Source organism: Ornithorhynchus anatinus, chromosome 4 (genome assembly GCF_004115215.2).
Source record: "Ornithorhynchus anatinus isolate Pmale09 chromosome 4, mOrnAna1.pri.v4, whole genome shotgun sequence".
NCBI lineage: Eukaryota > Metazoa > Chordata > Mammalia > Monotremata > Ornithorhynchidae > Ornithorhynchus > Ornithorhynchus anatinus.
Genome location: NC_041731.1, coordinates 68,492,656 through 68,564,744, shown reverse-complemented (window position 1 = coordinate 68,564,744; position 72,089 = coordinate 68,492,656). Strand labels below are relative to the sequence as shown.

General features: G+C 41.8%; 1 pseudogene; it reads right to left on the bottom strand.

The window, feature by feature from the left end:
- Nucleotides 1–53,825: 53,825 nt before the first annotated feature.
- On the bottom strand, nt 53,826–53,929 carry LOC114811486 (annotated as a pseudogene).
- Nucleotides 53,930–72,089: the final 18,160 nt, after the last annotated feature.

The window sequence follows — 72,089 nt, the reverse complement described above, 5'->3', positions numbered from 1 at the left end:
AAGAGGGGAAGAGAATCAGATTGGCGGAGGTGAGGAGGGAGGGCGTTCCAGGACCGCGGGAGGACGTGGCCCAGGGGTTGACAGCGGGATAGGCGAGACTGAGGGACGGTGAGGAAGTGGGCGGCAGAGGAGCAGAGCGTGCGGGGTGGGAGGTAGAAAGAGAGAAGGGAGGAGAGGAAGGAAGGGGCAAGGTGATGGAGAGCCTTGAAGCCTAGAGTGAGGAGTTTTTGTTTGGAGCGGAGGTTGATAGGCAACCACTGGAGTTGTTTAAGAAGGGGAGTGACATGCCCGGATCATTTCTGCAGGAAGATGAGCCGGGCAGCGGAGTGAAGAATAGACTGGAGCGGGGCGAGAGAGGAGGAAGGAAGATCAGAGAGAAGGCTGACACAGTAGTCTAGCTGGGATATAACGAGAGCCTGTAGCAGTAAGGTAGCCGTTTGGGTGGAGAGGAAAGGGCGGATCTTGGCGATATTATAAAGGTGAAACCGGGAGGTCTTGGTGACGGATAGGATGTGTGGGGTGAACAAGAGAGACGAGTCAAGGATGACACCGAGATTGCGGGCTTGAGAGACGGGAAGGATGGTCGTGCCATCCACGGTGATTGAGAAGTTTGGGAAAGGACCGGGTTTGGGAGGGAAGATGAGGAGGGAAGATGAGGAGCTCAGTCTTGCTCATATTGAGTTTTAGGTGGCAGGCCGACATCCAGGTGGAGACATCCTGGAGGCAGGAGGAGATGCGAGCCTGAAGGGAGGGGGAGAGGACTAGGGCGGAGATGTAGATCTGCGTGTCATCTGCGTAGAGATGGTAGTCAAAGCCCTGAGAGCAAATGAGTTCACCGAGGGAGTGAGTGTAAATGGAGAACAGAAGAGGGCCAAGAACTGACCCTTGAGGAACTCCAACAGTTAAAGGATGGGAGGGGGAGGAGGCGCCAGCGAAGGAGACCGAGAATGACCGGCCAGAGAGGTAAGAGGAGAACCAGGAGAGGACGGAGTCCGTGAAGCCAAGGTGAGATAAGGTATGGAGGAGGAGGGGATGGTCGACAGTGTCAAAGGCAGCAGAGAGGTCAAGGAGGATTAGAATGGAGTAGGAGCCATTGGATTTGGCAAGAAGGAGGTCATGGGTGACCTTAGAGAGAGCAGTCTCGGTAGAGTGGAGGGGACGGAAGCCAGATTGGAGGGGGTCTAGGAGAGAATGGGAGTTAAGGAATTCTAAGCATCGTTTGTAGATGACTAGTTCTAGGATTTGGGAAAGGAAGGTTAGTAGGGAGATAGGGCGATAACTGGAGGGGGAAGTGGGGTCAAGAGCGGGTTTTTTCAGGATGGGGGAGACGTGGGCATGTTTGAAGGCAGAGGGGAAGGAGCCATTGGAGATTGAGTGGTTAAAAATAGAAGTTAAGGAAGGGAGGATGGCAGGGACGATGGTTTTAATAAGGTGAGAGGGAATGGGGTCCGAGGCGCAGGTGGAGGGGGTGGCACTTGCGAGGAGGGAGGAGATCTCCTCTGAGGACACTGCAGGGAAGGATGGGAAAGTAGGGGAGAGCGTTGGTTGGGGGAAGGGGAGAGGCGAAGGGGTGACTTTGGGGAGCTCAGACCTGATTGTGTTGATTTTCCTGAGGAAATAGGTGGCCAGATCATTGGAGCTGAGAGATGGGGGATGGGGAGGAACAGGGGGCCTAAGGAGAGAGTTAAAGGTCTGGAACAATAGGCGGGGGTGACGGGCATGGGTGTCGATGAGGGAGGAGAAGAAGCTCTGCCTGGCGGAGGAGAGGGCAGAGTTAAGGCAGGAAAAGATAAATTTGAAGTGTGTGAGGTCGGCTTGGTGCTTGGACTTTCGCCAGCAGCGCTCAGCAGCTCGAGCATAGGAGCGTAGGAGTCGGACGGAGGAGGTGATCCAGGGCTGTGGGTTAGTGGAGCGAGAGCGGCGGAGGGAAAGGGGGGCGAGAGAGTCGAGATGAGTAGAGAGGGTGGAGTTGAGAGCGGAGACCTGATCATCGAGAGTGGGAAGAGAGGACAGGGCGGCAAGGTGAGGAGAGATGCTTTTGGAAAGACGGATGGGATCAAGAGAGCGGACGTCTCTGTGGGGCAGTAGCAAAGATTTGCAGGGGGAGGGAGTGTGAGAGATGAGGCAGGTGAGAAGGTTATGGTCAGAGAGAGGGATTTCAGAGTTGGTGAGGGAGGAGATAGTGCAGCGATAGGAGATGACGAGATGGCTGTGTGATTTGGGGCATGTCACTTAACTTCTCTGTGCCTCAGTTCTCTCATCTGTAAAATGGGGATGAAGTCCCCCGATTAGACTGTAAGCCTGTCAAATGGCAGGGACTGTCTCTATCTGTTGCCGACTTGTTCATTCCAAGCGCTTAGTACAGTGCTCTGCACATAGTAAGCGCTCAATAAATACTATTGAATGAATGAATGAATGACTATGAGCCCCATGTGGGACAACCTGATTACCTTATATCTACCCCAGTGCTTAGAACAGTGTTTGGCACATAATAAGCGCTTGACAAATAGCATCATTATTACAAGACACTATACTGAGCACTGGGGTAAGTACAAGATAATCAAATTAAACACAGTCCATGTCTCCCATTTAGCTCACAATCTTAATCCCCATTATACAGATATGATAACTGAGGTAGCGGAGAGAAATTAAGTGACTTGCAGAAGGTTACACAGCAGACAAGTGACCTTTACATCAAACAAATTTTGAGCATCCTCCAACTACATCTACCAACTCTGTAGCACTGTGCCTTCCCGCACACTTAGTACAGTGCATGCAGAAATTATTCAATAAATAACATCGATTAATTGATTGATTGTCACTCTACTAATCCTATTTCTACTATAGAGTGACCACAGTATTTTTTGGGATTCTGTATGGGTTAACTACTGAAAACCATAGGAAGGATCATGTAAAGATTCAATTTTAATTCAAATGAATAAAATAAAAGATAGTCAATATTTCTGAAACAAATGAGAACAAGTAAATAAAATCCATTCTGAAGGGTTAAAAATAGCCCAGAAACAAAAACCATGCTAGCAAACACTCACCAAGAATGTCTTACAGGCATGGTAAAGCATTGAAACACAAGCAGGCTAACAAACCTCAAAATGAAGGTAGCAATTAGGAGGAAAATTAAGCCACAAACATCAAGCAAAGCATCTTTTAAAATTTGAAGCCATAAGCAACTAAAAGAAGCACAATTAAAAACAAGGAATTAAGGGAATGATACAAATATTTAAAAAATGAGAGAAAACCCACCTATGAATACAAGCAATATAAGCCTTAAATTTTCAATAGTTGTTTTAGGGGAAGAAAAATTGTAACTGGTAACCTATAAATAAGATAACATGTTTCATTAAAGAAATGTAGATTGAGACTAGTTAAATGCAGATAATCACAATTAATGAACTAAAGAGGAAAATACAGGATTTATAATTGAAATAAGGGAAACTAAATATTTAAAATGGCAATGGTTTGCTCAAAAGAGGAAGTGTTTATGTAATATATTTGGCTGTCTGGTCAGATACACAGTTTTAAACAATTTGGTCTGGCAATAGTCTGTTGGGAGACCATAGCTGCAGATGGAACAGGCATGTGGCAACTAGGCCAGGAGATGGTTGCCTTAAATTGAGGCTTTAAAAGATTTTCAAACCAGTGTCAGATCTGTAAACCAGTGACAAAAAGCTGCAATGTGTGCCCAGAGTTTTGTTACAATACTGTGCCAGGCTGATTATAATGAGATGGGACTTGTCAATAAAATATTTCCTAATTGTGTTGCCTCTTACAATCCCAAGCATCTTGTGAAAACAGCTATTATTATGGTAGGTAGAATGCATCTATTCAAGAAATAGTTTCAACGTTGAGCAGAGTGTCATTTTGACTGTTTCTACTGAACCATAGACCAGATTCTTGTATTTCTGTTTTCTCAAAGATGTTTAAAGGTACTTTTCTCATATAATATCCTTATTATTGTTGCACAAGGCTATTCATTCTAATAGACTTTTAAGAGACATGTGAATTTTCTAACCAATTAAGGGTAGGAATGCAAAGTACTGTAATGCTGGAGCAGCAACTATGAACCCCATGTGAGACAAGGACTGTGTCCAATCTGATTATCTTGTACCTGACCCAGTGCTTAGCACTGCGTTTTGGACATAGTAGGTGTTTAACAAATACCACCCTTATTATTAAAATTATTATGGACCCCTGATAAGCTATTGCCAGAAGAATCCAGAAGTGATATCCCAGCCAGCAAAGAACTTGAGGATGAGTACAGTGCTCCGCACAGAGTAAGTGCTCAATAAATCCCATGATTGAATGATTGATTGATTGAGTAGAATGGGGCTGGAAGGAATTAGAGGGTCCTTGGCTTGCTGCATAATGTTCTATGGGTGAAGGTAATTCTCAGGGATTCTTCCTACAGCACCACAATTTGACCAGGAAGATACCTGAGACAAAAGCTGAGACTATTGAGAAAATCACTTAAAATTGAAAAACAAATCTTTGGAGGTCAAACCAATCCTTCCTTCACCCCCAGAACTGTTTCCTCTCAGAGATTATGGACGACAGGCCACCATTCCCAAGGTAACACTCTATCATTGCTCTTGCAGGACAAGCAGAGTTCTCACTGCCTGAATCAATATGTAAGTTCCTTGAAGGCCAGGGATCTTGTCTACCAACTCTAATGTCTTGTACTCTCCCAAGTGCTTAGTTACAGTGCTCTGCACACAGTAAGGATTCAATAAATAGCACTGATTGATTCAGGTCATTGAAAAACTACATGTCCCCTGAAGATGTGGGCATAATATTTTCCATCTTCCTCCTTGGGTTATGATAATTAATGGTAATTTTATAAAGTGCTATGACTTTGGAATGAAGGGTAAAAGCAGTATCACTGTATTAAGATTTTTTTTCTTCTTGAACTCTTTGCAAGCTCACTATTGTGCTCAGTCCAAAAAAACTGTAATTTATGAAGAGAATGTGTGTACTCTCCCAGAGGCCGGCTCAACTTTGCCCAGTATGCTTGAGAAAACATCCGTTGGATGCGGCCTGTTAGAGCTGAGTCAACTCATCTTCAAAATTCCTCCCTTAAAACTGTACAAAAGCTACAAGTCAGAATGCCACTAATAGCTCTGAAATCTGTCTTCCTAGTGACCATAAAGCAGTTGCTAGCTACTTCCTCCTGGAGTCAGAGATGTGGCATGTATTTACGTGGAATTTAGGGATAAAGGAGAATATGAAATTATCAGAGCCATGGATATGTATAGGATTTAGAGCTGAAGAGCCAACTATATTCTGTACAAAGAAAATATTGATTTTAACAACCCTCTGATGATGACATAAAAGTGAAATGATTGAAGGGAACGTTCAGGTAATAGAGAAGAAGAGTAAAGCGGTTTGCCTCAGGTCAAACTGTGCTATCTATCAATTGGCAATAGAGCTAGGCACCTCTAAACTGGGGGTAATGCCGAGAACACAAGGGGCCTTCCCTATGGAGTGAAAGCTGGGAAGAGATCCATTATTATTTAGCCAGGAGAACAGAGCCATGATTATTCAGCCAGGAATTCTGCCCTTCTCCCATCCAATTATGAACTATGTTTCCCAGAAGGCTGATAGATTTCTGAAAGAGGCACTAAGGCCAATTTCCTAAGCCAGGGGATAGGTTCCAAGTCTTACTACCTGTATCCATCAAGAAATAAAAAAGTATCAGATCTACAGAAAAAACACTGCATGTGCATATATGGCCTCAGATTTTTTTTAATATCCAAGCCAGAGAAAGGTAGAAATTGTAATCTAGTACAGCATTGGGTCCTTACCAAAATAATTGGGATAATTAATCAGTTTTCTTAATTACCTCCCTAGAGAGTAGACTATATTACTGAACTGAGTTGAGTAATTTTAGCACCCTTCTTCCTACCCTATTAATCAATTGCATTGATTGCAGAGCGTTGCGTTAAGTGCTTGGGAGAGCATAATACAAAAGAATTAATAGACTTTTTTCCTGCCCACAACAAGCTTACAGTCTACAGGAGGCCACAGACATTAGTATGAATAAATCTACTGGCAAAGAGGATGTTACTTCATGTGGATGTGTCTTCATGTGGATGGGCAGCATGGTACTTTAGAAAAATGATCTGATAAGCAGGGCAAAGTATATACTGAAGCAGGGAGACTAGGGAGGCAGAGAAGTCCATGAAGAAGCTGATTCAGTAGGTAAGTATCAGCACTGGAGAGGGGGCCATTGGGACAAACAGGAAAGGACAAGGCTTTGGAAATGTTGATGAGGAAGAAATTGGCCCATTTTGCTTACAGGGAATATTAAAAGAAGGAGGAGTCAAAAGTGATGCCAGTGTTTCCAGAAAAGGACACGGCCCATTGTGTTGAAGGCATGCCAGTGGCTGAGGAGGATTAGGACAGAATAGAGTATCATATCTGACAGTAAGGTCACTGGAGATCTTGGAGAGAGCAGTCTCACTGGAGTGAAGTGGATGGAAAAAGGAAAAAGCTACAGAAGTGAGTTGGAAGAGGAGAAATGGAAGCAGCAAGTAACTACAGCCTGTTCAAGGAGTTTAGAAAGTAATGGGAGAAGGGAGATGGTGTAATAGCTGGATGGGGCAATAGGATCCAGAGATTTTTATTATTATTATGTTTTATATTTTGCTGAGGCAAAAGGAAGCAGAATTATAGCAAGTGAAGATGAATTCATAATGACCAACATCAGCCTGATGCCTGGTTTTCCACCAACACAAATCCACAGCAAGAGGACAGGAGTAGAAGTAGTGTACTGTGGAGGTGACCCAGGGCTGGGGTTTGTGAAACAAGATTGGCAGAAAGACTTGGGGACAAGTGAGTTGACATGATGGTAAATACATACAACCCACATTCAATGTCATGAAATCCTGTTGGTTCTAATTTCACATCTTTAGCATCCACCCTTTATTCCCCATTCAAACTGCTACTATGGCAATACAAGGACTCATCATTCCTACCTGCACTACCATCAGCCTCCTTGCTTGGGTATCCCCACATCCTCTCTCTCCCCATATCAGTCCAAACTTTTCAAAAAAAAATAATTTCAGTTCACATATCCCCACTCCTAAAGAAATTCCAGGGGTTTTCCATCCATTCCATATCAAACAGAAACATCTTACCATAGGGAAGCAGCGTGGCTCAATGGAAAGAGCCCAGGCTTCGGAGTCAGAGGTCATGGGTTCGACTCCCGGCTCTGCCACTTGTCAGCTGTGTGACTGTGGGCTAGTCACTTCACTTCTCTGGGCCTCAGTTACCTCATCCGTAAAATGGGGACTAAGACTGTGAGCCTCATGTGGGACGACCTGATTACCCTGTATCTCCCCCAGAGCTTAGAACAGTGCTCTGCACATAGTAAGCACTTAACAAATGCCAATATTAGAGAAGCAGCGTGGCTCAGTGGAAAGAGCATGGGCTTTGGAGTCAGAGGTCATGAGTTCGAATCCCAGCTCTGCCATTTGTCAACTGTGTGACTGTGGGCAAGTCACTTCACTTCTCTGTGCCTCAGTTCCCTCATCTGTAAAATGGGGACTAAGACTGTGAGCCCCATGTGGGACAACCTGATTCCCCTGTGTCTACCCCAGCGCTTAGAATAGTGCTCTGCACATAGTAAGCGCTTAACAAATACCAACATTATTATTATTATTATTATTATAAGCTTTAAGGCTCTCCCTCTACCACCTTACCTTACTGCTTTCCTACTACAACCCAATCTGCAGACTCTGCTCCTCTAACACCAAGCTACCCTCTGTACCTCGATCTCTTCAATCTCTCCACTGACCCCTGGACATGTCCCCCCATGGGTCTGGAAATCCCTCCTTCTTCATATCTGACCATTCTCCCAACTTTCAAAACCCTCCCAAAATCACATCTCCTCTAGGATCCCTTCCCATACTAAGCCCTTTATTTCCCCTATTTGCCCTTCACTCTGCATTAACTATGCACTTGGTTGAGTATCCTTTATGCATTTTTATACTCACCCCAGACCCACAGAACTTGTGTAAATATTTTTAAACTCTACTACTTCCCCTGTCCACAATCCATATCTTAACATCTGTCTCCCCCTGGAGATTGTAAAATCCTTGTGGGCAAGGACTGCATCTACCCCCTCTACTATATTGTTCTTTACTAAGTACTTGTATAGTATTCTGCATGCAGTAAGTGTTCAGCACAGACTGAGCACTCAATTAATGGCACTGATTGAGTTTGGCAGAGAATGTGGAGTTGAGGGCATGTAATTGTGCAAAATGAAAAAGGATGTTGGGAAGAGAATCCAAATAATAATAGTAATGATAATGGTATTTTTTAAGTGCTTAGTATGTGCCAGACAATTTACTAAGCACTGGGGTGGATACAAGCAAATCAAGTTGGACACAGTCCCTGTCCACTGGAGGAATACAAGGTGATCAAGTTGTTCCATGAGGGGCTCAGGGGCTCAATCCCCATTTTACAGATGAGGTAACTGAGGCCCAGAGAAGTGAAGTGAGTTGCCCAAGGTCACACAGCAGACAAGTGGCACAGTCAGGATTAGAACTCATGACCTTCTGACTCCCAGGCCCATGCTCTATCCAGTATGTCATGCTGCTTCTCTGTTGGAGAAGTGGACAGTTTTCAGGGAGGGTGGTCACAAGAGAACACAGTTTAAAAGACTGTGATCAGACAGTTGGAATTATTAATATTATTAATAATAAAATAATAATGGTATTTGTTAAGCACTTACTATGTGTCAGACACTGTACTAAGCTCTGGGGTAGATACAAGCTTTTCAGGTTGGAGACAGTCCCTGTCCCGCATGGGGCTCACAGTCTTAATCCCCATTTTACAGATGAGGGAACTGAGACACAGAGAAGTTAAGTGACTTGCCCAAGGTCACACAGTAGACAGTACAGCTGGGATTAGAAGCTGCAATTAGAACCCAGGTCCATCTGACTCCCAGGCCCATGCTCTAATCCATGCTGCTTCTTAGATTAGAAATGATGCAATGACTGGAGATGATGAGATCCAGTAAGTGCCCAAGTTGGGTGAGTGGGTAGTGAGTGGCCCATAGAGTTGAGGATTGAGAAAAATGTGCACTTGAGAGGTCATCAAGTACATCCACATGGATACTGAAATCCCCGAAGAGCAGTGTAAAGAAAGAAGAGAGAAGGCAGAGAGACAGGCAATAAAATTTGGAGGCAATGTTGCATGGGGGGAGTAAATGAGGATGACTAATAATCATAATAGGTGGTAGAGGTGGATGAAGTCAGCATCAGAAGAAGAGAAGGTGAGAGATAGAAGGTGTGAATATTGCAAAAGAAGCACCAGTAGGCTAGCAAGACCCCAACTCTTGGCTTTTCTTACTGAGGAAAAGTGGAAGAAAGGGAGAAGCAACATAATGGAATTCAGATGCTCTAACTCCCAGCTCTGGGCTTTTTCCACTAGGGACCTGAATCCTGGCTACCCTACTTGCCTGCTGTGTGATCCTGGGCAAGTTAATTGACTTCTCTGTTTCTGCATCTCCAAAATCGGAGAGAAATACTTGTTATCCCACTCCCCAAGACCTGAACTCCATAAACCGCAGGGTCTGTATTCAATTTATCTTGCCCCTGCCCTAGTGCGTGGCACATAGTAAGTCCTTAAAAAATATCACAGTTCAGACAAGACCAGAGTCAAGGTGTGGTGGCGGGACACATTCATGGAAATTATACTTCAGAGGAGTCATGGTACTCTTCCAACATTTCTTCACCACAAAAACACTGTTGAGAGACTGTGGATCAGCTGCAAAACAGATAAATGCAATTCAGGTAACCTCCCTCTGGTCTGGAACTTCCTACCCCTCACCCAATACTCCAAACCACTACTCTCCTTACCTTCAAAGCCATAGTAAATTAATATCTCCTCCACCTTCCCCGATTAAGCACTTCCCCCTACCCCCAACTCCCTCTCCTTTCTGTAACTGATGAACTTAGATTTGTATACTTTAAGCACTTGATATTAGCCCCACAGCACTTATGTTTATACCTGTAATTAATTTATTTATAATAGTCTGTTTCCTCCTCTAGACTGCAAGCTCCTTTTTTTAGTGGTATTTCTTAAGTGCTTATTCCGAGTCAAGCACTGTTCTAAGTACTGGGATAGATATAAAGTAATCAGGTTAGCCCTGTTCCACTTAGGGCTCACAGTCTTAATGCCCATTTTACAGATGAGGCAACTGAGGCCCAGAGAAGTGAAATGACTTTCCCAAGGTCACACAGCAGAGACGTGGTGGAGCCAGGACTAGAACTCAGGTTCTTTTGACTCCCAGGCCCATCCTCTACCCACTAAGCCACGCTGCTGCTTCTGGGCACAGAACATGCCTACTAACTCCATTGTATTGTACTTTCTCAAATGCTTATTACAGTGTTCTGACACAGTAAGCGCTCAACAAATACGGTTGGTTGAATAAAGCAGGAAAGTGCCTGCTTCAATGTGAGGAGAAGAAAGGGAATAACACTGCCTTCGCTGTCTGATCCCAATATGCTCAACACTGGATCCTGCCCAGTGGAACTGGAAATCCAGTCCTGGGTAACATCTGTGTCCTTAACAATTCACAAACTGCTTTCTCCCAAGAGTTCAAAGGTTTTCATGTACATTAACTAAATGATTAATTAAGCTTCATGAGATACTTATCTCAGGACCAGAATGAGGAGAATGGCTTTGTAGCTTTGTTTTGGTTGGATTTATTTATGCAGTAGGTCTCTTTGAACAAACATGATAAAGTTCCTTCCTTGGTTCTATCATTTCCACTGGAGAAATGGATCACAAATGGAGCTCGGGTTCAGGAGGGAAATCATATTTACCACTGTTTTATATGAACTGACATCTTATGGGATAGAAAAGGAGGTATCCAGGAGATTGTGTAATGCAACCCAGATGGACACAAGCAGAGTACAAATAAATCTGCCTCATCACCTCACAGAATTTATTTCATAGGTTAAAAGCATCATAAACATTCCCTGAATTCTATTAAAAATTTAAAAAAAGCTTTTTTTCATTAAAGACTGAATTTAACATTAAACACCTCTCAAAATAGCAAAGCACATTTAGTGGAGCATAAAGTGTAATTATTTGTGCAAAGTATGGGGAAAGCAGCTAGGTCATACTCAGAGGGTATTTCCATGTGGTTTACAAATGATCCACTTCGCACAAGTCACTTCATATTTTAAAATTCTGGAGTCACTGTGATTAAGGTAGCTAATCTTCCCCTAAATTACTTAATTGGCTTGTGAATGCTAGACTCATTCACTAGACTAGTGTAGAAAATGGGGATCAATGATGCAGGTAGATAATTCATTAAACCAGGAGGTACCACATAAGAGTAAAGAACAGATTCCTATCAGTAAGTAGATATGTGTGGAATGAGTTGCTGGTTTTTCTTACTGGGATTTTGGAAATACATTTTTCTGCAGTTGCCCTTATTATACCTAATCTGTGGGAGTTATGAGTGATAAAATGTAGTAATTTTGCTAGGGAGTAGCTTAATGACACCAAAAGCCAAGAATGCAGTGATATTTACTAAAGAAACCCATTATAATTTAAGTGGGCTTTACAATGAAAAAAGCCAAGTTTATTTTCTTAGAAAACATTGTCTTCTATTGTTTGGTAATTTTAATGGTAGATCTAAACCACAAAATAGATTTTAAATCACCTAAAATGTGATGCATGAGAAAAGGAAACCTAAAAGGAGTACAGAGTTGGGCATAATGTTGAAGGGACTAGAAGTTTAGCAGTGGAACAACTGACCATGGTACCAGAAGGATGCTACCCCAAAACTTAGTATCTGTGGCTAATTCTCCAGGAAAAGGCTGTGAGTGAAATCTGGCTACCTTCAGTGAGATGGAGTAGGGCCAAGCAGGGGCAAGGAAAGAAAGGAGGAGGAGTGAGATCAGAGTGGGAGGGTGAGGAGGAAGGAGAAAGGGAAGCAAGAGAAGAAAAGGTGAAGAGAAGGGAGGGTTAGATGGGAAAGTAGAGAGGAAGGGGAGGAATAGGAGTTAGTCTTGTCTACTCTGCAACTTTGAGGAAACCACTTAACTCCTTGACACCTCAGTTACCTCTTCTGTAAAATGGGGATTACGACTGTGACCCCCATGTGGGACATGGACTGTGTCCCACCTAACTACCCTGTATCTACCCCAGCGCTTAGAACAGTGCCTGGCACATAGTAAACATTCGACAAGTAGCATGAAAACGAGTCATAATTGAAGGGAAGTAGGTCAATCATGCATGTATTCATTCAATCATATTTATTGAACACCTACTCTATACAGAGCACTGTACAAAGTGCTTAGGAGACTATAATATAGCAACAAACACATTTCTACCCACAACAAGCTCACAGTCTAGAGGGGGAAACAGACAATACAAATAAATAGATAAATTATAGATATATACAGATATATACACGTGTTGTGGGAATAGGAGGGAGGATGAATGAAGGCAGCAAGTAAAAGAGGCACAGAAGAGAATAGGAGAAGAGGAAAGGAGGGCTTAGTCAGGGAAAGCTTCTTGGAGGAGATTTGCCTTCAATAAGCTTTTCAAGTGGGGGAAAGCAATTATCTGTCAAATATGAGGAGGGAGGACATTCCAAGCCAGAAGTAGGATGTGGGTGAGAGATCAGCAGAGAGAGGAGATTGACGTACAGCCAGAAGGTTAGCATTAGAAGAATGAAATGTGTGGGCCAGGTTGTAATAGAGTAGCATGATGAGGTAGGAGGGGGCAAGGTGATTAAGTGCTTTATAGCCAATGATGAGGAGCTTTTGTTTGATGTGGAGGTGGATGGGTAACCACTGGAGTTTCTTGAGGACTGGGGAAACATGGTCTGAACGTTTTTGAAGGAAAATGATTCCGGCAGAAGAATGAAGTATGGACTGGAGTGGGGAGAGACAGGAGGCAGGGAGGTCAGCAAGGAGGCTAATATAAAAATCAAGGCGAGATAGGATAACGGCTTTCACTTATGTCATTTGGGCAGGGAATGTGTCTGTTTATTGTTTTACCGTACTCTGCCAAGCGCTTAATACGATGTTCTGTACACAGTAAGGACTCAATAAATACGACTGAATGAATGAATGAATGTGGTAGCAGTTTGGGCAGAGAGGAAGGGGTGGATTTGGGCAATGTGAAGGTAGAACTGACAGGATTTAGTAATGGCTTCAATATGTCAAAGGTACAAAGGGGAGGCAGTCAGAGACAGGTGGGGCAAAAGGGAGAAAGTGTAAGAAGGCAAAGGACAGTAGAGAATCGGAAAGCTTCCCCAATATCCTGCTGTTCTGCTGCTTCCTTCCAGGCCCAACCCAGATGGAGAGGTTGCTCGGACCAACCAGTTTAACCAGGGCACTGCTGCTGCTTTGGCCAAGTTGCATGAGAGGCAGCTCTAGCATGGGTGAATAGGCCCACCGTAGGCCATTCCTTCACTGGATAACTGGACTACTTTTGGTGCCTGTAGCCACACAACAATTTCAAACCCAAAGCTGGGATCCCCAGTCTCTAGGACCTGAGCTCATAGGGAAGCTGTGGTCACCAACCTCTGCCTTCCCCAGCAACACCAATCAATGGGATTTATTGAGAACTTACTGTGGGCAGGGCACTGTACAACATGCTAGAGAGAATACAGTACAATAAAGCTGGTAGACAAGAGGACCCCTGCGTGCAAGGAGCCTGCAATCTAATTGGGGAGTAGTTTACAATCTACCTAACTCATCCCACAAATGTGTCCTCAAAAACCAGCAGGAGACTGGATGGACCCTGAACTTTCAGAATTGCTGGGGTTGTCTGGTCACCAGATGGATGATGCTATAATGACAATGATTTCCAAAGGTAACTTAAATCATGTAATGTTGCAAAAGCCTTCTACCCATTGGTTCTTATTAACACAGAATAAATTTTCTCCAATAGAGGAAATGTACTTAAGTTAATGGAACACTATTATGCGGTAGTCTCTAGGAAATGTCCTAAGGCAATCAAAGAGCTCTGTGACATGGACGTGATATACCTGGGACAAGCCTAAGAGTAAATCGAAAATGTTTTTTCGTCTAACTGAATTACTCTTGTGAACTCTATGAATATTTTCTCCCAATACTCTCGGTTGTAAATCAGAAAAAGCAGTGTTGGAATGACCAGGAACAGGAAGGCCACTTTTTCTAAGACATCATCCTGATAGGTCCAATGGAATTTCCCTTTTTTTTTTATGGTATTTGTTAAGCACTTACTTTGTGCCAGGCACTGTTCTAAGAGCTGGGGTAGATACAAGGTTATCAGGTTGGACATAGTGCATGTCCCACATGGGGCTCATAGCTTTAATCTCCATTTTATTTTATTTTTTACAGATGAGGGAACTGAGTCACAGAAGTTAAGTGACTTCTCCAAGGTCACACGGCACTCAAATGGCAGAGCTCAGACTAGAACCCAGATCCTTCTGACTCTTAGGTCTGTGCTCTACCCACTAGGCAGCACTGCTTCCATTGATAACTGAGGTTCCTGGTGTCTAGTGGTAGTAGAATCCCTGGTCTTGACCTGCTGGTCACTGCGGGCTGACTGCCTAGACAATATCCCACTTTACAGAAGATTAAAGGATTTGAGTGAGGGGTGAAAAGACTCAAAACACAGTGAGTCCACCAAAGAGGATGCAATGACATCCAGGATCCCAAGGCACACTGACAGTTGTGCTATGGCTTGTGTCTCCTAAAACATGATCTTGTGTGGCCAGCACAATTCCAGTTAGAATGTGCTTGGTGCCTATTGTCAGATTCGTATAGAGTAGACAAACTAAAAATTACCTCATTCCAAATAGCTGCCACCATTAGCTACCAAAGACTTTAAAGATTAAAAGAGATTTGTATTATCACTGCCCTGAAACTTTTTCTTGATTTGCTTATATAAAAAAAAAATGTTTGAGGTAGAAGTGAAGCAATATCAATCAACAGCATTGAAATGGAGCACTTACTATGTGCAGAGCACTGTACCAAGTGCTTGGGAGAATACAAGGGACTCAGTAGAAACATTCCCTGCCCCCCAAGGACCTTACAGTCTAGAGCAGGAGCTTTCAGTCTAGATGAGAAGTGAACTTTTTGATGAGAAGTAGGTCAATGATAGTGGAAAATACAAGGGATGTGCATACTGCCTAATTATACTTTTTAAAATGTTTCATGACAGGAAAATATGCTGAGGTACAAACACTTCTCTCGTGAGAGTTGCTGGTCCGTCGATACATATTCTACCTACTCTGACATCCCAGCTTCCAAAATATTTTGGTTAAATTAACGTCTTTATTTTTACACTTGTAAATCTATATCTGTAATCAGACTCCTCTGGCCACATTTACAGAATACTGTAGTGTACTGTTTGGGTTTTTTGTTTTTTTTTTGGAAAAGGGCAAGCCAAGTTTCCAAAGCAACACCTGACTACAATAGTCTTCAGTATCTCCAGTTAGACACCTGTCAACTTAAACCAAACCCTGTGTCCAAACGACTTCCTTGAAACCCAGGCCTGAGAGCAAAGCAAGTTTAGGTTTTCCCTTTTCTCTGCCCTATTGCATTCACAAAATGCTCAGGAAATTGACACTGCATTATTCCTGGCTTATAGCTAGAGTGTTGTCACAGCTAAGTCAGCTAGAGAGCTGATGACCTCCTTCTCAAAGGGTTAGTGGGAATTCTCATGTTGAAGAGCTTCCATGGCATGTGGCTCAGAATATGTCTGTCTTACAAGAAAAATCATAAATTAGTCAAAAATGGAAATCCAAACCTAACTTTTTATAAATCAAGATTTCAGAAGACAAGATGATGTTGAAAATCAAAATCAGCCAATGCAGTGACAGTCATTGGAGGAAAATCATGAAAGTCATGGCAGGCAGTCCTACTGTAGAATTGATATATACAAAGATAGACGAAACCTTAATCAATAAAACATGGCTTCCATATTTTTTAAATAAAAACTGGCTGTTCGATTTGATTAATTCATTAAATAAATGATATATAAGAGCAAGAGGGACTGAAGGGTTAATAAGAATTAACCCATCTCCTCCAAGAGGTCTTACCTAAGACCTACTTTCCTCTTCTCCTACTCCCTTTTGCATCACCCTTGCACTTGAATTTGCTTCATTTATTCACCTCTTCTCAGCTCAACAGCATTTATGTACCTAGCCATACTTTATTTACTGATATTCACGTTTGTCTCCCCTTCTAGATTATAAACTCTTTGTTGGCAGGAAATGTCTCTACCAATTCTGTTATACTATACTCAACTAGTCCTTAGTACAGTGCTCAGCATCCTTACTGTATGCTGAAGAAGTGAAGATTGAAGACTGAAGAATTGAGGTAATTACTGGCTGGGAAAGCTTGTTGAAGGAGATGAGATTTTTGATTTTTGAAGGTAAAAACAGCTGAGGTCTGGTGGATTTGAGGGACAACAGGAGAGACAGGATTTGAGATAGGCAAAAAGAGAACATGGTTGAGCCAGGAGCTTGAAAGGAACAAAGAGTATGAGCAAGGAGAGTAGGAAGGGAGGAGTGTTGATATATTAGGTATAGAGAGCTGGTAGAGAACCTTGAAATTTACAGTTCTCCAGCTCTCAGATAAGCTCAGTGGAATAAATGTAAGTTCCTCCTGTAGACTGTAAGCTCCTTGGGGGCAAGGATCAAGTCTACCAACTCTGTTTTACTGAATTTTCCCAAGTACTTATAGAGCACTCTGTACACAGTAGGTGCTCCATAAATACCCCTGATTGATTGTCAGTCAGTCAATCATATTTATTGAGTGCTACTGTGTGCAGAGCACTGTACTAAGTACTAGGGAGAGTAGAATATAACAGTAAACAGACACATTCCCTGTCCACAACAAGCTTTCAGTCTAGAGCGGGGGGACAGGCATTAATAGAAATAAATAAGTAAATATCAGATATGAACATAAATGCTATGGTGCTGGGAGGAGGGATGAATAAAGGGAGCAAGTCAGTTTAACACAGAAGGAAGTGTGAGAAGCAGAAAAGAGAGCTTAGTTCTCACTTAAATAGGCTTAGTGGAATAAATGCAAGCTCCTTCTGCAGACCAAAAGTTCCTTCTGGGCAGAGATCATGCCTACCAACTCCACTGTACTGAATTTCTCTAAGTGCTTAGTACAGCAGTCTGCATGCTAAGTGCTCCATAAATACCACTGATTGATTGGGTGGTTGCTTCACACATTTACTTGCAAGAAAAATCAGGCACAGAAGGGAGCAAGCATAATGTACTCTCTTCCATAATATGGCAGGCTGGCTATTGCAAAGGGTATATGAGGGAGGGTGAGAATTTTTCTCCTCTCCTTTGGTGTCTTAGAATTACTGTCAAGCTAGTGAGAATCAGCAAAGAAATTCATTCATTTAATCACATTTATTGAGCACTTCCTGCATGCAGAGCATTGTATTAAGCACTTGGGAGAGTACAATATAACAATAAACAGGCACTTTCCCTGCCCAAAACGAGAAATATGACCTCTACTGTTCCTGGGGCTAGCCAGATGAGCTGACAAGTTACTCACACTCTCATTTTCTCTGATGGTTGTCAGGGAGAGGAAAGGCAAACAGGGAATGAGATCTAGGTACCGGAAATCCTGAGCATTACCCTGCCTGACCCACTGGTACTAGCAATAAAGTTGTGAAGTAAATAGAATTATCATGTGGGGAACCGATTGGACTTGAATGCATCTAGTTGCTCCTGCTACCGCTCATCTGCCAAAGTAATACAAGGCCAGGATTGTGTGGGGCTCATTAAGAATCTACCCCACCTCCCTGACTTTTTCTCCCCTGTGGCCCCAGTTCAGCCCACTCCCCGCCTCAGTCCTGGATTAAACCATTGTTCCTCAAGGGGAAGACATCAGAAAGGCTGCCTATGCACCTGGAGAAGAAACCATTTGGGACCTGCCATACACAACTTGCTGTAGAATCTACAGAAGCAGCAGTTTACACGACCCAAATCTTGAATACCTATAGCAAAATTTCAGAACAGATGGGTAAGTAAACTCTTCTGGTGGGGTTTGGAGCCATCAAGGGTTCCAAACAAGTCTTTCGCAAGTCTCCAGACAGAATCATGCAATACTAAGGTAGTGGGGTGGAGCAGTCTTTAGCCAAAATGCCCTCCATGTGGTTGGATTGCTGTAGGTGAGTCTTTCCTGGTATGGGAGACTCAGTAGGGCCAAAACCTTAGCAGTTGCATTTGTGAAGAGTCACATTTTCTGGAAGGAGTTAGCATATGAACAAGGCTATTTTTCTTCTCTGGTCACCATTTGCTGATTTTTAAAAATTCTATTTCTTTTAATTTTTCTCCTCTCTCTTTGTTCTATGGTTTAGCCCTTGCAGATTAAGAAAAAATAGGAGAAGAGAGTTCAGGAAACTGGAAAATTTGATTTTTTAAAAAAATCTTGACAAAATTGAACTACCTCACCTCACAAATATCTGTGACAGTAGACTCTTCTTACCCTCCATGCAAAAAATAAAATGAAAACACCATCAAGTTCAAATCAAACATCCAGAAGGTCTTCAATAGAAACAGTTATGCCCTCTCTGAAACCACTGGCCCATCTGCTCTGACAGGACCATTCTTCATACATAAATATTTATGAATTCTGTATGTTTTATGTACAAATCAATTCAAAATATTTAAAAAGAAATGAAACCCACACCGTCAAATCAAGATACGGAATGACTCATTTTGTGTAATGTAGAAGAAAAAGAACTTTCTTAGTGGCTTAAACTCCTTGCTCTAAATTAGTATTTATAGGTATCTACCGTGATTCAGATTACAGGTATCAGTTATTTTTATGGTATATTTTAAGCACTTACTATATTCCAAGCACTGTAATAGGTGCTGGGGTAAATACAAGATAATCACTCTAGTCACAGTCCCTGTCACACACAGGGCTTGCAGTCTTAATCCCCATTTTTTAGATGAGGTAACTGAGGGACAGAGAAGTTAAGTGACTGCTGAAGGCCATACAGCAGAAAAGTAATGAAGCTGGGTTTAGAATCCAGGTCCTCTGACTCCCAAGCCCATGCTCCTTCCATTAGACAATGCTGCTTCATTTCATTTTGAATGCAGAGAAGAGTGGGGCTTTGCGGGTGAAAGGGCAAGTGAGATTAGGTTTGGGAGTAGCAGGGGAATTGAGAAGCAGTGTGGACCAGCAGAAAGATCCTAGGCCTGGGAGTCATGGGACCAGGGTTCTAATCCTGACTCTACCACTTGTCTCTGTGTGACCCACAGCAAGTCAATGAACCTCCCTGTGCCTCATTTCCTCACCTGCAAAAAGAGGATTAAATACCAGTTCTCCCTCCTTCTTATTCTGTGAACCCTATATGGAATCGGGGCTGTGTCTGACTTGATTATTTGTATTTACCCAGTGCTAAGCACAGGACTTGGCTGTACCAAGTGCTTAAGTGTCATTATTATTAGGATAATCATTTTTATTATTATTATTATTCAGAAGAGTCAGAAGGCCTGGTGCTGTTCTTTTTAAGTCTCTTTCAGGAGGTTTTACCTCTTTCAGAACTGCTCAGACTCTTTGGGTCTAGTCTAAGTGGAGCAGAAAGTTCAGGCTCAGACTGATGGAGTGAAAACAGTACCTTTGCCTTTCAGCTAGGAATACGAGGGGTCATGATCCTCAACACTGCTGCAGTGCTGGTGCCCATGATTCAGATGGTCAGTTTTTTGTATATCAAAGGTATTGGCATATTTCTGGATACTGAAAACAACAAATCTTTCTGTCCACTTGCTTGGAAAGTTAATTGGAAAAGTTGGCCATTACGCTAAGCATCAGAAAATAAATGACTGACTTGTGTAAAAAAAACCAAAACTCCACAATAAGCAGACTGATGTCTCTTCAATCCTAACATTCTGCCTCTCACACTGTTGCAAAGAATGCATGAACAACAATGAGATAGTTTTCCTTTCTTAATATCCACATTCTAATTGAGGGATGGGATGTTCTTCCTTTCCTCTTTAACTGCTAAATCTTTGCTGAACCAGTAGAAAATAATCCTGCAACTTGAGAGGATTAGTCCAATTTGGAGATATGCCTACTAAAATGCTTAATACCCACTGGTTTCCACACTCTAACGGGTTACTGTGGTATTGAGGATTTACTTGGCCATGATTCTGTAGGCTTCATTTATGAATCCTCTTAGATAGGCCTAATTTTTTTGGCCTATCTGCCTATATTCAGATGTTCCAGCCCCTTCCTTATATCATTTTAGTTGTATCAAAAATAACTATAAAATGAGGCCCATATTTTGAAGTATTACTACAGTAATAGTCTATTGATTCAAATTTAATGACAATGTTAAGGAGGTTATTATAAATTAATCACTCATATTTGTTTTACAAAATTTTAATTGAATTCCACTTTCACTAGACAAAAGCCAGGCAATCTGAATGCCACAAATGGATAATCTAATTGCAAACTGAGTAGAACTATCATACTGAATCATATTTACATAGACCCATAATATCTAATGTGTTCAACAGTAATTTTGATGTACATCACACTCTTAAAACACATTGCTTTTGAAAGGGTACCTAATTTACACACAGGCAAATCTAAATGTAAAAATATATCACTGTTGCTATGTGATTCAAAGCAGACATTGTCTGCTTCCTAGAAATTTAAACTGAAGAAATCAGATATGTGTCAGATATGGAATCTGGCCAAATTTCTGAGCAACATAAGCCTCAGTTTGGGCAGTGCTATTTTATCAGATGAGCCATCTGAGAAACATCCAGATCCAACAAACAACACATACACTCATGGCTATCCACTTTTTTATTTTGAGCATGGTGGGTGAGCTGGAAATGGAGAGTCAAGTTCCAGCTTCTTGTGTGACAGTGAGAGTGTAAGAGAATGCAAGAAAGTGAGAAAGTAAGTGTGAGAGGGAGAGTGTGAAAGTACAGGTGTATGAAAGTATGAGAGAGAGAATGAGGTCACAAGAGAATATGAGAGCACAAGAGAGAGTACAAGATTGCAAGAGGGTGTGTGAGGGTATGAAGGGGAGAGTTCACTGTGAGAGAATGAGAGTGAAGGTGAGAGGTTTGAGGGTTTGAGGGTGTGAAAAGGAGAATGAGTGTGAGAGCATGAGGGTAAGGTACGTGAGACAGGATGAATGGGGTGAGAAAAAGTGTGAGAGGTTGGGAGGGTAAAAGTGAGTGAAAGTGTGATAGTGTAAGAGAAAGAGGAAGAACTGTGGAATGGAGAGAGAGCTTTCTAGAGGGATAGGGCCAGAAGTATAGGTAGTAAGGGTAGATTTATAGAGCAGGTGGGAGGTGGTCTCTTGAGGGGGCAGCAGGAAAAAGATGAGTGAGCAAAAGAAGAATGTTAAGGATGTACTGGGGAGACTTTGGGAAGTTAATCCTTGATGGTTTAAATTTTTCTTACCAAGGAGTTGGCAAGGTCATCAGGGGGTAGGAAGGGAGATGATGAAGGGATAGAGGTTTCAGGAGGGAGTTGAAGAACTGATTACAGCTATGAGTCAATGAGTGAGGAATAGTAGGGTTGTGGAGCAGAAAACTGTTTAATTATAGCATGCTACTGTGAAGAAACCATTTTCTTTTCAAGTACAAGATATGGGCATATATGAACTGGAGTGGGGGGGAGAGAGAAGTGATTTTAAACCAAGGACTGGTCAGTATGTGCTCATGCACACTTAAAAACACATAGACATACACACACACTTGTACGTATATATAAAATAGAGAGATCAAAAGAATTATCACTCTTGTCTCAAAAGCCTCTAGCAATGTATAAATATTTTCATTGTTAACAATTAGTTCTACCCTCATTTGACATGGATAGGCAGAAGGGCTTTTAGGACCTTCAAAACAAACAGACATCAGCATGTCGAATTATTCATTTTTCATTTTCTCCTGCTTTTTGTATCCAAGTGTTGTCTAAAAAATATCCAGCACAAATAAACTACACATTTATGCATGCTAAACCAAAGTTCATTTAAGAATTACAAAAAACAGATATCGTATTTCAAGTCCATTTAGTGGGAGACCAGAGTTGTAACATGTTTACGACAATGAAAAAAAAAATACTCGACCATGACATTGACTCAGTAATCAAACCATCAGCTGTGCCTGAAATCCACAGACTTTGAGACCTATGAAACAAGGCACTGTATTTCATGAGCTGGACATTGATGATTAACAACACATGAATGACCAGAATCAGTTCCATTCAAACAGGTTTAAAAAGGAAATATAGTAGAGAGATTACCAATACGTCTGGTGAGAATTTGTTATAAATGAAAAATTACCCATTGCTGTCTCAGCTCCCTAACTATGGCACTACTCTACCACATCACAGTTTTATCCAAAGGCAGGAATGGAAGGAAGGAAATTTCCATCTCAGAAATGTTCATTTCTGACAAGAGTAACCAGATTCCTGCAATCTTACCAACCAAAAATGGGAAAAAAAAATTCAGACCTACTAACAAGTTTCCAGACTCAAAGAAGGCTTTTGTGGATGTGAATTACAAAGGGGTTAGTTTACTTGGCAACTAAATTGGCCAAAATAAACAACCCTCTGCTCCTCTTCCTTGTCTCTCTCTATTATATGTAATTATGACAAGGCCAAGGAGAATAGACTAAATCGAAATCATGTTTTTGTTCATCTCAATCACAAATCAAACTCTCATAGCAACTCAGCCTCTGTTTCATTCTTAATCAAGGGGACTGTCTTTCACAGCTGCAGAAAGATAACATGAGGTCCTTTTATTCTAAATTTGAAAGACATTGGCACGTAGAAAGGAAGCAATTTTACACTAGTGATGTGAGTTAAATTGAAACATAATACATTTCCTTCTCTAAATAATCTTTGTTATCTGGAAGCTTGGAGTTCATAAAACAAAAGAATGAGGCCTACTAAAGCTTCTGCTGGGTCAACTGAATTCCAGATTCCCCAAAATCCTGAAAGAATGTCTATTTCCAAAGTTGCCAGTTCTGAAAGCCCTTGATAGAGTGTCAAAAGACTTCCTGAGCTGGAAATCAATCAATCATATTTATTGAGCACTTACTGTGTTCAGGGCACTGTATAGAGTGCTTGTGAGAGTACATATCACAGAGTAGGTAGGGTCTGTAATAGTCCCTCAATCACAATCCCCACTTTACAGATGAGGTAACAGACTCAGAGAAGTTCAACGACCTCTCTGGAGATTGAACTGGATATGCAGGGGTTTGACTTTGGGTTTAAAAACTGAATCTTATATAAATGCTCCAAACCCATAAAAATACTGAAGGCACTTTTCCTGGGACACTGGAACCAGTAGCCATGACTGCCTAGAGCTCTCCCTGGGATCAGCACTGTGCAAAGAACCCCAGTCAGTCAATCAGTCAATGGTATTTACCAAGAATTTACTGTGTGCAGAGTACTAAGTGCTTAGGAAAGTACAATACAACAGAGTTGGTAGACCTGATCTCTGCCCACAAAGAGCTTATAGTCTCCATCCCCCAACAGAGAGTCATGGTAAAGACACCCACTAAGACCTGAAAAGGTCAACTGAGGAAGCTCAAAGAGTAGGTAAAATATGACATACACGGAAAACAAGAATTCATTTATTCATTCAATAGTATTTATTGAGCACTCACTATGTGCAGAGCACTGTACTAAGCACTTGGAATATACAATTTGGCAACAGATAGAGACAATCCCTGCCCAATGACAGGCTTACAATCTAATTGGGGGAGACAGACGGACAAAAACAAAACACAATCACGATCAATAGAATCAAGGGGATGTACACCTCGTTAACAAAATAAATAGGGTAGTGAAAATATATACAAATGAGCACAGTGCTGAGGGGAGGGGAAGGGAGAGGGGAGGAGCAGAGGGAAATGGGGCTTAGCTGAGGGGAGGTGAAGGGGGGAAGGGGAAGGGAGCAGAGAGGGAGCAGAGGGAAAAGGGGAAGCTCAGTCTGGGAAGGCCTCTTGGAGAAGGTGAGCTTTTAGTAGGGCTTTGAAGAGGGGAAGAGAGCTAGATTGGCGGAGGTGAGGAGGGAGGGCATTCCAGGACAAGAAGGCTTTACAACAGTTGCCAGAAACAGCTGAAGAAAAAGCACAGCCACGGGAGTCAGAGAACCTGGATTCTAATCCTTGCTCTGACACATGACTACTGTGTGACCTTATGGTAAGACACAACCAATCAATCAATCAGTGATATGTACTAAGAGCTTACCGTGTGCAAGGCACTGTACTGAGCGCTGGTAAAAGTACAATGCAGTCCCTGGCTACAACTGTGGCATTTATTAAGTACTGTACTAAATGTGGGGGTAGGTATATGGAGCTTGCTGTCTACATAGGAAAACTGACATTAACTCCTCTGTGCCTCAGCTTTCTCATCTGTAAAATGGGATTTAAGTACCCATTCGTGGTCCTACTTAGACTATCACCTCCATGTGAAACAGGGGCTGTTGCCGACCTGATTATCTTGTGTCTACTCCAAACCTTAATATATTACTTGGGACATAGTAAGCACTTGAATACTATTATTATTATTTATATGCCAAAACTTATGCAACTGGGTAAATATACATATATATATAGTATAATACATACATAGCCACACCCATATTATCACATACATATGCATCCATTCTACTCCACTCCACTACATGAGCTTCCATATTGCTGGAACTACATGAATAAGGTATTAGAGGCCCCCTTTTCTTCTGAGAGCAATTATATGTCATCAGTCACTGGTAGCCTCCTCTAGTGCTCACAATTCTTCCCAGAACCATAGATGGTTGATCAGGTACTCTATAGTTCAGACAAATTTAGCAAAATTTAGAAAATTAACATTGAAAGTAAACTCCAAAGATAAACAGTTCCCATTTGAACGTTTCAGTTAGCTCTGAATTCTAAAAAAAGTCATTTAGATATGAATAAAGGAGAGTGTCAGTTGCAAATTTGAATGCCAATCTTTCACAGTTTATCAGTAACTTTCCCAAAAGGTCTCTTCAGAAATGCACCAGAGTCACAGTCTTTATTAAAAACCTTCTAACTGAAGGAAAACAGATGGAATTAGTTGTAGTGGGCATTTTTATTCAATCTCCTCATCCAATACAGAAATAGAAATGGGAACCCTAAGGGCAGCTGCCATGGTTGAAGACAGCTGAGGTTTAAGAAGAAAACTACTCACTTCACACCAGTCTAATCCACCAATCACTGTGGTAGCTAGTGGGAGGGAAAAACTTCTCCTCTCTGGTCTCTAGAAATGCTACTGTCCTGGGACAGGGCAGAGTTTGTCAATTTACTCCACTTGCAGCAGATCGCTCAAGACAAAGCCAAGTCAGGGGCTCAGGGTGTGAGGGACCTCTAAGAATCCCCATCACTGTCACCATTGCAGGTAAACCCAGAAGCCATCTTTTTTTTAATGGCATTTGTTAAGCTGTTACTGTGTGCTAGGCACTGTTCTAAGTGCTGGGGCAGATACAAAACTAATCAGGTTGGATGCAGTCTCTGTCCCACATAGGGTGAATAATCTCAATCCCTATTTTGCAGATGAGGCAACTGGGGCACAGCAGAGTGAAGTGACTTGTTCATGGTCACACAGCAGAAAAGTCACAGAGGCAGGATTAGCACTCAAGTCCTTCTGACTCCCAGGCCCATGCTCTTCCCACTAGACCATGCTGCTTTTCATACTTGTAGCTGCACCGTGTTCTTGATTCTCCTGCTTCTGTCCATCAGTTCACACTGTACTATGGCTTGGAACTCTCCTTTCCACAAATTTGACAGATCTCAGCTCTCTCCCTAAATTTTCAACCCTCCTAATAATCTCATCTCCTCCTAGGAGCTTTCCCTAATTAGTTTTCCATTACTCTTTGACATATAAATCCATCAGCTACTTCTAGCACTTGTGAATTTATTTATTCCTATCCTCAAAACTCTTGTATATATGTTTATTCAATTTGAGTTTATTTGGACAGCTCTATTCATGAATATGTATGTGTTTGTTTTCCCTATTACGTCTAAGCTCCTTGAGGGCAGGGAACATGTCACTTCTTTATTCTGCACTTATCAAGCACCTAGTCTAGTGTACTGCACCAGTCAATCAATGGGATTTATTGAGCACTTACTAAGAGCACTGTACTAAGCAGTTGGGTGAGTTCAACACAACAGAACTGGTAACTGTGTTTCCTGCCCACATTCATTCAGTAGCATTTATTGAGCGCTTATTATGTGCAGAGTACTGTACTAAGCGCTTAGAATGTACAATTCAGCAACAGAGGGAGACAATCCCTGACCAAGGACGGGCTCACAGTCTAAACTGGGGAGACAGACAGCAAAGCAAAACAGAACAAAACAAAAACAAGACAACATCATCAAGATAAATAGCATCAAGGAGATATACATCTCATTAACAAAATAAATAGGATAATAAATATTTACAAATGAGCACAGTGCTGAGGGGAGGGGAAGGGGGAAGAGGAGAGGGTTGGAGAGGTGGGGGGGAGGGGGAGCAGAGGGCAAGGGGGACTCAGTGTGGGAAGGCCTCCTGGAGGAGATGAGCTCTCAGTAGGGCTTTGAAGAGGGGAAGAGAATTAGTTTGGCAGATATGAGGGAGGGCATTCCAGGACAGCGGTAGGACATGAGCCAGGGGTCGACAGCGGGATAGGCATGAACTAGGGACAGTGAGGACGTGAGAGGCAGAGGAGCGGAGTATACACAGTGGACAGTAGAAAGAGAGAGGGGAGGGAAGGTAGGAGGGGGCAAGGTGATGGAAAGCTTTGAAGCCAAGAGTGAGGAGTTTTTGTTTCATGCAGAGGTTGATAGACAAACACTGGAGGGCTTTGAGGAGGGGAGTGACATGCCCAGAGCGTTTCTGTGGGAAGATGATCCGGGCAGTGGAATGAAGAACAGACTGAAGTGGGGAGAGACAGGAGGAAAGGAGATCCGAGAGGAGGCTGATACAATAATCCAGTTGGGATATTATGAGAGCTTGTACCAGCATGATAGCAGTTTGGATGGAGAGGAAAGGGCGGATCTTGGCGATATTGTAAAGGTGAGACCGGCAGGTGTTGGTGATGGATTGGATGTGTGGGATGAATGGGAGAGCTGAGTAAAAGATGACACCAAGGTTGCAGGCCTGTGAGATGGGAAAGATGGTCGTACCGTCAGTGACAGGGAAGTCAGGGAGAGGACAGGGTTTGGGAGGGAAGATAAGGAGCTCAGTTCTAGGCATGTTGAGTTTTAGGTGGCGGGCAGATATCCAGGTGGAGACATCCTGGAGACAGGAGAAGATATGAGCGTAGAAGAAAGGGAAGAGAACAGGGGAGGAGATGCAGATTTGGGGAGACGCACCTTAATATAAAAGTAAGAGCTCAATAAATACTCACACTACTACTTAATACTAAATCTATACCAGCTCCAAGAGCAGGATGGAGGGAGGGACCCAGCTAGACTGCATAACTTTTCTAAATAAACCCAGATTCATGTAAAACAATAATAATTTAGTAATGAGCAAGCCTGTGATTTTGCTCATGCAAGTTTGGTATATAAACAGACTGATTTCCATCGTAAAGGATGAGGACTTCAATTTTCTGTTAGTAGTTATATTAATGGCATGAGCCCTCCAAGAGCCAGAAACCATGTCTAATTTCCATGAGTACTCTCTCAGTATTATAGAAAGCAGTTAATATTACCATTTATTGAGGCAACCAGTGGGTGCAAAGCAAAGTACTGCTTCCAAAAGTACAACAGAGAGGGAGTGACACATTCCATGCCCACAAAGAACATACCACCTAATGGGGGAATGGGATAAAAATAAAAATAATAGAATATTAATTAAATAATTGAAAGTACAATTGAATATACATATGTATGCAAAGCCATCCAGAAGCGTTTACAATGAGTAAACAATAAAAAAGGGCTAGAAGTGGTTGTGGTCTGACATCACTTATTAATAATAATAATAACAATAATAATAATGTTAATAATAATGGTATTTGCTAAGTGTTTACTTTGTGCCAAGCACTGTTCTAAGCTCTGGAGTAGATACAAGGTAATCAGGTTGAGAAGCAGCGTGGCTCAGTAGAAAGAGCACGGGCTTTGGAGTCAGACGTCATGAGTTCGAATCCCAGCTCCGCCACTTGTCAGCTGTGTGACTGTGGGTGAGTCATTTAACTTCTCTGTGCCTCAGTTACCTCATCTGTAAAATGGGGATTAAGACTGTGAGCCCCAAGTGGGACAACCTGATTCCCCTGTGTCTACCCCAGCGCTTAGAACAGTGCTCGGCACATAGTAAGTGCTTAACAAATACCAACATTATTATTATTATTAGGTTGTCCCACTCGAGGCTCACAGTCTTAATCCCCATGTTATAGATGAGATAACTGAGGCACAGAGAAGTTAAGTGACTTGCCAAAGTTATACAGCTGATAAGTGGCAGAGCTGGGGTTAGAACCCACTACCTCTGACTCCCAAGCATGTGCTCTTTCCACAAAGCCATGCTGCTTCTCAGGTATGCGGAAACATTTGTTAAAAGAATGTAATTTTAGGGAGCTTTGAATATCTGGGAAGAAATGTGGTTTATTGGAGTTAAGGAGGAAGAGGGTTCCAAGCTGGGGAACAATGTGAGTGAGGGGATGAATGTGAGAGAGTCAAAAGTGAGGTCTACAGAGCTACTGCAATGTTCAGTTTTCAAAATGGCTTATGGATTTTGGCTCTTTTACAAACAGCACATCCCTCTGACTTTGGGAGCAATTTCATCAGCTCTACTAAGGTCCAGACTTATGAAATGGTGAGTCAGAACCACCAGCAATGAAGAATTGACCCCTTGGAATCCAGCCAATGTAGTAGGACAGAACCAATGCTTCTTTCGCCTCATATCCTCTAGATTTAACACGTGGGAAAAATAGGTACCAGATACTGAACAATTGCCACTTGATGAGCAGCATTAGTGTCATTATGGCAAGAAGAGTAAAAATGTTTAAGATGTTTATTAGGTAAATTTTCAGACCAGGTGGTATAATTGTGAACTAACAAAAAACAAGAATGGTAGACATTCCAACCTGGCCTGGAAGTATTAGAAATACCCTGAATTTTAATGAAGGTAAATCTTTTAACAAGCATAGTCTCCAGGGTCATAATTTGCTTAGAGTATCAGCAGCTGCATTGAAAAGTGGAAACAGTCTTCTCAGCCACCTCCACACCTAGTCATTGTGAGCTACAAAGTCACTTTCAGAAATTGTGCATGCATGAATTTATTTATGAACACAACTTCCCAATTTAAATCTTGTTTTAGGGTTATTTGGAAGAGTATTTGTGGGGTGCGCTACTATCAGCTTTTAACTAGGCCAGTTTGCTAAGAACTAAAAAATATTTGTTAGCACTTTTGTCACTTGTTGTCTTAGTCCAGTCTCCAGTGGACAATAGTTTATATCTTAAAACTGGAACCTCAGGTGGAAATAATTAGCAACTGTCAAATTTTTAAGCTATTTAACCTGTTCATAGGGGTTGGCAGATCCATTGCACGGTTGAGCAGTTGTGCAGCTCTCTGTTTCACCAGAGAAAAGGTTTTTTTTCTATTATACTCAACATTCTGCTAAAAATTAATCTTACAATAACAGCAGTATTTCCCTCAGGTCCACCATGTGCATATTTGGATGAAAGCAGAATGAGTAATGCCTGTACGACATCTGGTGGCTCTCAGATATGTTACAACAAGCTTATTGGTAGCCGGCACAGCTGGCCAAACTTGATGACCCCATCAGCCCTCCCTGCTTTTCATTGGGGAATTGATATTCAAACTGATCATAGCCCAACAAACCAAGCTTTGGTTGGTGTGTGTCTATACATATATCCATACATACACATACACAATGACACTTGTTAAATTCTTACCATGTGCCATGCATTGTTCTAAGCACTAAAGTACAGAAAGGTAATCATGTTGGACATAGTCACCGTCCCACGCAACATTCACTTTCTAAGTAGGTTGGAGTAGGATTTCATCCCCATTTTATTCATGAGGAAAGTGAGGCACAAAGAAGTTAAGTGACTTGCCCCAGGTCAAGCAGAAGAAAAGCAGCGGAGCCAGGGTCACACTGTTTTTCTGTTATCTGACTGATTTACAAGATAGGATCAGTATGGGTTCTCTCTCTCTCTAATCCCTTAATTTGGATTGTATGGCAAACCTAACTAGAGAATTGAGAAAAAAAAAATCATCCAGACAATGAAAAAATCTTTGTCTGGGCCTTCTGCCAATGCTAGGTCTTGGGCAGTGATAACACCTACCGGTCACAAGCCGTCAATAAAATAGCATGGAATTCGAAGATTGCTGCCAGAAAAGGCATTTCCTCCTTGTAAATCCTGTGCCACCTTTAATCTCCTTGAAAACATTTTTTTTGTGCCACTGTTAGTATTGCGGCAAACCAGACTAGAGAGTTTGGAGATTTGAGGCCTTTCACACAGACCAAGTGTGACAGGTCTATTACCATTAAACTGCCTCCAAATGCCACATAAACAGCAGTCCCTTAGATACATTTGTAAGTGTTACACTGTGCAAAGTGCTGGGGAAAAGACCCATCCTATCTGCCACCATGCAAAATGGCGTACCCTTACATGGGGGGTTAGCAGCATGGCTGAGTGGAAAGAGCATGGGCTTGGGAGTTAGAGGATGTGGGTACTAATCCCAGCTCTGTCACCTGTCTGCTGCGAACTTGGGCAAGCCACTTAATTTCTCTGTGACTCAGTTCCCTCATCTGTAAAACAGGGATTAAGACTCTAAGCCTGATGTGGGACAATCAGATTACGTTATATCTACTACAGCACATAGAACACTCCTTGGCACAAAGTAAGCACTTAAACACCATTATTATTATGAGGTCTGCTTGGGCAAGGGGAGAACCTACTGATGGTCTTTTCTCTGACACTCTGTACCTTATCACCAGGAAGGTGATCTGGCTGTGCTAAGGTCCAGGCTTCTTTCGGGTCCAGAATAATCAATCAGTGGACTTTCAAGTCTATTTGATGAAGATCAGAATGACTAATTTACTCTTCCACTTAGTTTCTTGAATTATTTTCTAATATTAAAAATGGACAGGATAAGTGGATTTGGTATTTTATTAGCTTTCATCTAAGCATATGGAGCTTCAAAATTAACACTGATTAACCCTGCTCCAGAAAAAACCTAGGGGGTATGTTTTGTGCCTGGTGGTAACAAGGATAAGGTTACCATCTAACCCACTTTATGCTACTTGATTTATGATGACTTGGGCATAATCTTATGACCACAGAATTTACCATAAGAGCTTGATTAGTCAAGAAGGATATTGGACACTTATTTATTACCCGCTAAGGCTAATGCTATATATTTAGGGATTACTGAAACATGTCCAGACATGATCATATACATTTCATTTTCAAAGTTCATTTTATAAACCCATTGAAGCACTTAAAAGGCCAGGCTTAAAAATGAGTAATAGTGCAATGAGGGATTCACAAGTTGCCCTGATGTCTATTTATTGAGACCGTGTTAATTACACAGATTTAGTCAGTAGTGAAATATGTTTTCCAATCATTTTATTAAATAGTGGAACTTGATCACAGGAAGCAATACATCGTAAATTCCAAAATTCTTTGTTGTGCAGTACAAATTTTTTTCAGGTTAATGATACTTCATCCTGAGAATGACTACCACTTGAATGTAATCAACCAAAATTGTTCCCCTTTACAATAAAACTCAAAACAGATCCATTCAACTCTTTACAAGGAAATGAAATGGGGCCCTAAACTTCTGGATCCCAAGAGTGCAAGTGTATACATTGGGAAGGAGCATGACCTAGAGGAAAGAGAATGGGCCTGCGGGTCAGAAGGACCCGGGTTTTAATTCTGTCTCCACCACTTGCTTGCTATGTGACCTTGGGGATGTCACTTAACTTCTCTGTGTTTCAGTTGCCACATTTAGAAAATGCATATTAAGACTATGAGGCCCATGGGGGGACATAGACCGTATCCAACCTAGCTTATATTTACCTATTAGGAAAGTACCTAGCACATAGTAAATGCTTAACAAACACCATTTTTACAAAAGCAGCCTGGCCTAGCAGAAAGAGCAAGTGTTGGAATCAGAGGATCTGAATTGTAATCCCAGATTTACCACTTACCTTCTGTGCGACCTAAGGCAAGTAATAACTTCTCTATGCCTCAGTTTTCTCATCTGTTAAATGAGGATTTAATACCTGGTCTCCCTCCCACTTTGACTGTGAGCCCCGTTTGTGACAAGGACCATCTCCCGCCTGATAATCTTGTAAATGCCCCAGTTTTTAGTTCAGTCCCTGGTGCATAGTTAGTGCTTAACAAGTACCATCATTATTATGATTGTTATTGCTACTACATCTTTAAATAATGTTGTACATCTTTAAATTATATTACATATTTTTAAATCATATTACATATCTTTGAGTTACATATTATGGCTCAGTGGAAAGAGCCCAGGCTTGGGAGTCAGAGGTCATGGGTTCAAATCCAGGCTCTGCCACTTGTCAGCTGTGTGACTGTGGGCAAGTCACTTCACTTCTCTGTGCCTCAGTTACCTCATCTGTAAAATGGGGATTAACTGTGAGCCTCACATGGGACAACCTGATTACCCTATACCTACCCCAGCACTTAGAACAGTGCACTGCACCTAGTAAGCACTTAACAAATACCAACGTTATTATTATTATTATTATTATGTTAACATCGACTTCTCCATCTAGCTTGTGAGCTCATTGTAGGCAGGAAATGGGGCTGCTAATTCTGTTGCAGTGTACTCTCTCAAGCACTTAGTATGGTGCTCTGCACATAGTAAGCCCTTAATAAATACCACTAATTAATTGATCGATTATTAACTACACACTAAGGACATGGAATAACAGTGATGGCAGAATAGTAGCAACAACAAAGATAACACTGCTACACTGTTTCTGTTGCAGTTGTCTAACAGTCTTTCTAAAGCTTTAGAGAAGCAGCATGCCTAGTGGAGTAAGCTTGGGCCTGGGAGCCAGGAGCCAGGGATTCCATTCCTGGCTCTACCATTAATCTGCTGTGTGATTATGAGAAAATCACTTAAATTATCTGTGCTTCAGTTTCCACATCTGTTAAATGGGGATTAAATACCTGCCTTCCTTCCCCCTTAGACTCTGAGCCCCATGCAGTGCCTTCTCAAACTCTTTTGCAGGCTCATCTGCCTCCCACCCTCTACCTGCGGAAGTCCTCCAAGGCTCAGTTCTATGTCCCATTCTATTCTTGATCTACACCCACTCCCTTGGAGAACTTATTTGATCCCACACCTTCAAGGATGATACTCAGAATTACCTCTCCGGGCTCACTTATTTTAAATGGTATTTGATAAGCACTGGCTATATGCCTGGCACATAATAAACACTCATCAAATCCCACAGATATCTTCATCATTACTATTATCATTATGTTCAAAAAGGACATCACATTCCTGATTCCCACACGTCATACTGGTCTATCCCACTGACCACAAGAGATACCCTAAAATAATTGGATCACCCAGTTTTACAATCTTCAAGTATAGTTCCTTTACATCTTCCCTCCCAAATCCATCAACTGGGGGTGTTTAAAGTAGCAGATCATGATGATGATGGTATTTGTTAAGCACTTACTATGTGCCAAGCACTGTTCTGAGGAGTCATCGACCGTCTCTGATAAGATAGGGCACACGATTACTAGTCTGTGCTGAAATCTAAAGCAACTGTGAAAGTATGGACAAGATGGGAACAAAGGAGGGCTATGCACTGCTCTCTCTTAGAGGTTTTTGTTGGTTTGTTTTATAATGGTATCTGGTAAGTACTTACTACATGCCAGGCACTATATTAAGTAGTGGGTAGATACAATATAATCAGGTTGGACACAGTCCATATCCCATATCCCATATCCCATACGGAGAAGCAGCGTGGCTCAGTGGAAAGAGCATGGGCTTTGGAGTCAGGGCTCATGAGTTCGAATCCCAGCTCTGCCACTTGTCGGCTGGGTGACTGTGGGCAAGTCACTTAACTTCTCTGGGTCTCAGTTCCCTCATCTGTAAAATGGGGATTAAGACTGTGAGCCCCATGTGGGACAACCTGATTCCCCTATGTCTACCCCAGCGCTTAGAACAGTGCTCGGAACATAGTAAGCGCTTAACAAATACCAACATTATTATTATTATTATTAGCTCACAATCTTAACCTCTATCTTACATATGAGGTTAGTAAGTAAGGCATAGAGAAGTGAAGTGACTTGCCGAAGGTAATAGAGCCGACAAGTGACAGACCAAGGATTAGAGCCCAGATCCTCTGACTCCCAGGGAGGTGATCTTTCCACTAGGCTATTCTATGGTATTTCATATATACTTACTATAAGCAAGGTCTATTCTCAGCACTGAGATATAGAAAAATATATTTGCTACAGTTCCTGTCCCACATGGGATGCATTATCAGGGCCATGGTAGCCTGATTAAAATAACAGTGACTCAGACTCAGAAATTCATGCTTCATGATATTAGGATTGTACTGCTGCATAATATTGGATAAGGATTAAAATTTAAATGCAGCCTCCTATATTCACCTCAGAGGAAAGGTGCACTAAGGAAGTTAGATAGGATCCATTTGCTGGCTCTACCAAAGCCTGGGTAATTATATCTAGGTTCCAAACAGAATTATGGTCAAAGCCAATGTTTAATCAATATCATATTTGGAAAGAATACAAAGAGATTTAGAAACTGAGATTTGCTACTGTAGATCCAGGGATTTGCAAAGAGATTGGAAAGCTTTTAAAGATTCCCCAGAGCGTTACCATTATTTTAAATTATGATGCTTTTATTTGGTGAAGTCTTCCAAAATGACAAGATAAGCTGCCCCAGTATCCTGTCACTTACTCCATTTTCCAAATGGCTTAAACTACTTAGGTGCTGGCCTAGTAATAAGGGGATGGAGCTGGGGAAGAGGGAGGTGGAACGTTTTTATGACCCCAACTCCTACCGCTCCCAGAGCAGGCACACTTTTCCCCTCCACCTACACAAATAATAATAATTATTATTATGATATTTGCTAAGTGCTTACTATATGTCAGGCACTGTACTAAGCACTGAGGTGGATACAAGCAAATCAGGTTGGACACAGTACCTTGTCCCAGGTGGAATTCACAGTCTCAATTCCCATTTTACTGATGAGGTTACTGAGGCATAGAGGAGTGAAATGATTTGCCCAAGGTCACACAGCACACAACTGGTGGAGCTGGGATTAGAACCCATGACCTTCTGACTCCCAGGCTCGTGTTCCATCCATTATGCCATGCTGCTTCACAACTCCTCCCCGAATTCCCCTGCCAACTTTGTTGTGTTATACTTTCCCAAGTGCTTACCACAGTGCTCTGCAAAAATACCACTGACTGATTGATTGATTGGCATTTATTGAGCATATATTGCATGTAGAGTACAGAGGACTTGGGTAGGTACTATCTAGCAGGTTCTCTCTAGACTGTAAGCTCTTTGTGTGCATGGAAGGTGTTTGTTATGGAAGGTGCTTATTGTTAAACAGTAAGTGCTCAATAAATACAATTGAATGAATACCACAATCCAATAAGTTGATCAACATCTTCCCTGCCCACCAGGAGCTTACAGTCTAAAGGGAGAGGCATTCATTCATTCAATTCATTCAATAGTATTTATTGAGTGCTTACTATGTGCAGAGCACTGTACTAAGCGCTTGGAATGTACAATTTGGCAACACATAGAGACAATCCCTGCCCACTGATGGGCTTACAGTCTAATCGGGGGAGAGAGACAAAAACAATAGCAATAAATAGAATCAAGGGGATGTACATCTCATTAACAATATAAATAGGGTAATAAAAATATATATAAATGAGCAGATGAGCACAGTGCTGAGGGGAAGGGAGAGGGGGAGGAACAGAGGGAAAGCGGGGAGAAGGGAGCTTAGCTGAGGGGAGGTGAAGTGGGGGCAGAGAGGCAGCAGAGGGAGCAGAGGAAAAAGGGGAAGCTCAGTCTGGGAAGGCCTCTTGGAAGAGGTGAGCTCTCAGTAGGACAAAGTAAATTATGGATGTGTGAATATAAAGTGGTATATTCTCCCAAACACTTAGTACAGTGCTCTGCACACAGTACACTCTCAATAAATATGATTGCATGAATGAAAGTATTAAAAGGGACGCAGCATACCTAGTGGATAGAGTACAGGCCTGGGAGTCAAAAGGTCATGGGTTCTAATCCCAGCTCTGCTGCTGGTCTGATGGATGACCCTGGACAAGTCACTTCGCTTCTCTGGGCCTCGATTCCCTCATCTGTCAAATGGGGCTGAAGACGAGGAGCCCCACCTGGGACAACCTGAATACCTTGTCTCTACCCCAGCACTTAGAAGATTGCTTGGCACATAGTAAGTACTTTAATTATTATTATTATTATTATCATAGATCCAAGTGATTCAGAAGAGAGAGGGAATAGCAGGAATGAGGCTTTAGTCAGGGAAGATTTCTTGTAGGAGCTGTGATTTTAATAAGTCTTTGAAATGGGGGAGAATGGTAATCTGTTCTACACGAAGTTCATACACTCATTCAATTGTATTTATTGAGGGCTTACTGTATGCACAGTATTAACCACTTGGCAGAGTAAACTATAACGATAAACAGACACATTCCCTGCCCAAAATAAGCTTAGAGTCTAGAGACGAACTTACAGTCTAGAGTGGGAGAGAGTCCCAAGCCAATAGGGAGATATGGGCGGGAGATTGATAGGAAGATCAAGGTACAGTGAGTAGATTGAGACAAACTCCTCCCAGAATGTCCTAGTGGCCTCTGGGAAATATAGTTTTTCCCTTCTATGCAATTCCCTTTCCAACTTTCATCCAGGCCAGTTTGGAGGTCATTAAGCAAGCTGCTTTGGCTGTAACAGCCAAACACTAACAACATACCGCAAAAAAACCCCCAAAAGTATAGTCAACCAACTGAGACAACAATGCCAAAGACACAGTGGTTTCTTAGCCGTATACTGTCCTGAGACATACACAGCCCTTGAGACTTGGAGGTGAGTGGACAGGTGGAACAGCCGGAGGGAGAGAGGAGAGAAAGTGCAAGCCAGTTAAGCCAAGAAGCAGACCCACACCAGAGTACTTCCCTCTTCCTACTCCCAGTTCTGGAGGTCAGCAGTCCAATGTCCACACTCAGGTACTGTTCTCTCATTCATTCTGGCACCAAAGGGGACTACATATGAGTCTGCATGTGCGGAGCTTGCTTTTTTTGCCTGTCTTCTTCCTGTTTCTAACCCATCTGGGAATTTGGGCTGGTTACTTTACCCTATACAGGTGCATCCACCATGGAAGAGGTGAAAACTGGGCAAGAAGAACAGGGAGTTGATAATAAAAGTAGTTTTATTCCTCTTAGCTCCTCCCTAGTGCCTCCCCCTGCCAGTAAAGAGCCTTAATGGCCCTCAGGGGGCATGGTCCTGGGCTTTTCCCGAGATCCTTTGAATATCCCTCCCCTTCTGACCACTAAGGGAATTGGGGGTCATGACAGTGCCTGCCTCCACCTCCCTTATCTCTAGTCATGTTTCTCAACCACAGTCTTTAGAGACTTTGAAAATGTTTTAACAGATGCATAAGAGAACTTGCCTGCCCCTTTAGAAAGGCTAATTAGCTGGTAATTTCTAAAGCCAGCATTCACATTTGTTTCTTCCTCTGTAACCCCCCAGTTCTGGCTCCCTCTTCCAAACACAAAGAGGGCTGAAAAACTGCTGTCAACTGGCTGAGAGGAAACCTCTCGGCAGGCTTTGGTTTCCAGGACATCTGACTATGGTCTGGGGTCTACGAGCTGAAACGAGGGAGTTAGAACAGGCCATCCTGTCTTGAGAGGATATGGTTCTCCTATTTTTGCTTTGTTTTATTTTACAGCTTCATTAAAATGTTAACACAGACTCTATTCTCATTGTCCAACCTGTGTTGATCCAGAGATTAAGATTTCCCTTGAGCCAATCTGGATTTAGCACATATTTTTATGGCCCTTGAGGGAAGACTGGTCCCAGAGGAAAATCCCCCAGCAAAAGGGTTACCTCAGAAGGTTATGTTAGAAATGTTCTTTTCACAGTTATCCAAAAAGGTCACAAAAAATGTCCCTACTCGTTTCTGATGTAATCAGTCACATGTTATTCCCAAAATGAGTAAGAAAGAATAGCCACTCACCATTCATCCATGAGATTTAAACTGATCTCTAATGAGAATAAACCCAGAGGCCCTTTTATAGACTGTCAAAGGTGACCCACCAGAGAGCTCAGAACTCTGCAATGTGACTAGATTTACAATGAAGGTTTTTCTCAGCCAGGGGATCTGATAGTCATTTGAGGAAATGTGTCAGCTCAGTCTATCATCTTTGAGAGGCTGGAGATAGAAGCTGGATGTGTATTTCTGTCCCCTCATATTCTCGCGGAGCAGTTTTTACTCTCCGGAACTGGATTCCTAATGATCACAGATTCTTCATGTTCTTTGGGGACCCTTTCTCTAGGGCCAGAAATAGTGCAGCTAGTTTCATTTCTATTTCAAGAGAGTGAACTTTAATTCAGTTTTATTATTCTTTTAAAAGAGCTGCACATTTCTTAATAATAATGTTAATAATAATAATAACAATAATAGTTGTGGTATTTGTGCCAGGCACTGTACTAAGTGCTGGGGTAGATACAAAATAATTGGGTTGGACACAGTCGTTGTCTCAAGTAGGGCTCACAGTCTCAATCTCCATTTTACAAATGAGGGAACTGAGGCACAGAGGAAGTGAAATGACTTGCCCAAAGTCACACAGAAGACAAATGGGGGAGCTGGGATTAGAACCCAAGACCTTCTGACTTGCAGGCCCTGGCTCTATCCACTCTACTCCCATCTCCACCAATTGTCTATGTGACCTTGGATAGAGGTCACTTGGATAGAGGCACTGGTCTGGAAGTCAGGGGACCTGGGTTCTAATCCTGGCTCCATCACATAGGCGACCTTTGGCAAATCACTTCACTTCTCTGGGCCTCAGTTACCTCATTTGTAAAACAGGAATTAAGACCGTGAGCTCCATGTGGGACAGAGACTGGGTCCAATCTGATTTGCTTGTATCCACCCCAGGGCTTGGTACGGTGCCTGGCATATAGTAAGCACTCAGTAAATACCAGAATCATTAAGTAAGTTGGAGTAGGATTTAATTCCCATTTTACAGATGAAGGAACTGAGGCACAGAGAAATTAAGTGACTTGCCCAAAGTCACACCGCAGGTAACTGGCAGGGCTGGGATAACCCAAGTCTTCTTATATTTACTATGTACAGAGTACTGTACTAAGTACTTGAGAAACTTTTAATATCTCCTCAACTCCTTTCTTGGCTCTCACTTTTGCTAACCCACCGTCCATGTGCCCAGCCCAACTGTTTACTTTGTTTTCCTTTATCTTGTTCTCTTTTCTACTTTTATCTTGCTTTTCCCACTTGCTTGGTTTAATTATCAGAGAAGCAATGCAACAGTTTGGATCAGTAAGTCACCTGCCCAACAGCAATGTCCGATAATGGATAGTTCAATCAAGATGACCACCACTCGAGTGCTTCCTGGAAATATCTAAACTCCAGTTGGGAGGGGAGCAAGGAATAGAGAGATGATCAGATTGGGTATCTATCTTCTCCCATCTGTCAGACTGAGATGAGTCATTAGGTTGTGTCCTTTTGACTCCCTGCTCTTCACTCCTCAACCGCTCAAACAAATTCTTTGAATTTTCGCTAAACAATACCCCCAGGAAGGTCCTAAATTGCCAGAAGAGTGCCTAAAAGAGTGTGTCTCAAAGTGGTTTGTCACTTCCATTCTTCTGCCTCTGTTTTATGGTGGGAATAAGGCTGAGCTTTGCACCATTATTCAGCAGACACCACTTGTATTATCTCATTTCCTAGCTAGCAGTAATATGGGAAAGGGATTCTAATTAGTCTCTGCTGAACTCTGGGAAAGGAGACGAGACTATTTTATCCCTCTACAAAAACAACTGAAAATCTGCTTCCCATTCAAAAGTATTGAATAGTCCAGCCTTCTGTAGTTTGTTCTTTATTGGCATTTCTATTAATCTATAATTCTATTGGTTGAAAAGGTTAATTTCTACCTCTTTCCTGAAGGAAAAAGGGTTCTCAAATATAAAATGTTCCACATTAGAAAAAAATAAAAATCCAGGGAGGAAAACAATGATCTGAAAATATATTTAGTCTCATTACATTTGAGAAAGAAAAAAATTCAAGTTACTAAGCAATTCAAAATAGGGCTAACAATCTCTTTGGAGACTTCATAAATTCTTGCAAGAGCCTGGCACTAAAGAATGAAGACAGCAAGATAATACTAACTTAGCTGAAGGAACGTACATTTGAAATAATTTCACCATGTTATTCATATTTGATCTCTTCTGCTTAGAGAAGCAACAAATTTCTTGAGTGCATGTAATAAACATTGATATTAAAGGATGAGGCAGGTTCTACAGGTGCAGGAGCTCAGGAAGTCTTGCAAATGAGTACAAAAATGGAAATTTGCTAAAAAGATTGACTATTTTTTCTGGAATATCAAGATGAACACATGAAACTTCAAAGTACTCGAGGCTGCAGGTTGCTTAGTTTATTATGGGAACACAATCAACCTAGGGATGTTTCTGACTTCAGGGAGGCTGACCCTCAGGCCAAACTGAGTCATCAAGTTTTCTACCACTCCTGAAGTTCTGGAGCTCTGGGTCTTTTGGACAGCATCTAAAGGCAAAAGAGCCCAATCAATCATAAATCAATCATATTTTGTAAGCATTAACTGTGTGCAGAGAACTACACTACCTCCTTGGGAGAGTGCAATATAACAAGTTCCCTCCCCACAACAAACTTACAGTCTAGGTTGGGAGACAAACTGCATAGCCTTGACTTGTTCCCATTACTCATCTCCTCCTCCCAGCCCACAGCACTCATGTACAAATCTGTATTTATTTATATTTATGTCTGTCTGCCCCTCTAGACAGCTCATAGTAAGCTGGGAATGCATCTGTTTTATTGATATATTGTACTTTCCCAAAAGCTTAGTACAGTGAAGTCTACACAGCAGACTTTAGAGTCTACACAGTAAACTCTAAAGAAATATGATTGACTGACTATAAATTCTAACACCTAGAGAAGCCGACTTTCCCACACCATTCAAGTGAAATGAAAGATCTGACTGTTTAGACCCAAGATGACAGTAACTGGAGTGGTGAGGAGATGTTCTTCTTGGAGCCATTCTCCTTTACCGATTTTACCTCATTAGCTATTTCTCAGTGTATTGCTTCTCTCCTCACCCTGTCTTGTTCAGACTGTGAGCCTGCTGTGGGCAGGGACTGTCTCTGTTGCTGAATTGTACTTTCCAAATGCTTAGTACAGTGCTCTGCACACAGTAAGTGCTCAATAAATATATGACTGAATGAATGAATTGGAAGTCTCCCTTGGGCCAAAGACTGTGACTGGCTTATTAACTGGCTTATTACCCTTTACACTTTCTCCATTACTTAATATAGTGCTTGCTACATAGTAGATGCCAAACATGAATAATAACAATGATAGAAATAATAAGCATCTGGACCCACTGTCACGCACTAAACCCAGTCACATCTGGATAACAATTGTTCTACCCTTTCCACTGACACTGAACTTAGACTGTGAGTCCCAAGTGGGGCAGGGACAGTGACTCACCTGATTATCTTACATTTACACAAATACTTTGTACAGTGTTTGGCACATAGTAAGTGCATAACAAATACCATTTAAAAAAAAATAGTCCTGGTTTTCTGTCATATCATGCCATTGTGCCTTAGTTCATTTAAATCCCACACCATGCAATCTCCCAGCACCTTGCTTTTTTATTATGAGTCCCCTGAAGGTCAGGGTCCCAGTTTTGTTTTTCCTTCATTCCTTCCTAGCACTTGCACTTTCATTCATTCAATCATATTTATTGAGTGCTTACTATTTTCAGAGCACTGTACTAAGCTCTTGGGGTACAATATAACAATAGACAGACACATTCCCTGCCTACCACAAGCTTACAGTCTGGGCATTATTGGAGGGGTGGGGGGGCGGTGATGGGAAGACATTAATATAAATACATAAATTATTTATTCAATCATATTTATTGAGCACTTACTGTGTGCAGGACACTGTATTAAGTGCTTGGAAAGTACACTTCAGCAACAAATAGAGACAATCCCTGCCCACTATGGGCTCACAGTCTAGAAGGGGGCAAGTATATACATGTACATAAGTGCTGAGGGGCTGGGATGGGGGGATGAATAAAGGGTGCAAGTCAAAGTGATGCAGAAGGGAGTGGGAGAAGAGGAAATGGGGGCTTAGTCAGGAAAGGCCTTTTGGAGGAGATGTATCTTCAATAAGGCTTTGAAGGTGGGGAGAGTAATTGTCTGTCGGATATGAGGAGGGAGGGCATTCCAGGCCAGAGGCAGTACTTCACACACTAGGAGCACTTAATAAATATTGTTAAATGAAACCCAATGGCAACATCAATCCACCATGTCTGCTGTATGACCTTGGGCAAGTCGCTTCACTTTGCCTCAGTTACCTCATCTGTAAAATGGGGATTGAGAATGTGAGCCTCATGTAGGATAAGGACTGTGTTCAACCCAATTTGTTTGTACTTATCCCAGCACTTGGCCATAGAAAGCACTTTACAAATACTCCAATTATTATTAGAGTGACCACTAACATTTATATAAATACAAGAGAAGTAGATGCATATGACATCACATTAATGTGCTAAGCATGCAATGTGATACACTGTCACACATGCAAATATGATTTTACACTACAGTGCTTCTCTTGGGGTACACATGAACTTCCCATGATTGCTTAAAAATCTTTATGTCTTGTAACTCAGCAATAGTGTGATACTCAGCTCTGAAAACATAAAAAAGGGACATAAAGTAGTTTAGGTCCATAACAGTAGTGGACAGGAAAGGTAATAATAATAATGTTGGTATTTGTTAAGCGCTATGTGCAGAGCACTGTTCTAAGCACTGGGGCAGATACAGGGTAATCAGTTTGTCCCACGTGAGGCTCACAGATAATCCCCATTTTACAGATGAGGTAACTGAGGCACAGAGAAGTTAAGTGACTTGCCCACAGTCACACAGCTGACAAGTGGCAGAGCCGGGAGTCGAACCCATAACCTCTGATTCCGAAGCCCACGCTCTTTTCACTGAGCCACACTGCATCAGATTGACCACTGTAAACTGGCAACTGGCCACCCTTTGCAGCATAGAGTAAATAAGAAACATAAATGAACTCAGCTAACATAAAATTTCCATTTGCCTAAAACTTCAAACCAGTCTCAAAACAAGACCTCCAATATTGCAATGTAGGGCTGGGTGAATTATTTGAAACCTTGGTCAGGGCCACTATACAACTTTAGTCATCTGCTGTATTCTGAACTGTTTTTAATCTACAGTGATCTTTAGATATCCAGTTACTTCAAAAGTAAGCCCTGTGAAGCTTAAAGTTATCCAGACATCTTTAATTCCCAAGTTTAAAAATGTGAATTTGAAACTGAAATGTACAGATCACTTAGATTCGAATAAAACCTACATATTTCAATGATAACATGATTTACTGTTTTATTTGCCTAGCTGCATTTAAGTAGATAGTCTTATGCAGCTTCTTGGCTTCTTCGATTAATTCTGCAGGGGTTGTGAATAAACTTCTTATTCACTAGCTAAAGTCCAAGATGAAGACTGAAAGTTTCCAGAGGCAGGTGTCTAGGGACTGTTTTGAAAGTCAACATGTTAATACTTAGGAATTGCTTTGCAAAGGCTGCAAAACAGTTTGTACCAACAATAAGTTGAAGTAAACCAAGTTTGCACAAATCCAAAGATTTATTGGCAACACCAAACTTAATGCTGTCATCAAGTTTCTGCTACCTAAGCCCTACGCAGCCCAATGATGTGCTGATAGAAGTAGAAATTAGAATTTAAAGAGCTTTTTCATTTTGACTGGCACAAAATGTTGACAAAGGAGCATCACACTAAAGTTATAGTCCTAAAAGACTGTTGTGTTATGCAATCTATGAGACGTGCATTTAGAAGACAGGGTCAATCAATAAACATAATTTATTGTGCATCTATCTGTTATGGGCTGAGCATCATAATAGACACCAAATCAGGTAAAAAAGTGGTGAAAGGACCAGTTGCTGGTCTCCAGAAGCTTGTACTCTAATAGGAAGAACCATTTTTTGGAGGAAAATTGTATTATAACAACCACTGATTAAATGGTAATTGTGGGGTGTAGGTTTAAGAGGTTGATAGTGCACAGATGCCACATTATTGATAAATGCTTATATTACTGTTTTCATTACTAACAGATTATGTTAAACCCTTGCCCATATTTATTATTTTACCCTATCAAACACTGTACTGTTGCAAAAACACACAAAAGAGTGATTTTACAGTACATTGTGACAAATGTTGGGAAAGATAGCAGTATCACACCTTAATCAATTACAAGTGCACACAAAAATCTGCTTCTTCTTTCAGTGAATCCAGCTGGACCAATCTGTGAGTTGCATCCTCCCCAGTTTATGTTCATTTAATGGAAACAATCTCTCATAGTAATTCCATCGTGTTTCATCAAAATCAATGGTACTTGACCTTTTACTACGTGCAGAGCACTGTACTAAGAGCTTGAAATCATGTTAAAGAAGATACCATCATTCATCTTTTAATAAAATACACAAATATTATGAGAAGCTTCTATATACATAGATAGGTGCTATAGTGGGTGTTGGAAGTGGAAGAGTTCAATCAAGGAATCTATCCTGGAGAATATCTAATAATGATAATAATAATAATAATTATTATTATGGCATTTAAGCACTATGTGTCAGACACTGTACTAAGCACTGGGGTAGATATAAGCAAATAGGGTTGGATACAGTCCCTGTCCCGCATGGGGCTCAGAATCTCAATCTCTATTTTACCGATGAGGTAACTGAGGCACAGAGAAGTGAAGTGACTTGCCCAAGTTCACACAGCAGACAGACGAGTACAGTGCTCAGCACTTAGTACAGTGCCTGGTGCATAGTAAGCACTTGAATGACAATTATCATTATTATTATGTGGCAGAGTCAGAATTAGAACCCATGACCTTCTGACTCCCAAGTCCGTGCTCTGTCCACTAGGCTCAGTGGAATGAGCAAGGGTTTAGGAATCAGAGGACATGGGTTCTAATCCCGCCTCTGCCACTTATCAGCTGTGTGACTTTGGGCAAGTCACTTAACTTCTCTGAGAGTCAGTTCTCTCATTTGTAAAATGGGGATGAAAACCGTGAGCCCCATGTGGGACAACCTGATTACCCTGTATGTACCCCAGCACTTAGAACAGTACTCTGCACATAGTAAGCGCTTAGCAAATACCAACATTATCATTATTACATCATGCTGCTTCTCAGAATTCCGCTTCTCAGAATTTCAGGAGAGTTTTGCAGGTTTGGAGAGTTGGGGTCTGGCAGGTTTGAGAGAAAAAGAGTTCAGGGCATGGAAGATTGGCTCAGTGGAAAGAGCATGGGCTTTGGAGTCAGAGGTCATGGGTTCGAATCCCAGCTCGGCCACTGGTCAGCTGTGTGACTTTGGGCAAGTCACTTAACTTCTCGGTGCCTCAGTCACCTCATCTGTAAAATGGGGATTAAGACTGTGAGCCCCACGTGGGACAACCTGATTACCCTGTATCTACCCCAGCGCTTAGAACAGTGCTCGGCACATAGTAAGCGCTTAACAAATACCAACATAATAATAATAATAATAAGATGTGGGAAAAGAGTCAGAAGCAGAAGATGCAAAAGAGAGGCAAGTGAGTGTTAGAGGAGCAAAGATGGAAGTTGAGGACTACTGGATGAAGAAAGTAGATGTCTAAAACTGTTACCCTAGACTTGCAGACTTCTGGGTTAAGGAAGATGATGAGGTTGTTGTCTGGGATGAGAAGGTTTGAAGGATGGGTGAATTTAGGAGGGAGGGTGAGAAGATCAGTTTTTAAATATAATAATAATGAATAATGATTATGGTTTTTAATTACTTAATATGTCAGACAGTTCCTGTCACACAGTAGGAAAGTGGCAGAGTCAGGATTAGAATCCAGATCCTCTGACTCCTAGGCCCATGCTTTTTCCACTAGGCCTTGCTGTTTATCTATGCAAGGGGTTGATAGGATATTAAGGTGGAGAGTTCATGAAGAGGATGGGAAATGTGAGACAGTATAGCAAGTGGAAGCTTGGGGCTAGTGGTATAGATTTGAGAGACAGTCACACAGAGGTGATACCTGAAGCCACGTGAATAGAACAGCTTCTTGATGGAATGAGTATAAAGGGAGAAGAGTAGGGGATACGACCCAGAAGCTTATGGGACATCCACAGTTAAATGATGAGAGATGGAGGATGAGTCCTCAAAGAAGACTGAGAATTAGTAAGAGCAGGAGGAGGAATAGCTTTGTGTTGGTTTGGGCTAACTTCTCAATGTAATAAAATGAAATGTGGATTACTGGAAAGAGAACAGAACTTGGGTCAGAAGACCCAGGTTCTAGCCCTGGTTCTGTCATTTGTATGTTGTGTCATCTGGGGAAAGTTACTCAACTTCTCTGAGTTTTAGTTTCTTCATCTGTAAACTGGGGAAGAAAAAAAATATCTTTTTTCTTTTCTTCAGTCTGTATGCCCATGTGGGACAAGGGTTGTGATCGATTGATTATCTTTTATCTACCCCAAAACATTGTGCTTGGGATGCAGTAAATGGTTAATTAATACCATCCTCATTAATACAAATAACTATTACTAACATTGAGTTCCTGGAGCTTAGCTAGCTGACCTGGACTGAAGCAATACAACACTGATTCCCAGCTTTACTAGAACTCTGCCTTGCTGGATGGTGCATGAGAGAAAAATAATTGGTAAAATGTTTCTCAAGTAGCTGTTATTTGGTTAACTGAAACAGAACATGAGCAAGTCGGGAGGATAGAAGTACTCAATAAATATGACAATGAATGAACACTGAAAACTTAGGTCTGTACCTTTATACTCTACTATTTCTCCTTTCTGTAATTTATATTAGTGTCGATTCCCTGTGCCAACTGTAAATTCCCTGTAGGCAGGGATCGCCACTAGCAACTCTGTTGTAATTCAGTACATTGCTCTGCACAGTGAGTGTTCTATAAACGCCATTGATTTATGGTGAAATACAGTCTTAGTCTCTAATGATGTGATGCAGTAGTGGACTGTTGGGAGATCACCACAGCAGACAGATTAGCCAGGTAACCAGTGTGGAAAACCAAAATCAACTCACACAGTAACTGGAAGCTGGGACAAGGGATTTGAAGGAACAGATTTTACCACAGTCCTAAAATCACACTAGAGGCTACATGCTATACGATGAAAGAGAGGGAGCATCAGGAGTTCATGTTTGCTTTCACAGCCCAGAGTGGACCCCATATCCCACTCAGAAAAATGTCACCTTAATGCAGGAGCTAACAACACTGCTGGTGGCCAACTGGCTGCCTGGCACACAAAGTTCAGTGGCATCATGTCATGGCTAAGTCTGCTTATTGGAACTCATGCCAATGAGGACTGGCCCAGTCTCCTCCCAATCACTGGGTCCCCAGTCCAGGCAGCTGGGCACCAAGAAAAACAACCCAAAAAGCTTCCACTTTGAAAATATTCAAACCATGATGGGCACACATCTACATACTCCTTTAAGGTTTCCCAATCTGGGCCATCCTGTCTCACCTTCAACATGCTGATGGGAGCCAGTCAAGAAAGGGATTACTCTCCTTGAGCAGAGACTCTGAGAAGCTCAGGATACTAAGAAAATGTCACAAAAGCAACAAACCCCCAAAGTGGCATTCATATAAGTCCAACAAGGAGCTATCTTTTGGTGTACATTATACAGAATGGATTGTGTTTCTGGATGTCTTTTCAGCTAAACCTGCCTACCTGGATAGGATTTCCCCGTTGACATCATTTTCTAAAAGGACAAAAACAAAGGACGCACACTCATATATAGCACGGAGTCAATTTTTGAGAAAATTTCATTTAGCTTCTCAAAGAAATTTTGAACATTAGATCCAAAGACCTGGACAAGCCACTGAAATACAAGAGAGAGATGGCAGGCACTCTCATTTGCATTGGAGAAATGAGGGGATTGAGGGTTAGGAAAGCTAACAGCCTGGGGCACTCTAGTGAGCACCAGGGTTGGGATTACAATCAGGCCCAGTGCTCTGTCAACCAGAACATACTCAGTGAAGTCGATTATTATTCTTTTTTCTATAAATACCCGCCCCCCCCAAAAGAAGTAGGAAATACTGGGAAAAAATCCAAGGAAAAAAATGATTATACTGAAGGAGGCCCAAGTAGACATATTTTACCTACACCAAGTTTAACCGCAATACAAATTGGCCAATATTGCCCAATATACTCAAAAGGAAGAGACTGAAAAGAAGATCTATCAAGATGGTTACAGAGTTATTGTTCTGGCAGTGTCCTGTGTACATCAAGATGAAAAATGTAAATGCGGTAAATTGCATCTGAAGGATTTTCTACTGGATCAAATTATATCTGGCACTGATGAATAATAGATGATCTCCCAGGATAAGCATCTGATCACAGCTCTGTTTGATTTTACTGGCAAAAATATTCCATATGGCTAGTTTTATTGGGATTTTTCCCAGAAAACCATTGACATTTCCAAATTGGATCTAATTTATATTTTTGCTTTTCCCCTTAAAAAAACAAAAAATGTTGTCTATTTTGTAGCATTATATTGGAAGACCACATTAATGCTTTGTAATAGAACAGTCTTAGAAAAGCTGCCACATTAACAAACCAAAGAATAATGATATAGAGTAGTGCTTAGAACAAAAGGCAAGATGATGTGAACAGATGGTACAGATATGTTCAGATTTTAACTATCTGACCAAGAACACAAAAGATTTTTGCACATTAATGATCTTTTCACTACAGTAAATCAAACAGCCCATTATTGCTAGTGGAATTTTGGTTTTACCAATCCATTTTACTGAAAGCAATATAGACTTCATTCAAGGCTTATTTTCCTAAAAATTGCCCTCCTGACTTGCTCATTCAAATCAGATTAGTCAATCTGTTGGGATTTAATTTCAACAACTGAAAAATCAACAAATTCAAAGAAAGTACCATCACGTGATCAAGTGGAGATGGTTATTGGCCTCCTAGGAAAATCATCAGGTCTTGGTGCAGCTCTGGCCAGCTACTGGGCCTACATTGCAGCCCTGAGGGAAACCAGTCTGCCCGGAGAAGAGCAAATCAAGGAGTCAGACACTGGGATCACCATTCTTTTTATGACTGTCCTCTTCAAATTACATCACAAACATGACCGATTTGCTTTTGGGAAGTTCTTTATTTCAGGTCTCCCAAATCTATGCGGAGGCAATAGAATCAACTCCTTTCCCACCTCCACCTAGAGACTGGCCACCTTCCTCTCCTTTGTTTGTGGTTTGGCTCAATCCTCCAGGCTAGAGGTGCCACATGGCCACGGTAGGGACATATTTGGCAGAAGAAGAATTTGTTTGGATCATGAATATGCCTGAACATCCTAACAAATCTACCGATCCCTAGTAGCAGGGATTGAATTACAACCCAACACTAGCACCACGTCCTCTGTGATTGACATCTACCAGTCATATGATGCAATGACATCCACCCTCTGAACCTGTACCCCTTCAACCACACAGGTCTTCTACCTCCTTTCTGTCCTCTGAATGAATGGAGACCCAAGGCTGGAGATAAGGAGGGAAATGCTCCACCCACGATGTTTCCGAGAAGCCTCACAATATTCCTCCCCTCCCCCTGGCAGAGTGGAAGTAACTAACTGCACATCCCAGGGGACAGAATCCACTCCCCATTACACAGGTCTTCCCAGATACAAACATTCCCCCATCTGAACACCAAAGTGCTTGGCTCAGGTCACTTCCTCCAGAGCTTCACAAGGAAGTCCCACCTCCCTCTTCCCTGGTGCTGCTTCCTGCTTGGAAGAGTGGGTGATTTTTATAATGTAAACTACGAAGACAAATTGATCAGGAGCCGATAGTAATTAGATCATCTTGAAGGATTTCAGCTAACACATCATAACCAAACTGCACAAATCCATCATGGAAATGGTACCACTTCCTCCACTGCTGACTTTGGATTGGTGTGAGGTGTTCTGTACACAACCACCTCTTGCAGAACATCAAGAAAGAGAGTGGGAGAGACATACAGTGGATTTATTCCTTCTTTCACTTCTCCTGCACCTGACTACATCCTGGCTCTTGTTCTGGTTTGGAAGGGCTGTCAACTCCCCGGATTTCAAGAGAAGCTTGAGAGGATTCCACAGGTCCTTTGCACTGAAAAACCTGTGAGTGGTCTCCAATACTAGCAACAGTGGTGATCCCTCCAGTTTGAAGAAGAGCTCCAGAAATGGAGGTTTGGGGAAAGAGAAAGTGAGAGAGAAGATCACAACACAAAGCCAGAAACACTGAAGAAATGCTGGGTTCCCTGGGGAGTGGGGGAATCTTCAAATGCCTAGATATGAAATGTAACATCAGATACGTGCTGGTCTTACTTATTATCTACCTGCATGTTCACTGATTAAAAAAAACCCAAAAAACCTGACTTCCAAGGGGTCTTCTTTGAAGCCAAAGGAAAACTACAATGCTTGATTTGAGAAGCAGCATAGCTTACTGAATAGAGGATGGGCCTGAATGTCAGAATGTCATGGGTTCTAATCTCAGCTCTGCCACTTGTCTGCTTTGTGACCTTGGGTAAGTCACTTATCTTCTCTGTGTCTCAGTTACCTTATCTGTAAAATGGAGATTGAGACTGTGAGTTCCACTTGGTACAAGGGACTGTGTCCAATCTGATTTACTTGTATCCAAGCCAGAGTTTAGTACAGAGCCTGGCACATTCATTCATTCAATCATATTTATTGAGCGCTTACTGTGTGCAGAGCATAGTAGGTGCTTAATAAATACCATAATTATTATTATTATTAATAATAAAATTTGTCACATTTCAGCATGAAAAGGTTGAAAGAGCTGACTATACCTTATCCAGGCAGGGTGCAATTGCTACAAATGATGTCTTTGGGTAAGCAATGTTGGCCCAGTCATGTCAGTCAGACACCATCTAGAAGAACTGAAGGCTTTGTGCGCAGCCCCTTCTCCTCTCTCTGCCCACTCTGGACCCTGCCCAGGGATGTGCCAGAGCACCAACAGAGAAGCGAGGGGGTAGAAATGTCTACAGGAATAATTAGAAATCAGGCAGATGTGCTGATATTCCATGTCAAGCGCAGAGGTCAGACTATATGAACTTAGTTCTCCTAAAGCTTCTTTATCTGCACCCTTCAAACCTGGATAATGATAGGTAGGCACTTAGTGATAAGCTTGCCGCACTACAGATTTGGAGGCAAAAATAGAATTTCTCCTAGCACACATCTTCACAAAAAATACCTGTCCCTTGTAGGTACTCTTTGGTGTTGCAAATAGGCTAAAATGTCCACCTGGTATTATGTCTGACCTGATATTCCTGTATCCATGCCAGTGCCTAGTACACTGCATAGCACATAGTAGGCATTTAAAAAGTATCATTCTTATTACCATTGTTATTTTTGCACCCTACATTGAAGACCCAACAGTACGACAACTTGTTTCACAGCACCAGGCAAACTGAAATCATTCTGTTCCCTGCTGGTCATAGGTATGTGCCAATTTTTATCATTGATACTGAAAATATGGTCAAATAAATATTTTCCTTTTTTTTTTCATTTTTCCATTTATTGGATAGAAAATGGCCCAGGAGAGAACAACTATGAAACTTTAATTCATTCTCTCATTTATTTTTATAAGGCCCATTTAAGATAAGAATTTACCAGAAATTCAGAGTAGGTTAATGATACTACACAATTGTGTTTGATAAAATGCTCACAAAGGTCTCAATAATTCTTGTTCACTTCTCTACTTGATTTGAAAAGAATAAAAATGATAAGGATAGATTAATTTCATTTCTGTTATTTCTGAGAAACACATATAGGGAATAATATTAAAATAGCTCAAAAACACTTATTAGATTTAGGAAATACAAGAAGCCATTAAACTTCCTTAAGACACAAAACAGATAGGAAAAAAGCTTTCTCCCACTGAAAAGTAAGAGCAATGAAATTGAAATGATGTCAGACTTCAGAGATAAAAATGCACAAGTGAGTGACAAGTCATAATTCATCAATTTAGAAGAAGGGAAAGAAGAAATAGAAAGCATTGAACAGACAACAATTAGGATTTAAGGTAATCCCATAGCTTTCAGTAGTTGATTGTCGAGATATTTACCAGGATCTCTTTCCCAAATCCCTGTGCATGTCCTCATCTATGCTACATTGACTCATCTGTCTGCAGTCTGGCGAAACAAGATGCAGTTTTAATTATGCTCTACGAGTGCAAGTACAATCATACCACATCTATTAAAGGTTATTTTTTCTTTAATTTGGGTAAATAGATTCTGGAATGAGCTAATGAACAGATTAAATCTGTTTTTCTTTTTCAAATTGGCATTCTCCAATGATCCTGAATTCCTAATACAAGATTTTAAGAACATATAAATATTATCTCTCCACAGAAAAATTTCCATTTAAGGTAACAAAACAGAAGCAAAGAGGAGAAAATGAACTCAACAAGAATTGTCCTGATATAGATTCTGACTGGGGTAGACCAACTGGAAAATTATTTTAACCAGATCCAAAATCCCAGCCAATGTAATTCAATGTAACTCTTTCATCTAATCGACCCTATTACTAAATTGTCTATATGTTTAAGGATATTCTACATATTGTAAACTCTATAAAAGCTCCAAACTTCAGATCAATTTGAAGCATCCACTGCCAAAATCTATACAAATAACAAAGGATTGCTCAAAGACTGGCATGGAAAAGAAAAATGTTTGTTTTCCATTTACCAACCATTCTATCGACTTCTGCACCAGCTCCTTGTAAACATCCACCCAAGCTGTCTCTCCCCACTTGTGGCCATACTTTACTCTGCTGCCAAGATAACTTTTCTAAAAAGCTATTCTGTCCATGTTTTCCCAGTCCTCAAGAACCTCCAGTGGTTGCCCTCCCACTACCTCATCCAACAAAAACTCCTTACCATTGGCTTTAGAGCACTCAATCAGCTCACTCACTCCTAATTTACCTCACTGATTTCCTACCACAACTCAGGCCACTCATGTCACTCCTCTAATATCAACCTGTATCTTGATCTCTTCTATCTTGCCACTGACCCTTTGCAGACGTCCTCTCTCTGGCCTAGAACTCCCGCCCCCTTCATGTAATAATAATAATAATAATAATTGTATTTGTTAAGTGCTTACTGTGTGCTGGGCACTATACTAAGCACTGGGGTGGACATAAGCAAATTAGATTGGACACAGTCCCTGTCCCAGGTGGGGAAAACCTGGTTAGATGCCATAAAGTAGGTGGCAAAACCTTAACTATATATAGTAATAATAGTCATGGCATTTAAGCACTTAGTATGTGCAAAGCACTGTTCTAAGCGCTGGGGGGCGGTATATAAGGTGATCAGGTTGTCTCTTGTGGGGATCACAGTCTTAATCCCATTTTACAGATGAGGTAACTGAGGCACAGAGAATTAAGTGACTTGACCAAAGGCACACAGCTGACAAGTGGAAGAGCTGGGATTAGAACCCATGACCTCTGACTTCCAAGCCCGTGCTCTTTCCACTGAGCCATGCTGTATAAAGGCCACTAGAACCTCTTCTATCCTTCTCAAGGGGAGTGCTAACCTTCTCTCCTTTCTAAACTAACATTCTTCTCACCTTCAAAACATTGTTAAAATATAAGTAATCTTCCCCAACTAAGCACTTCTTTATGCTACTCCATCTTCCTTCTGTGTCACCCTTGAACTTAGATGAGTACCCTTTAAGCACATGATATTGACTGTGAGCCCAGTGCTGGGTAGGGATTGTCTCTATTTGTTGCTGAATTTTACTTTCCGAACACTTAGGACAGTCTCTACCCACAATAAGTGCTCAATAAATATGATTGTTATTAATTCCCATAATACTTATGGACCTAGCAGAAGTTTATTTCAATGTCTGTCTGCCCCTCCAGTCTGCAAACTTCATGTGGGCAGGGAATATCTACCAACTCTGTTGTACTCTCCCAAGTGCTTAGTACTGTGCTCTGAACCCAGGAAGTGCTCAATAAATACTATTGGATTGATTGATCCACCACGGAGGGGTAGACTAGATCATAGCAAGAATCCTAGGAGTTGCTCCTGTGTGATCCACTGCAGCCTATTTGTTAGGACAAATGGATTTCTTCACCCACTATGTTGCGGAGAGGAGGGGGTAGAACCAAGGTCAAATATGAACCAGTCCAGGGTTTCTAAGTGTCCTCACCGGGCTATAATCTCTTCCAGCTCATGTTTTGTGGGTATAGGAAGCCAGACCCTTGGCCGCCTCAGAGGATAACAAGATGTAGGAAAGCAGTCAAGCAATCCTCCAGTTGTAACAGAGAGGGACTTTGACTGCAGACCAAGAAGGGAAAGAGAGAGGCTTATCACCCCTCCGCACATCCACGTTCATGGATGTACATTCTGGAGTTTTTAGGAGCAACTGGTGTTCTACATTTATTTTAACATCCATGTCACAAAGGCAAAAAAGCTTTGTCTCCTCTGATCCATCAGCAGCATTTATTGAGCATGCCCATGGTCCGGACACTATCTCAAGCACTGGCCAGCAGAATGGTGACTGTCACACCCAGGTAATGTTGGCTGCTATGTAATTCCTAACACCGTTTCCAGTAATTGAGGAATCAGAGCTCACTTGGGGTCAGACCAGATGGCTCCTCATGATCACACTGATTTCTGCCTTTGGCCAAACATGGCTCTAAGCTTTACATTTCAATCAGTCAATTTTATCGAGTCCTTACTGTCAATAGGAAACAGAACTCTGCACTTGGAAAAATACAGTATGATAGAGTTGATGTCTGCCCACAAGGAGCTTACAGTCCACATGGGAAGAGAGATATTAAAAGAAATGCCAGATAGAGGAGAGAGTAAAGTATAAAGCTACGTTCCTAAGTGTTGTGGGGTTGGAGTAAGTATTGAAGTCCTGTGGGACTGGGGTATCAAAATGCTTAAGGGGCACATAGCTAAGTGCACAGTTGAGGCAGAGGAAAGGGGATTTAGGGGAAATTATATTTAGGGAAGATCTTTTGGAGGAGATATGATTTTAATAAGGCTATGAACATGTGGAGTGTAGTGGTCTGTCAGTTAAGAAGGGTAAGTTCCAGGCAAGGGGTTAGTAGCAGAATAGACAAAAATAAAGTATAGAGAGTAGGCTAACATTAGAAGAGTGAAGTGCTCAGAATGGGTTGTAGTAGGAAATGAGGTAAGGTAAGGAGGTAAGCAAGGCAAGGTAGGAGGGAGAGAGCTAATTGTGTGCCTTAAATCTAATGGTAAGAAGCTTCTAATTGATCTGAAGGAAGATGAGCAACCACTGAGTTATTGATGAATGGGGAGTTGCAGAATGAACATTTTACCAGAAAAATGATCAGGGAGGCCTAGTAAAGTAGGAAGAGACATAATGCAGGAACACTGACAAGGAGGATGATGCAACAGTCAAGGCAGGAAATGCTGAGTGCTTGAATCAGCTTGGTAGCAATTTGTACGGAAAGGAAAAGGCAGATTCTAGAGATACTGTGAAGGTAGAACCAACAGAGCCTCCTCTTCTTTCTCTTCTGCTTTCTTGTCCTCTATACAATCAATGTATTTTCATTGAGATTACTATCCTATTTTTTTTGCCTTAACACCATAGGACAGCAGTCTGGACCTGTTTGTTTCTTTCAGCAGAAATCATTACTGGTAGGTAACCCAGTTATGTCAGTAACAGGGCACTCTGTGACCTAAAGAACATATAATTTTTTTACACAATTGGAAACTTCTTCCAAAATAGAGTAGTCGTAGTAATAATATTCTCTCTGTATTTACTGTGTGCACAACACTGCAATAAATTCTGAGAAAGAAGTTCATGGATGAGCGAGACACAGTGCATCCCTGATCCTCAAAGAGTTCTCAATCTAAGAGTAAGCGGAAAGGATGCTGGTGAAGGACATTAACATGCAATAAGAATATAAGAGTTCAACAACAAATACTACAAGAGCAGTAGAGATTCAGTCCCCTCATGACTCAGAATAACCATAACCTAAATCACAACCCCAGAGGTGACCTTCCTAACACTCTAAAAGTTCAGCCAGTTTTTGAGTCTTTTTCCAGTAAAGAGAAGGGGGATTAAAAAAGTCCCAGTGGAATAGGAGTGAGGCAGCTTCTCCTCCCGCAAGTAGCCCTTGAAATCAGGAGTAAGGAGAGGTGCTTAATACAGTAATTGAAATATTCAATTTTTTGATGGATTGATTTGGAGGACTCACAGTATTGCCAGTGTGTGAGACCTTCCCAGACTTCAGCTGGGACCAGCTAGAATCTCAGATGTATGGCAGAGCATTAAATATAGCCCCATGTGGGAATTCAAAATGGTTCCAACAATTCCATTATCAGTCCGGGATTCCAACCCTCTCTTTGTTCTCATCAACTGTAGAACTTCTACCTGTTTACAAAGATCCATTACTTTGCTCACTGGGGTTATCTGAAATTTGTCTTGGAGTCATAAAAATGTACTTGGAACTGCCAACTAGTGTTCAGTCCATAGCAGGAATCTATTGCTATTTTAAATTTCTCTAATAATTATAATAATTATGGTATTTGTTACTATGTGCCAGGCACTTTACTAAGCACTAGAGTAGTATAAACAAATTGGGTTGGACACAGGAACTGTCCCGCATAGGCTCATAGTCTTCATCCCCATTTTACAGATGAGGTAACAGACACAGAGAATTGAAGTAACTTGATCAAAGTCGCACAGTAGATGGTGGTGGACCCAGGATTAAAACCCATGCTCTTCTGACCCCCACGCCCATGCTCTATCCCCTATGCCATAGTCTACCATTCTTCCTAAGTAACGCCCATTGTTGGGCAGGGATTGTCTCTATCTGTTGCCGAACTGTACATTCCAAGCGCTTAGTACAGTGCTCTGCACATAATAAGCACTCAAGAAATACAAACAATTGAATGAATGATAACTGATCCTTTCCAACTATGGCACTGAAATCACCAAGTAGGATCAATTTATCTCTTTTGGGGTCACTGAAGATCACTTGATTGAATGACTTATTCCTGCAGCTCTAAACTCATTCTCTTCTTGTGTTGTCATGCATTATAGGAAAGCATAGCACTTGTGCACATCTCTTTGCTTCTCACTACCTTTAATCAATCAGTGGTATTAATTTAGTTCTTACTGTGCGCAGAGCACTGCACTAAGCACTCGAGACCATTCAGTACAACCAAGATGGTAAACATGTTCCCTGCCCACAAGGAGTTCTCATTCACCCCACACATCCGATCCGTTACCAAGACCTGCAGGTCTCACCTTTATAATATCGCCAAGATCTGCCCTTTCCTCTCCACCCAAACGGCTACCTTACTGCTACAGGCTCTCATAATATCCCAGCTAGACCACTGTGTCAGCCTTCTCTCTGATCTCCCTTCCTCCTCTCTCACCCTGCTCCAGTCTATTCTTCACTCTGCTGCCCGGCTCATCTTCCTGCAGAAATGTTCTGAGCATATCACTCCCCTTCTTAAAAACCTCCAGTGGTTGCCTATCAACCTCCGTACAAATCAAAAACATCTCACTCTAGGCTTCAAGGCGCTCCATCACCTTTCCCCTTTCTACCTCTCCTCCCTTCTCTTTTTCTACTGCCCACCCCGCACGCTCCGCTCCTCTGCCGCCAACCTCCTCACCGTCCCTCGGTCTCACCTATCCAGCCGTCGACCCCTGGGCCACGTCTTCCCGTGGTCCTGGAATGCCCTGCCTCCTCACCTCCGACAATCTAATTCTCTTCTCCTCTTCAAATCCCTACTTAAAGCTCACCTCCTCCAAGAGGCCTTCCCAAACTGAGCTCCCCTCTTTTTCCCTCTGCTCCCTCTACCCACCCCCTTCACCTCTCCGCTGCTAAACCCTCTTCTCCCCCCTTTCCCTCTCCTCCTCCCCCTCTCCCGTCCCACCCCCTCAGCATTGTAATCATCCACTCAACTATATATATCTTCATCACCTTATTTATTTTGTTTAATGAGATGTACATCCCCCTGATTCTATTTATTTGCCATTGTTTTTATGAGATGTTCTTCCCCTTGACTCTATTTATTGCCATTGTTTTTGTCTACCTGTCTCCCCCGATTAGACTGTAAGCCCGTCAAAGGGCAGGGACTGTATCTGTTGCCGATTTGTACATTCCAACCTCTTAGTACCATGCTCTGCACATAGTAAGCGCTCAATAAATACTATTGAATGAATATAGAGGAGAGGTCAGACATCAAAATTATGGGTGTGTACATAAATGCAGTGGGGCTGAAGGTGAGGTGAATACCTAGTTCTTAAAGGGTACAGTTCTAAGTACACTGGAGACATAGAAGGGAGAGGGAGTTGGGGAAAAGAGAGATTAACCATGGAAGGCTTCTGGGAGGAGTTAATTTTTTCAGGGGTATTTATTAAACACATATGGGCCAGGCACTGTACTAAACTCTGGGGTAAATACAACTAATTAGGTTGGACACAGTCCCTATTCCATATAAGGCTCACAGTATTACTTCCCCACTTTACCGATGAGGGAATTGAGGCACAGAGAAGCGAAGTGACTTGTCCAGGATCAGAATCTCTCCTGCTAGATTGTAAACCTCTTGAGGGAGGAGAGGGAGAAAAACAGCTAATCTTCATCATCATTGCAACAAAAAAACCCCGTAACTGTACAACTGGCAAAACAGCAAATAAGCACACAACAAATTAGAAATGAGAGGAGGTAGGGGCCTTTGGAAGCATAATCCTGCTCATTCACATGAATTGCTTTGAGCTACTTGCTCAACAAAATGAAATGAAAATCTACCCTCATTAGAATTTCATAACCTAAAGCAGGGAAAGATCTAGAAAATTCTCAAAAATTAACAAAATCCATGTTAACCCAGTGGCAAATAAGGGACTTCAAATAGTATTACTCTCTTGAGGGTTATCACCACATGTCAGCTGAGCCCTACGACAAGTGGAAGGGAAGACAGAAAACAGAAGAAAAAGGAGAAAGAGATGATGGGGGTTACAATCTCCTCTTCTGGAAATTTGGGGAGAAAAGAACTGGGTTTAAAGGCCTCTTCCCCTTTGTCCCAGCAGAACTAATCTGGCAAGCTACCAGACTAATAATAACACTATCTCCTAGGAAACCTAAAGGGGTCCATCAGAAGCTCAAATAAAGTTCAGCTGATGAATAAAAATTACAGGAAAAAAGAACTAGTTGCCCATATCTTTTCTATTTGTGTGAAAATAAATCTCATTTCACTGAATCATTAAGAAGCTTTTGGGTTTGTCTTCTGCCCTCCCTAACCCCTCCATTTGGTTTGGTCCAGGCAGACTTGGCTCCTGAGAGCTTTATCTAATGGACTTTTATCTGCAGTTGTGTTTACTTTGTAACTCTACACTTCCAAGATTTTCAAGATCTTTCCTATCCCATTCCTTCAATTACCTTTGTAAACATCATCACTTTCCCAGCAGTGGTCCAGGAAGATGGCTGATAATCTGTTGACTTCTTGTATTACTATTACTATTATTACGTTTGTCAAAATCTTACTCTGTGTCAATGTTCAAAGCACTGGGGTAGTTACAAGTTAATCAAGTTGACTCAGTTCTTGTCCCACATGGTGCTCACAGTCTAATTAGGAGGGAGAACTGGTATTTATTCACTTTATTACTGAGGAAACAAACAACAGAGAAATTAGGGGACTTCTCCAAGGTCACACAGCAAACACCTGGCTCAGCTAGGAACCTAGGTCTTCTTATACCTGGTCCTGTGCTCTTTCCACTAGGCCATGCTGCATTAGCAGCTCACGGCAAAACTCTACCACCCATTTAAGAAATTATAACCTATTGCTAAACCATGAAAATTTACTGAGGGTAAAATACCACTTAAGTGTGCATCAGCAAAATATTACAGTTAAGCTATATGCATTCAAATTAGCAATTAATAATAAGTGAATGGAGCACACATCATCTTCACAGTGTAATATCACAAGGTCATAAGGGTATGTCATCATTCTGGACCCATCAGAAAACCCTGGCTGGCTCTGGTAGAATCTAATCTTTAAATTATCAAAGGCATTTTTCCTGATGTCCATGGATAGAGGGGGTGACTCCAATCCCCCATTCCATGCCACTGTGACACACGGTTTGTCCTCCTCTGTTGCTATTACAACTGTTCCTAAGGGCAACACTTCAGGGCAGCACTGCCTGAATGATGCTAAAACACCCATTGTGAAAGGTTTGAAACTTCCATGTTCAACGGGGCAATGAATATCAGGCAGAACCACAGTAACAAATGACTTTATCCTGACAGTAACTGCTTCTTTGGAGGCAAAAGGGACAGAGATTTTTTTGAGGAATTCTGGGTAACAATAATAATAATGATAATAATAATTGTGATATTTGTTAAGCACTAACTATATGCCAGCCAATGTACTAAGCACTGGGATAGAGGCCAACAAATTGTGTTGGATGCAGTCCCTGTTTCCCATGGGGCTCACAGACTTAAACCCTATTTTAGGAGATGAGGTAACTGAGGCACAGAGAATTGAAGTGACTTGACCAGGATCACACAGCAGACAAGTGGCAGAGCTGGGATGAGAACCCAGTTCCTTCTGACTCTCAGGCCTGTGCTCTATCTGTTAGGTCATGTTGCTTCTTGGGTAGATTTCTACCATTTCATTTATTCATTCATTCAATAGTATTTATTGAGCACTTACTATGTGCAGAACACTGTACTAAGCATTTGGAATGTAAAATTTGGCAACAGATAGAGACAATCCCTGCCCAAAGATGGGGTCACAGTCTAAACAGGATAGACAGACAGCAAAGCAAAACAGAAGAAAAGGAAAACAAGACATCATCATCAAGATGAATAGAATCAAGGAGATACACAACTTATTAACAAAATTAATAGGGTAATATATACAAATGAGCACAGTGCTGAGGGGAGGGGAAGGGGGAAGAGTATTCATTCATTCATTCATTCATTCAATAGTATTTATTGAGCGCTTACTATGTGCAGAGCACTGTACTAAGCGCTTGGGATGAACAAGTCGGCAACAGATACAGTCCCTGCCGTTTGACGGGCTTACAGTCTAATCGGGGGAGACGGACAGACGAGAACAATGGCAATAAACAGAGTCAAGGGGAAGAACATCTCGTAAAAACAATGGCAACTAAATAGAATCAAGGCGATGTACAATTCATTAACAAAATAAATAGGGTAACGAAAATATATACAGTTGAGCAGACGAGTACAGTGCTGTGGGGATGGGAAGGGAGAGGTGGAGGAGCAGAGGGAAAAGGGGAAAATGAGGGTTTAGCTGCGGAGAGGTAAAGGGGGGATGGCAGAGGGAGTAGAGGGAGAAGAGGAGCTCAGTCAGAGGGTGGGGAGGAGAGGAGGGGAGGAGGAGCAGAGGGAAAGGGGCTTCAGTATGTGAAGGCCTCCTGGAGGAAGTGAGCTCTCAGTAGGGCTTTGAAGAGGGGAAGAGAGTTAGTTTGGTGGACGTGAGGAGGGAGGGCATTCCAGGACAGCAGTAGGACATGGGCCAGGGGTCAACGGCAGGATAGGTGTGAATGGGGAACAGTGAGGAGGTGAGCGGCAGAGGAGTGGAGTGTATGGGGTGGGCAGTAGAAAGAGAGGTAAATTCCACAGCTTTAAATTCATTATTAACTAGAAAGAAGATACTATCATTAAATAGAATGTCATTAAACAAATACTACTGCCACTTACTTTGAAGCAGCATGCTCCCCAGAACTGGCCCTTGCCACCCCCAGTTTCAGTCATGTCAAAATCAGAATTATGGGCCCTTTCCAATAGAACATATTGTACATGTAATATGAATAGTAACAAGAAATATAAGATGTCTTGCATGCTCGACTGCCTCCTAAGGTGCTGCCCAAAGAAAGTAGTAACTTTATCATTGGAAGATATTAGGAAAACAAATAAAATTAAAATCTTGATTAAAACCCAGATGCGGAACAAGCCAAGGCCAAACTTCAGTGCAAGAACTATAAACTGTAGGGGCACAGCTGCCAAAGGAATTCAGCTTAAAAACTGGTGTTGACAGGAGACCAGCAGCGCTGGATCATAGAAAGCAAAGGAAGCAACTAAGCATATAATTGGATATTTGATCTGCAGAATATTTAAGTTAAGATAATGTTAACCAAACTATGGCACAACCTGAAAGGCCCATAAAAGAATCAAGGTAACATTGAAAGGATTCTCTTTCTAGGAGTATCAAAAGCAACAGATAATTCAAGAAATAATAAGAAATCCCAGCTGAAAATAGCACCTAAAATGAATAAAGGAAATAGGTCAGAATAATAAGCAATTACTGTCAGAATGAAGTCATTTGTTACAGTGGTTCTGCCCGATATGCATTGCCCCACTGGGTATGGAACTTTCAAACCTTTCACAATGAATGTTTTACCGTCTTTCAGGAAGTGCTGCCCTGAAGTATTGCCCATGGGAACAGTTGTAACAGTTGAACCTCTCCCCTGTGATCACATCTCAAACATGATTCATTTGACACTTTCTAAATCTTCTGGCAGATTTTTTTTTCCCCTTAATAATAATGATGCTTGTTAATACTTACTAGGTGTCCAGCACTAAGTATTAAGTGCTGGGGTAGATACAATAACAAGATTGGATACAGTCCCTGTACAACAATGGGCTCACAGTCTACCTAGGAGATAAAATAGGTATTGAGTCCCATTTTGAAGATGAGGAAACAAGGCACAGAGAAGTTAATTGATCTATCCAAAGGCATTCAGCTGGCAAGTGGTGGATCTGGGATTAGAATCCAGCTCCTTTTACTCCCAGGCCTGGACCTTTTCTACTAGGCCATGCTACTTCCCTGTTATGAAAGTTTTCCAAATGTTTTTCAGAATGTGAAAATTCAGGGGCCCAAAGCCACACAGAGACCAAGGTACATAACATGGATAAACTGCTACTGCTCCAGCCAAAACACAATAAAAACACAGCCCCGTTGCCAGGCACAAATTGACAAGACAAACCAATAAAAACAAACAGATATTAACCAAAACAAATAGAAAATTGTAACATATTGTGCTCCAAGAAGCTGGTGAACCAGAAAGGAACTTAAGAAGAGAGGCACGTTCCCACAGTGAGAAAGCGCTGGCAGTAGCTCTGGAATCTTCCATTTAGAAAAATCTAGAAGAACATCCCTGGAGAACTAAAGGGTGTGATGAATTGTCAGAAGGGAACTTCTATCTCACCTAACTGGAAAAGAACTTCCTGTGGCTGTATGGACTGCCCTGCACACACTGACCTGCACCCAAGAAAGATTCTGAAGGGAACGAGGAGAGGAGAAATAAATGTCTCTGACAAAGGGCTTTAACAAGGCCCTTTAGCAGTCCTTCATATTGATTGTGAGTAGAACACAGCATGTGTCTTTGGGCCCCCCACCCAGAGGAGAATGATGGCTCAGCTCTTACTAATGAAATGCTCCAGATAAGGGACTAAGCACCAGCCTGTGAGCCCAGGGCAGAATCTAAAACATCTAAAATAAATGGGTCTAGAGGGAGGGGGTCGAGGGAAAAGGAAAAAAAAGGGAGACTGGGAGGAATGGGACATGGTGAACAGGGAAAATGGAAAAGGGAAAAAGAGAGAACAGGTAAGAAAGGAGAGGGAGAGCAGAAAAAGGAAAGGGGTAGGAGGAAAAAATTAAAAAAAAGAGTGACTCCCTGAGAGCAGCATCAAACCCAGAAAAGTTTCTCTCACACACTGTGGGCTCACAGGCTGGGTCGGAGGCTCCTCTGGCCCACAGCCCAGGCGCTGAGTTCAGCAAAGGGTCTGGCAGTGTGCTGGTGGGGATTTTTAACCCTAGATCTGCCTGGCAGGTGCCCCAGGGCCAGGCAGTCAGCCTGGTCTTAAGGGAACACAGCAGCAGCTCTACAGCATGGCATCAGGTGCAGAACTAAGATTACCATCCCCTTTCCATCCTAGTCTGGTTATCACTACTACTGTTACTATGTTGTTGATGGTTGCTGGAGCAGAAGACACTGCAGGCAGTGAGCCCACAGAAGGGGAGAGGTACCCTTTCCATTTCTTTCTCCTCCCCTGCCTCCTGCCTCCTTTTCCGTCTCACTTTATCCCCTTGTCCTTTTTCCATATTTATCCTCCTCTCCCTTTTTCTTCTTTCACTCTCCTTCTCCCTTCTTACATGTTCTTTTTTGCCTTTTCCAACTGTCCCTTTTCCATTTTCCCCATTCACCTTCTCCCATTCCTCCCAGTCTCCCTTTTTTTTCCCCCTTTCCCAATATCACCTTCCTTCTGTGCTCCCATTTATTTTAGTTACCACTCCAACCTCAGCTATGGTAGAATGACATAGTCTATAATAATAATTGGAGCATGTGTGAAGTGCTTTCTATGTGCCAAGCACTGTATTACGCATTGGAGTAGATATTATCAGGACAAGCATAGTCCCTGTTCCTCATTTCTCACAGTTTAAGTGGGAGGGAAAACAGGCAATTTAATTCCCATTTCATGGAAGTAACTGAGACAGAGAAATAAATGACTGGCCCAAGATGACCAGCAGGAAGAGGCAAAATAAGAACCCAGGTCCTCTGATCTTTCCACTAGGTCATGCTGCTTCTCCTATCCTATCACTTAAAATAAGGAAGCTACTCAGATGTGACTCTGGGGCTCTTGCAGCTGACATTTTTCAGAACAACACTGTTGCGAGAGTGTAAGGGAAAACTGTTTCCAGCTATGCAGCACACAAGGCTCAATCAGAATCAGTCGATCATATTGAGTTCTTAATGTGGAGAGCACTGCACCGAGCACCTGTGAGAGTATTATATAAGAGAATTGGTAGGCAGATTCCTTGCTCACAATAAATTTACAATTTAGAGGAACACAGCCCTGAGACTTGCAGGACTGTGTGACTTGCCAGGCTGGCAAAAATCAGTTAGGGCCACCATCCTTGATCAGCTCTGTTCCAGAGAAAGAGGGGACTTTTGGGTTTTTTTCCTTCTTTACTATGTTTCCAAATAGCTCCACTGACCGAACTCTGAGGGTTCCTAGATAATTAGCTGCCTCCTTTCCCTGGCTTAACTGCTTTGAATCACCCATGAGACTTGGTGACCTTGTGGGATTGGCTCCTGACATGAACCCTTGTGGGTTCAGCAGATTGCTGGAATAGAAACCCCAAATTCTCAACCCCTGTGCCAACGCGGTAGTGTGAATTGTCCACAGTTTACAAGCTTGCACAGAGACTAGGCTCCTTATTCTATGTAGAGAAAAGACTTAAGATGCAATTTTCCAACAACAAAATTGGTTGGGTGGCAGCAAACAAAACGGGAAAAAAAAATAATTGCCAGAAGAGACTTTAGAAGCAAAATAAAATCCCCATTTAACTATGGCATGACCCCAGTTTGTTGCTAAACCTTACTTTAACCTGGGTTGTCCCAAAAGTTAACAACAACCTCTTATCTTCATTCTCCAGTGGAATTCCAGTCACACAAAATAGTGGCAACCAAATGGGGATGACAGGAGTGAGTATGGGGATCAGGGGGGAAGCAGAAGCCTCCCTTCATTCCTTCTTGATTCCCTGCCCAGGAAGACTTCTTGCCAACAGCAGATTTGAGTTACCAATGGAAAATAGAGAAAGGCTTCCACTTTGGAAGCCACATCCACTGGAAACCATCCCCCATAAATCCCCACCCCTTCAAAGTTCTGCCCCAATGAACCCCCAGATTCAAAAGGAAAAGTTAACAGTCACATAAGCCAAGATGGAGTTACTGATAATCAGGCAATGGATTCCAAAGAAACTGACTATGCCTTGTTATCTTTTTAATTTGTTTCAGGCAGAATCAATCTTCTTTTTTAATCTTTGGGATGGGATGTGCATTAGAGGGACTGAGGAAGACTGAAGAGAGCAGGTGATTGGAGAAAATTAATGCAGATGTCGGAAGCCAAAACTGGCAACTTCTCCCTGGAACCAATGCTCTACTTTTATCATTAGAATTTTAGAAATGGCTGGGAGATTCTGTAGCTACAAGAGAACTCTTGTTTTTCCAGCTGCCAATGACTGACCAGGGAGATAATAAGGATGAAGAATGAAGTTTCTCAATCTCTTCAATTTGGGACTTTCCATATTTAATTTTGACATTAAGAGTTTATTACACACCAAGTGCTGGGGTAGATTTCAGCTCTAAGTGGTCCTTTATATTTGTTTATTTTATTGCATATTCTAACACTGGCACTTGAAGTTGTTTTATTATTCATTCCATTTTCAAATGACAAGAAAATAGACTATTTGAGGATAGCAAATAGCTTGTTTTATATTGACATAAAAAACTATTCATTTTGGAATCTCTTGGCTAATATAATCTAAACTACCAAGCAGTTTCCCCAAAAATGCAGTTTTAAAGTACTGACCTTTTATAATTTCCTTACAAGCTATTTTAGGGCATCTAAAAATAATCCTAGTATAGCTCTTAAGCAGCTGTTGACTTTAAAACTTTAATTCTGTAATAGCCTGAATTTGGACACACACAAAAATGTTCAGAGCATACACTGTGTACTTGCCCTATTTAAAAAATGTTCTGCCTGCCAGCAGGATATGCTCATGACCCATAAGAGATAAATTACATTCTAAATTGGATTACCTTTTTATGGGAAGATACATTCACAAATTATCCTCTAATAATAACTTCAAGATCCTTGCTCCACTTTGATGTTTGGATCTCTTACAGTTATGCTTATTGTGTGACTTCAAGCAGTGGTAATGTTACAATAATCCCTACCAATGTTTCTTGTTGATCTTGGTTTCTTGGGTTGTTCTCTCCCTCATCACAGATTGTTAGATATCACATTGTTGGTCACACAGCAGTGTTGATTGGATTAAGCGGAGAGGGAGACCATAAGGCAAACCTCAGAAATGTAATGCTGTCCAGTTAGCTGGGTTTTTCTCATAATCATTCTCCGGGAAGAAGGCCAAACCTACATTTCCCCAGGATCCCATGGTGTCGGGGAGCCCTGCAACTGTATTGGATGAGAAGAAGGGAAGGCAGTTTAGGATGTCTCTGTCTCAAGGTGGTCTTACCCTTTCATCACACCTTGGCATTATGTGGAAACTAGTGAGGCAATTTAAAGGGACCAGATCCTCCTCTGCCAGGAGTCCCTCAGGACTCAGTACTGGGACCCCTTTTATTCTCCACTTACAGCCACTGTCCTGAAGAACTCAATGAGTCCCTTAGCTTTACCATCTCTATGTGTAAGATTACAAAATCTACATCTCTAACCCTTATCTCTCTCTTCTCTGCAGTCTCACATTTTCTCCTGCCTTTATGACATCTCTAGCTGGATATATTCTGAACACCTCAAACTTAAACATGTCCAAAACAGAGCTCTTTTTCTTCCCACCCAAACTCTGTCTTCCCCATCACTGTAAGACAACACCACTATCCTCTCTGCCTCATAAACCCCCAAATTGGCATTGTCCTCTACTCATCTATTCAACACACATATTCAATCTGTCACCAAATCTGCACTTTCCTCTCCATCTAAATTGATACCATGCTAACTCAAGCACTTATATCCTGCTCTGACAACTGAATCAGTCTTCTTTTGACCTCCCTGCCTCCTATATCTCTCTGCTCCAGTCCACACTTTACTTCATGGATTGTTTTTCTGAAAAACTTTTCAGTCAACATTTTCCTAGTTGTCAAGTACCTCCAGTGGTTGACCATCCACCTCCTTACCACTGGCTTTTAAGCATTCAATTATCTCTCCCCTTCCTACGTTACCTCACTGATTTCCTACTACAACCCAGCTCCTCTAACACCAATTTATTCACTGTAGGTTAATCTCATCTCTCTGCCACCTCTTGGACAAGTGACTTGACTTCTCTATGCCTCAATTTCCTCATCTGTAAAACTGGATTTCAATCAGAGAGTTCCATGTGAGAAAAGGACCATGTCCAACCTCGTTATTTTGAATGCACCCCAGTGCTTAGTGCAGAACTTGCCACATAGTAAGCACTTAATAAAAACCATATTACTATATCACTATAATTATTATTCAAGACTCCTCCACTTGGGTGTCCAATTAACTGCTCAAACTAAACATGTCCAGATATCCTCACCTTCCTTCATATCTAGATTATAAACTCACTGTGGAGGGAAAGTGTCTACCAACTCTGTCATATTGTACTCTCCCAAGCACTTAGTACAGTGCTCTGCACACAGTAAGTGCTCAGTAAATACCATTGACTGATTGAGTCCTACACAAACCCTGTCCTCCCCCTGGCTTTTCCATATTGTAGACAATACCACTACCCTCCATCTCACAAGCTCGTTATCCCCAACTCATCTCTCTCAATCAACCCACATAGTCTCTTACCAAATCCTGACAGTTCTTGCAGCCAATCAGTTGTACTTATTGAGCGCTTACTGTGTGTACAGCACCATACTAAGCATGTGGGAGGGTACAAGATAGGAGAGTTGGTAGATATGCTCCCTGCCCACATCAAACCTATAGTATAAAGGACGAGTTTACCTTTCACAGCATCCCTAAAATATGCCCCTTTTCCTCCATCCAATTGCATTAACTTGGTGTAGTGGATAGAGATGGGCCTGGGAGTCAGAAGGTCATGGGTTCTAATCCCAGCTCCACCACTTGTCTGCAGTGTGACCTTGAGCAAGTCATTTTACTTCTCTCACCTGTGACTTCATCTGTAAAAAGGGGATTGAGACTGTGAGCCCCACATGGGACAGGGACTGTGCCTAACCCAATTTGCTTGTATCCATCCGAGAGCTTAGTACAGTGCCTTGCACATAGTGACTTTTTGCTAAACTCCCTGCCTGCAGTCTCTCCTCTTTCCAGTCCATATTTCACTCTGCTGCACAGCCAATTTTTCTAAACACTCTGTCCACTGCACCTCACTCTTCAAAAACCTCCAAAGGTTGTCCCTCCATTTCCAGATAAAACAGAAACTCCTTACCACCAACTTTAAAGCGCTCATTCATTCATTCAATAGTATTTATTGGGCACTATGTGCAGAGCACTGTACTAAGCACTTGGAATGTACAAATCAGCAACAGATAGAGACAATCATTGCCCAATAACGGGCTCACAGCCCCATCCTACTTCACATCATTGATCTACTACAACCAACATGCATATTTTGCTTCTCTATTGCCAACTTACTCGCTGTACCTCAAACTCATCTATTTCATCACTGGCACCTTGCCCATGTCCTCCCTCTTGTCAGGAACTCCCTCCTTTTTACCTGACCATCCAGCATTCACACTATTTTCAAAGCTCTACTCAAATCACATCTCCAAGGGCTAACTTCCGTAACTAAGCCCTCATTCCCCCTCCTATGTCAACTATGCAATGGGGTCTGTAACCCTTAAGCACTCTGATTTTCACCCCAACCTCACAGCACTTACATATATATCCATCTGTAATTTATTTTAATATCTGTCTACTATTTTAGACTGGAAGTTCCTTGAGGGTATGGATCATGTTCACCTACACTACTGTATTGGACTCTCCCAAGTGCTTAGCACAGGGCTCTGCACATAGTGACACTCAAAAACCACTGGCTGATTGAGGCATGAGAAATATCTATTCTCCCGACCTTCCCTCTACATGGCAGGAAATTTGGAGTTCTGGGCAATCTCCAGATTTCTCTTTCTTCTTCGCTCTGTCCTTACTCAAATATTTTTCCATAGCAAGATTTATTAATATTAGTAATGATAATTATATGGTTTTAATTTATTAAGAGGTCTCTATGTATGAAGCACTGTACTAAGTTAATCAGGTCAGACACAATCCCTGTCCCACATGGGGCTCAAGTCTAAGAAGGAGTGATAACAGGTACTGAATTCCCATTTTACAGATGAGGATATTGACACAGAGAAGTTAAAGGACCTGCCCAGGTTCACACAGGAGGCAAGTAGGGGAGCTGGGATTGAAACCCAGGTCCTGTAACTCCCAGGCCCATGTTCTTTCCACCAGGCTACCTTGCTTCCCCACCCTCTCAGGGTCACATCTGGAGACTTTCCAGTACTCTATAAGTCTCGGCTACAGGAGGAAGAGTCAAGCAGAGGCCTACCCATTCCATTCCTAGTTTGGGCAGAGGCTAGCTAGTGGAAAGCAATCTGTTACAAGTCAAAACTCAGCCATGCTGAGCAGCAGCGGCACAGGAGAGAGTTGAGGGTGGAGACTCAAGTTTACTGCACAGGAGGCAATGGTAAACCACTTCCGTAATTTTATGAAGAAAACTCTACGGATACACTATCAGAATGATTGCAGATGGAGAGGGGGGAATTCTGGAAGAGTTGTGTGTGTGGTGTCATTATGGGTTGGAATGACTCGACGGCAGAGACAAGACAAAATCTTACTTCCCTGATTGGCTCTGTATAGTTTCATGTTTTAGTACATATGTTAGCATTAATTTTACAGCAGGCAGCAAGATGCTTAAGGGAGAGAATTATCTCTAAACCTTCACTTGCAACAGCCCACAGGGCAAGGTGTGGTAATTGGCCAACTCCTAGAGTAGGGGGACAGGAGCAAAAGTCAGTCTACCAACATGGCTATTGCTGGTCCCTACTGTCCCCAAGCAACCTGCCTCAACCTGTGACATCAAGTGACTTCTGTCTTTTTGGCTCGAATGGACAACTCTTTTCTACTTAACTCCCCACGTCTTGAAATATCCATCTTGGACAGAAGATACACAAGCTCATTTTCCATCCTTTTCATTACTATTGCTAATTTTCATGGTAAGCTCCTCACTGGCAGGAGGTCTCATTTTGTTTCTAAATTGGAACGTCTTTTTTTTTAATAGTATTTGTTAAATGCTAATTATGATTCAAGCACTATACTAAGTGCTAGGGTAGACAGATTAGCTTGAATACAAGCTAATCAGGTTGGACATAATCCCTTCCCACATAGGGCTCACAGTCTTAATCCCCATTTTACAGATGATGTAACTGAGGTACAGAGAAGTAAGGTGACTTGCCCAAGGTCACATGGCAGAAAAGTGCAGGAGTAGGGATTAGAACTCAGGTCCTTCTGATTCCCAGGTTTATGCTCTACCCATTAGACCACACTGTTTCTGCTGGATTTTCATATTTCCTGAAAATATGAAAATTTCTTATCACAATATGTAAGGAAGTACATTTGTGGTTAATCTGAAAGAATACCTATTGGTGGCTCAGGTGCTTACTTCTTAAACTGGGACCCAAGATTTTCTAAATATTGGGTTCCAATTTTACATGTGTGAAAGCTGGGTGTAGCCTCTCCAAATGGAGCACAGTGTTCTGCACATAGTAAATGCTCAATAAATACGATTGAATGAATGAATGAAAACAACAAAAAAATGAAAATGTAAAAAAGTGTAGATGTCACCCCTCTCACTAGTGCAAAATTAATGGAAAGAAAAACACTGGTTAAATTTCTAGAACATTGGTTTGCTCTTTAAACTTTACAGCCAAATTGGAAAGAAAATTTATTTTCGTGTTTATGACATAGGGAAGGCCAAAGTAAGAATTCAATATTATTTTTCAATATCCTAATGGTTGCTTTCATGCATTTTTTGGCAATTATAAAACAGGTCCATGTGATTTTTAATAGCTCTGCATTATGTGGACTATTGAAAATTTTCTCTTACCACACTGTAGAAATAAACAGCAGGGAAAACTTTCCAATCTTGAGCTCAAGCATAGTTTAAAGCTATTTCATGTTGAGCATTTCACATTCTAAATTCTACAAAGAAAACCACAAAAGTAAGGAAAGAATAAAAAAGACA